The sequence below is a fragment of the Entelurus aequoreus genome, linkage group LG25 (assembly GCF_033978785.1).
Source record: "Entelurus aequoreus isolate RoL-2023_Sb linkage group LG25, RoL_Eaeq_v1.1, whole genome shotgun sequence".
In the NCBI taxonomy this organism is placed as follows: Eukaryota; Metazoa; Chordata; class Actinopteri; order Syngnathiformes; family Syngnathidae; genus Entelurus; species Entelurus aequoreus.
In genome coordinates, this window is record NC_084755.1 from 36,161,209 (window position 1) to 36,233,297 (window position 72,089).

The window sequence follows — 72,089 nt, forward strand, 5'->3', positions numbered from 1 at the left end:
AACATAAGTCGAACTGGAACCGCTAACAGCAGAAAGTAACCTGTTAAGAAGATAAGTTAGTATCTCTTGTATTTTGTTAGCACTAGGGCTGGGCAATATAGCAAAACAAATAATTACAGTTCATTTTTTCATCATTTTCAGTATATCATTTTACTACCTTTTTAAAATATTACGATTTTTTTTTTTTGTTAAAGGCGATTTCTACCGTGCAGGATTATAGAGAGTACCATTCCTTTCTTTCTTTCTTTCATGTTTATTTCGAATATGTAGACAAAACAAACAAATTTTGCAAAAAACAACAAAAAAGCCATTCAAGAATGAATAACAAAATCAATAATAATAATAATAATAATAGTAATAATAAAAAGCAAAAAGAAACAAGAAATGAAAATAAACATTAATGTAAACATATACAACAGTGTTTTTCAAACTTTTTTGAGCCAAGGCACATTTTTTTAATAAAGAAAATATGGAGGCACACCACCAGCAGAAAAGGTTCAAAAATGAAACGCCACCAGGTCGTCGTGCCTTATTTTGAGTCTGTTGTTGTTTTCCTGTGTGTAGTGCCTTAGTTCCTGTCTTGCGCTGTTATTTTGGTGACTTTTCCTGTTTTGTTGTTTGTTTTCCTGTCGCAGCTTCACGCCTTCCTTTGAGTGCTATTCCCTGACCTGCTTTGTGTTAGCAATCGAGACTATTTTAAGTTGTGGGTACGCTATGCTTCTTTGTGGGGACATTGTTGATTGTCATGTCATGTACGGATGTACTTTGTGGACGCCATCTCCGCTCCACACGCTGTAAGTCTTTGCTGTCGTCCAGCATTCTGTTTTTGTTTACCTTGTCGCAAGTTCAGTTTTGCTTTCGTTTTGCATAGCCATCCCTAAGCTTCAGTGCCTTTTCCTTTCCCTTTTGTTAATTTTTGGTTTAATCATTGCATACCATTTTACCTGCACGCCGCTGTGCTTTGCATATTGGGATCACGACAAACCATCCTCGACGCGTTCCGACTTCTATAAAGCAATGAACTACCTGCTGCCACCTACTGACGTGGAGTATTACATGGTTAACCTGCCGAGCTCTACACAGCACAGACACTCGTTAACGGCATATTATTTGCAGATTATAATGATTGATTTGCAAAAAAATATTTTTTGGGACCAATTAGGTGAAGTTGCAAAATTTCCCACGGCACACCAGACAATATCTCGCACAGTGGTTGAAAAACACTGCTCTACAACCTGTCGTCACGTCCACTTTTCTTCCATACAAACAGCGTGCCAGCCCAGTCACATAATATTTGCGGCTTCCACACACACACAAGTGAATGCGTTGCATACTTGGTCAACAGCCATACAGGTCACACTGAGGGTGTCCGTATAAACAACTTTAACGCTGTTACAAATATGCGCCACACTGTGAACCCACACCAAACAAGAATGACAAACACATTTCGGGAGAACATCCGCACCGTAACACAACATAAACACAACAGAACAAATACCCAGAACCCCTTGCAGCACTAACTCTTACGGGACGCTACAATATACACAAAATAGAGTGGCAGGAATGTTTAGGATAAACACACTTACTGTAATTACACACAAACAATGATCAAATGTTCTAATCATATTTATTACTACAAACATGTATTTTTAAATGCAAATAATTGTGCAGGAACATCCACTTTGTCTCTAGACTTTTACATTCAGAGACGTAGTGTCCTCTACAGTGGACATTTTTAATATCAGTTTTGAAAATACAGTTTCTCAGAAAAGTTAACTTACATTTACAAAAATGTAAAAACCTCACAAAGTCATATTTAGCTTCGCTGGCTTCATCTTTTCCAGGTGATGGTAGCTTATCAAGTAGTTCGGTGTGCAGCAGGAAAGTCACGTTTAGCTTCGCTGGCTTCATCTTTTCCAGGTGATGGTAGCTTATCAAGTAGTTCGGTGTGCAGCAGGTGCTTTCTCTCGAATGCATTGCGCTTTACTACTACCTCCGACACAGAGGTTATGTTTATGCCATGGATTGTTTGTCAGTTGGTTGGCAACATAACTTAAGTTATGTTAAAAAACAATTCGTCTGTCTACTACGAAGTGAAACACTCTTCACTTACAGCATTCTCTTTCGCTCCACGCCCTCACATTGCAGAACCGCACTGCTCAGAGGATTCTGGGAGATGTAGTTTATTTTCAGACCAGCAAAAAAAAACTAGACTTACCAAGTTTTTCTTCCATATCGTCACGGCTTTATTGAGAAGATTTTGAATCCGTAATACCACGGTCTCTACAATACCGTTACACCCCTAATCCCTAGTACCAACAAAGTCATTTCTAAGGTCAGCACTTTGAAGTGCAATGTTAATTAAGAGAAGAATATACAATACCGCGTGGCATCAGTTAGTTTGCGGTGGACCTCTTCGTAAGCATCAACGTTGAAGGTCCTCTGGACAAAGGTAAGGGCCATCTTCAGGGCTTCCACTCTGAGCTGTGGACAATGCTCGGCGATAAACTGGAGCCTCTCGATACGCATTAGCCCACTGTAACTGGTCGCGTATTGTTCCAGGTCCTAAAGAGAAAGCAACGATTCAAATGAGTGAATAAAATTAGCTATAGCCGTTATTTAAAACCCCAAATTTGCCTTATTTTGTAGGTCCTCTACCATCCCATTTTGCATTTCTCATGCGTTTAATGATAAATAACACGAAGAAGGAACATATTGGGAAACAAATGTCAAATCTTACATTCATCAATTGTGTAACAACTAAGGTGTGTCGAAAAATCTATTTTCGAATGAATCACGATTCTTATTTGTAACGATTCTTAATCGATAAACAAATATATATATATATATACACTACCGTTCAAAAGTTTGCGGTCACCCAAACAATTTTGTGGAATAGCCTTCATTTCTAAGAACAAGAATAGACTGTCGAGTTTCAGATGAAAGTTCTCTTTTTCTGGCCATTTTGAGCGTTTAATTGACCCCACAAATGTGATGCTCCAGAAACTCAATCTGCTCAAAGGAAGGTCAGTTTTGTAGCTTCTGTAACGAGCTAAACTGTTTTCGGATGTGTGAACATGATTGCACAAGGGTTTTCTAATCATCAATTAGCCTTCTGAGCCAATGAGCAAACACATTGTACCATTAGAACACTGGAGTGATAGTTGCTGGAAATGGGCCTCTATACACCTATGTAGATATTGCACCAAAAACCAGACATTTGCAGCTAGAATAGTCATTTACCACATTAGCAATGTATAGAGTGTATTTCTTTCAAGTTACTAGTTTAAAGTTATCTTCATTGAAAAGTACAGTGCTTTTCCTTCAAAAATAAGGACATTTCAATGTGACCCCAAACTTTTGAACGGTAGTGTATATATAGATATATATGTTTTTTTAAATCTGTTTTGTCCAGCCACTCAGGCAAATCGTATTGTTGATGTAGATGTCCATATCTGCGGTACAGATTTACCTTAGAAAAGAGAAAGGCGGCATACTTCTCTTGTTGCCTTACTTGTATTGGACTTCAATAAATGTTTGAGAAGCATTTGATAAAACAAAACCAGTTTTCTTTCAAGTAATATGGAAATGTATCACAGCTGTCTATTTTATGGAGGAATGTAGTTAATCATAGAACTGTTGCCCAATGTTATTAAAAAGTAATGATTCTGAATCGAATCGCTACCCTCAAGAATCGAATCCAATTGTGGGATGCCCAAAGATTGACAGCCCTAAAATGTGTTGTCTGTGTTTTATTGTCTTACTGAAGTAAAGACAATAAAGAACGTTGTTCATTCATGTTCTACAACATAACTTTGTTAAAACATTTGACTTGTGTGCCATGATGAAACTGTAACATTTTGTAACGGTCCATACCAGGGTTGGGTTCTCCACTATATAGTTGATGTCTGGCGCATTCTGCTGGTCCTCCTGGGGGTCGGCATCAATCTGCATGGGTTCCACAGCCCCCTGTAAAAAATGCAAAAGGCACACTTTAGAAATGATCAGTTTTACGTTTTTTTGCATAACTGACTCATTATCGGACTCATTATTGGCCGATAAATGCCTTAAAATGTAATATCGGAAATTATCTGTATCGGTTTCAAAATTATCGGTATCGGTTTCAAAAAGTAAAATGTATGACGCTTTAAAAGGCCGCTGTGTACACGGACGTAGGGAGAAGTACAGAGCGCCAATAAACCTTAAAGGCACTGCCTTTGCGTGCCGGCCCGGTCACATAATATCTACGGCTTTACACACTTACAAGTGAACTCAAGGCATACTTGGTCAACAGCCATATATGTCACACAGAGGGTGACCGTATAAACAACTTTAACACTGTTACAAATATGCGCCACACTGTGAACCCACACCAAACAAGAATGACAAACACATTTCGGGAGAACATCCGCACCGTAACACAACATAAACACAACAGAACAAATACCCAGAACCTCTTGCAGCACTAACTCTTCCGGGACGCTACAATATACACCCCCCGCACTTTATGACTTAAATAATAAATATGGCAGTGCCATGTTGGCACTTTTTTCCATAACTTGAGTTGAAGTTGTTCTCTTTTTTTGGAAAACCTTGTTACATTGTTTAATGCATCCAGCGGGGCATCACAACAAAATTAGGCATAATAATGTGTTAATTCCACAACTGTAGATATCGGTATCGGTTGATATCGGTATCGGTAATTAAGAGTTGGACAATATCGGAATATCGGATATCGACAAAAAAGCCATAATCGGACATCTCTAGTTCTCGTCTCTCATGAGGATTGTGAACTATAGTGAAGTGAAGTGAATTACATTTATATAGCGCTTTACTCAAGTGACTCAAAGCGCTTTACATTGTGAAACCCAATATTTAAGTTACATTTATATAGGGGTGTAACGGTACACAAAAATTTCGGTTTAGAGGTCACGGTTCGGTTCATTTTCAGTACAGTAAGAAAACAACAAAATATACATTTTTTGGTTATTTATTTACCAAATTTGCAAAATCTTCCACCAAAAATATTTTTCTTAGTGGAATATTTGATGTGAAGTAATGGGAACCTTGGATAGGTCAATAATTCATAATAACATTGATTTTGATTCAATATTATGTTTTGAGCAATGACAGTTTGAAAGAAAAAAAAAACAGCTTTGTTTTATTAGTCAACATTGCAACTTTTTCTAAATTACATTTAACCTTTATTATTTCACTTTTGTTATGTTTTCGTTTATTTTAATAGTATTTTTAGAATGTGCCGTGGGCCGCAAATGGCCTCCGGGGCACACTTTTGACACCCCTGCTATAGATAATAAAAAATAAAATGTGATAAATCTATGGATAAAAAGCAGAACCTGGCGACGAATGCGCGTTTATCATAACTCTCTCACTCTCTCTGTCTCTGCCCCTCCCTCACCAATGCTGCTGCGCGCACAATTTGTTTTGTTTTTAACCCCTTCTTAACCCTGAACGTACATTGAAAATACACGCAACTGTAACTCAAAATGCCGGACATTTGAGGCATTTAAGACACTCCGCTCGGACAGCCCCGCAAAAGGGGACATGTCCGGTGAAAAGAGGACGTATGGTCAGTCTATCGTAGCCCAGTCATGCCGTGTGTTGTGCCTCGGTGTGCATTGTTTACACAACGTGCGTTACGCTACTTAATATGTCCGTGTGGAAACTCGTTCGGTACACCTTCGAACTGAACCGGAACCCCCGTACCGAAACGGTTCAATACAAATCCACGTACCGTTACACCCCTACATTTACAGGCCTACTGAAATGAAATGTTTTTATTTAAACGGGGATAGCAGATCCATTCTATGTGTCTTACTTGATCATTTCGCGATATTGCCATATTTTTGCTGAAAGGATTTAGTAGAGAACATCGACGATAAAGTTCGCAAATTTTGGACGCTGATAAAAAAAGCCTTGCATGTACCGGAAGTAGCGTGATATCGCAGGTTGAAAGGCTCCTCACATTTCCCCATTGTTTACACCAGCAGCGAGAGCGATTTGGACCGAGAAAGCGACGATTACCCCATTAATTTGAGCGAGGATGAAAGATTTGTGGATGAGGGACGTGAGAGTAAAGGACTAGAGTGCAGTGCAGGACGTATCTTTTTTCGCTCTGACCGTGACTTAGGTAAAAGGGCCCATTGGATTCCACACTTTCTCCTTTTTCTATTGTGGATCACAGATTTCTATTTTACCACCTCAGATACTATATCCTCTTGAAAATGAGAGTCGAGAACGCAAAATGGACATTCACAGTGACTTTTATCTCCACGACAATACATTGGTGGAGCTAACGTGATAGCATCGCGCTTAAATGCAGATAGAAACAAAAGAAATAAGCCCCTGACTGGAAGGATAGACAGAAGATCAACAATACTACTATCAGGAGACACCGAACCAAACACTGGACCTGTAACTACACGGTTAATGCTGTGCCGCCTGTCGAAGTCTAGCAATGCTGTTGCTAACGACGCCATTGAAGCTAACTTAGCTACGGGACCTCGTCAGAGCTATGATAAAAACATTAGCGCTCCACCTACGCCAGCCCTCATCTGCTCATCAACACCCGTGCTCACCTGCGTTCCAGCGATCGACGGCGTGACGAAGGACTTCACCCGATCATCGATGCGGTCGGCGGCTAGCGTCGGGTAGCGCGTCTGCTATCCAAGTCAAAGTCCTCCTGGTTGTGTTGCTGCAGCCAGCCGCTAATACACCGATCCCACCTACAGCTTTCTTCTTTGCAGTCTCCATTGTTCATTAAACAAATTGCAAAAGATTCACCAACACAGATGTCCAGAATACTGTGGAATTTTGCGATGAAAACAGAGCTGTTTGTATTGGGATACAATGTGTCCGAATACTTCCGTTTCAACCATTGACGTCACGCGCATACGTCATCATACATAGACGTTTTCAACCGGAAGTTTCGCGGGAAATTTTAAATTGCACTTTATAAGTTAACCCGGCCGTATTGGCATGTGTTGCAATTTTAAGATTTCATCATTGATATATAAACTATCAGACTGCGTGGTCGGTAGTAGTGGCTTTCAGTAGGTCTTTAAAGGCCTACTGAAAGCCACTACTACCGGTTGAAAAACTCCTTTGGATATGATTTATGTGCATGACGTCACAAAAAATTCACGGAAGTGGTTGTACCCCATCGACCCGATACAAAAACCTCTTGTTTCTTCGACAAAATTCCACAGTATTCTGGACATCTGTGTTGGTGAATCTTTTGCAATTTGTTTAATGAACAATGGAGGCTGCAAAGAAAAACGTTGTAGGTGGGATCGATCGGTGTATTAGCGGCTAAGTACAATACTTAGAGCAACACAACAAGGACTACTTACTACGCCCAGCTGATGCTTGCCGCCAAACCCACGGATGAAGTCCTTCGTCGCGCCGTCGATCGCTGGAACGCAGATGAGCACGGCTGTTGATGGGAAGATGAGGGCTGGCTGGCGTAGGTGGAGCGCTAATGTTTTTATCATAGTTCTGTGAGGTCCGGTTGCTAAGTTGCTAAATTAGCCTTAGCGTCGTTAGCAACAGCATTGTTAAGCCTTACCAGGCTGAGAATTTTTAACCGTGTAGTTACATGTACATGGTTTAATAGTATTGTTGATCTTCTGTCTATCCTTCCAGTCAGGGGTTTATTTCTTTTGTTTCTATCTTCATTTGAGAACGATGCTATCACATTAGCTCAGTAGCTAAGTGTGTCACCGATGTATTGTCGTGGAGATAAAAGTCACTTTAAATGTCCATTTCGCGTGCTCGACTCTTATTTTCAAGAGGATATAGTATCCGAGGTGGTTTAAAATACAAATCCGTGATCCACAATAGAAAAAGGAGAGAGTGTGGAATCCAATGAGCCAGCTTGTACCTAAGTTACGGTCAGAGCGAAAAAAGATACGTCCATCACTGCCTCTCTAGTCATTCACTGTAACGTTCCTCATCTACGAATCTTTAATCCTCGCTCAAATTAATGGGGTAATCGTCGCTTTGTCGCTCCGAATCTCTCGCTCCATTGTAAACAACGGGGAATTGTGAGGAATACTAGCTCCTGTGACGTCACGCTACTTCCGGTACAGGCAAGGCTTTTTTATCAGCGAGCAAAAGTTGCGAACTTTATCGTCGATTTTCTCTACTAAATCCATTCAGCAAAAATATGGCAATATCGCGAAATGATCAAGTATGACACATAGAATGGATCTGCTATTCCCGTTTAAATAAAAAAAATCATTTCAGTAGGCCTTTAAACCAGTGTGGGTGGCACTGGGAGCAGGTGGGTAAAGTGTCTTGCCCAAGGACACAATGGCAGTGACTAGGATGGCGGAAGCGGGGATCGAATCTGCAACCCTGAAGTTGCTGGCACGGCCGCTCTACCAGCCGAGCTATACCGCCCCAGGTATAGGCAAAATTCCAAAATAGGTGCAGTTCCCCTTCAAGCAACCGGGCATCGGGTAGGCACGGTAACATTCCTCAAAATATGACATTTTAAGATTTCGGTAGGATAGTTTGTTATTTCCCATTTGGCAACGGCGACGGCATTCCACTGGGAGCAGTGGTTTGGCAATTGACGTCAACAGCAACAGGCAGGCAGGCTCTTGCAAGCTGACAGTCATGAAGTGTAAACAACAGGAAGTTGCCATTGCAAGCTGCAGTGTTTAGCTCCATGTCACACATGTAAACAAGTAGTTATTCAGACATTCTCTCAGCATGCAGGACGTCCACACAGCAGTGTAAGCTGCAACAAGTCACATATTCGCATTATCACGTCTTCTAATGTTACTTAAGCCTTCAAATGTTCCCATTTCCAGCGTCACGTTGTTAGCCAACTTAGGCCCTGGTTAAGGCAACCTTTTCCTCGGCGTTATCTCAAAGCATGCGAGTTTTAAAGGAAATGGTAAAACTGGTGTTTTCATAGCTTGTTATGTTGTATTTACACGGGAGTGTTAAAGCTGGTCCAGACATGAGCAGTCGATAGCTGCAACAACAATGATGGTACTCGTCGGTATGCTATATATTAAAGACCGCTGACACTTTTACGAAACATGTTTCGGAACCAAATACAAAGTTTTATTCGAGCTTTCGACGTGTGTGCGTTACAGTTACGATAAGACACTAAAAAGCGCAATTGTCCTATCATTAGCCTAGCTAGCCAGCTAGCATGCTAATGCGTCGAGGACAACCTCACCTTATCGTTGTAATCAAAGAAAACAGGGACAAACTTACCTGAAAGTTAAATACCTGCACAGGCAAAGGCATCTTAAGCTGTTTGCCTTTCACGTTGCTATTATAATTACAAGACGAATACACTCCGGAGGAGCAATCCAGCAGTGCGTGGTATGTACGTCTGGTAGAAGGATCCGCACTACGGGTCGCGATAAGGCTAAAACTGCCGTATCAAAAATTATATTTTTTTTTTAATAAAAGGACGCAATTTCAGGAGATAACCGAAGCAAATAAAATATCTGCTGAATCAAGATGCGTGTTATATTCAAACATCTTTATACTGAATATGTACATTTTATTGATGATGAATATTCTAACACATAATAATAATAGATTTTATTTGTAAAAAAAAAAACACACTTTATATTGAGTAAACAATTTCAAACTGCTACAGTGTATTAAAAAAATAAAATAAATAAAAAGATAATAAAGAAATAAATAAAAATAAAAACTAGAACAGCCAAATAGCTATAACTAGTATGCATATATCTAAAAAAAAAAAAAAAAAAAAAGGCTTTTTTAAAAAGAAGGGCTTTTAAGCCTTTTTTAAAAGCATCCACAGTCTGTGGTGCCCTCAGGTGGTCAGGGAGAGCGTCCCACAGACTGGGAGCGGCGGAGCAGAAAGCCCGGTCTCCCATTGTTCGTGGCTTTGTCCTCGGAGGTTGGAGGAGGTTAGCCTGTCCGGAGCGGAGGTGTCGTGTGGAGGATTTTATTAAGGGACAAGCAGTAGAAAATGGATGGGTGGATATTGAGGGGGGTATTCATAAATGAAAGTTTTCCATGCACAATTCCTTGACAATTTAACAGTTTAAAAAGTAGAAATAGGGAAAATAAGGACAAGGTAGATGACGTATCCAATTATTCCTAAAAATAAAGAACTACAAAAAATATATATATTAATGGAATATACCTAACTAGCGATTTTTTTGGAACAAAAATTAAACATCATGGTTGACAACTGTTATATATCTGTGATGCTATAGAACTGGGGCCCCCAAACTACGGATCCGGTCCACCAGCGTCCAAAATCCGGCCCACAGGAAGTCCCAAGTTTAAAAAAAATATAATAATATTTTTTTTTTTTCAATTTTTTTTTTTGTGTGAATGTTAGTGTGAATGTTGTCTGTCTATCTGTGTTGGCCCTGCGATGAGGTGGCGACTTGTCCAGGGTGTACACCGCCTTCCGCCCGAATGCAGCTGAGATAGGCTCCAGCACCCCCTGTGACCCCAAAAGGGACAAGCAGTAGAAAATGGATGGATGGATGGAATTTTATTTTTATTGACATCCAGCATCAGACATTCCTATCCATTACATCATATTCACATGCATCATTTATCTGTTGTCTGCCCTAAATGTCAAAATATATTTTTTGGTTTATATCCCAACCATACCACCCCCCCCCCCTATCCCCCCAAAAAAGAAAGAAACAGCAGAAAAACAAAATAGTATTTGCAAATACATCAATTAAATAAAGAGAAAATAAATAATATGAAAAAAGAAATAATAATACATTATTAATAATAATAATCAGAAATAAAATAAAATAATATAAACATATAAATATATACACATATAGGGAGTATTTTTATTTTTAAGCAGTATAATCACTAATTCGAGAAATTAAAGTCAGGCTTATGGGGCGTGACATAATTGACCCAGTTTTCCCAGTATGAAGTAAATCATCGCTGTTAATTGGTTCCGGACATGACCGCAATAAATTAATTTCTGTGAAGTAGGAATAATTTATTTTAATAGCTCGAGCATTAAAACAAATGTTTACTACCCTCTCAATTTTTTAAGATATAACGAGAGCCCTCTAGACATTAAAAAAAACACCCTTTAGTCACCTTCACACTCTTTTAATTCAATATATGCAATATGCAATATGCAATAAAGATAATTAATTCATTCATTCATGTAGTAATGCTGCTTGAGGCTGATTCAATCAGTGGCAACGATACTGAACAGCATGATACTGTCTCATTTAATGGCCAACACTACTATAGTATCGTGGTTTTTACTTTATTTGGCCATTTTTATGCTTGAAAATGCTTAACTGAGGGCAAGAATGTTGCAGAATATGCTTTACGACCTGCTCAGTGGCCTAGTGGCTAGAGCAGGGGTCACCAACGCTGGTGCCCGCGGGCACCAGGTAGCCCGTAAGGACCAGATGAGTAGCCCGCTGGCCTGTTCTAAAAATAGCTCAAATAGCAGCACTTACCAGTGAGCTGCCTCTATTTTTTAAATTTTATTTATTTACTAGCAAGCTGGTCTCGATTTGCTCGACATTTTTTATTCTAAGAGAGACAAAACTCAAATAGAATTTGAAAATCCAAGAAAATATTTTAAAGACTTGGTCTTCACTTGTTTAAATAAATTCATACATTTTTTTACTTTGCTTCTTATAACTTTCAGAAAGACAATTTTAGAGAAAAAATACAACCTTAAAAATGATTTTAGGATTTTTAAACACATATACCTTTTTACCTTTTAAATTCCTTCCTCTTCTTTCCTGACAATTCAAATCAATGTTCAAGTAAATTTATTTTTTTTATTATAAAGAATAATAAATACATTTTGATTTAATTCTTCATTTTAGCTTCTGTTTTTTCGATGAAGAATATTTGTGAAATATTTCTTCAAACTTATTATGATTAAAATTCAAAAAAATTATTCTGGCAAATCTAGAAAATCTGTAGAATCAAATGTGAATCTTATTTCAAAGTCTTTTGAATTTCTTTGAAAATTTTTGTTCTGGAAAATCTAGAAGAAATAATGATTTGTCTTTGTTAGAAATATAGCTTGGTCCAATTTGTTATATATTCTAACAAAGTGTAGATTGGATTTTAACATGTCATCAAAATTCTAAAATTAATCTTAATCAGGAAAAATTACTAATGATGTTCCATAAAAATTGTTTTAATTTTTTCAAAAAGATTCGAATTAGCTAGTTTTTCTCTCCTTTTTTTTTCGGTTGAATTTTGAATTTTAAAGAGTCGAAATTGAAGATAAACTATGTTTCAAATTTAATTGTCATTTTTTTTTCGTGTTTTCTCCTCTTCTAAACCGTTCAATTAAGTGTAAATATCATTAATTATTAATAATAACATAGAGTTAAAGGTAAATTGAGCAAATTGGCTATTTCTGGCAATTTATTTAAGTGTGTATCAAACTGGTAGCCCTTCGCATTAATCAGTACCCAAGAAGTAGCTCTTGCTTTCAAAAAGGTTGGTGACTCCTGGGCTAGAGTGTCTGCCCTGAGACTGGAAGGTCGTGGGTTCAAACCCCGGCCGAGTCATACCAAAGACTATAAAAATGGGACCCATTACCTCCCTGCTTGGCACTCAGCATCACGGGTTGGAATTGGGGGTTAAATCACCAAAATGATTCCCGAGCGCGGCCAGCGCTGCTGCTCACTGCTCCCCTCACCTCCCAGGGGGGTGAACATGGGGATGGGTCAAATGCAGAGAGTAATTTCACCACACCTAGTGTGTGTGTGTGTGTGTGTGACTGTCGTTGGGACTTCAACTTTAACTTAAAAAAAAAATCTGTGATGTGGTGAAAACCCTCTATTTGAAGCGTTGAATTAAAACATTTAAACATTCATCCAACTGCCCGTCGACGTTGCTGTTTGCCGTCAACCAACGTGAAGAAAGGGCACGTCCAAAGGGAGACAGGCTTCAGCTTGAGCGGCCCTTGAAGGGGAACTGCACTTTTTTGGGGGGGGATTGTACCTATCGTTCACAACTATTATGAAAGACATGACAAAGGAAGGATTAAAAACAAAAATGCTTTCTTAATATTAAATAGTAAATAAAAGTCTGCTTACAGCGGAGCCAATGGCACGTCCTCTATTCCTCCCATAAAATCCAATAAAAAAAACATGCAAAAAGCGCCAACAATACTCCATACACTGCAAAAACTGAAATCTAAGTAAGATGAAATATCTCAAATAAGGGTGATATTTGCTTATTTTCTGTCTGATAAGATAATTCTTCTCACTAAGCAGTGTTTTACTTGTTTTAAGTGTTTTGGTCCTAAATGATCTCAGTAAGATATTACAGCTTGTTGCTGAGATTTGATGACCTATATTGAGTAAAACATGCTTGAAACTAGAATATCAACTGTTGCAAAGCTGTGTCATCAACACTCACAAGTGTAAAACTACTTTTTCAAAGTAATCATTTCTTACTTCAAGCATGGAATAAAAAATCCTGACTTTGACACAATTGTGTCTCATAATTAAACGGACAGTTAATATTTAAACATTTAACGTGTGACATTTCAAACAATTTTAAACAGAAATAGCTCATGCACATTCAGATAAATTAGTCAAAATTACAATTAAAAAAAATTGGCCAGGGGCTGGGCTGTAAATATATATACACTACCGTTCAAAAGTTTGGGGTCACCCAAACAATTTTGTGGAATAGCCTTCATTTCTAAGAACAAGAATAGACTGTCGAGTTTCAGATGAAAGTTCTCTTTTTCTGGCCATTTTGAGCGGTTAATTGACCCCACAAATGTGATGCTCCAGAAACTCAATCTGCTCAAAGGAAGGTCAGTTTTGTAGCTTCTGTAACGAGCTAAACTGTTTTCAGATGTGTGAACATGATTGCACAAGGGTTTTCTAATCATCAATTAGCCTTCTGAGCCAATGAGCAAACACATTGTACCATTAGAACACTGGAGTGATAGTTGCTGGAAATGGGCCTCTATACACCTATGTAGATATTGCACCAAAAACCAGACATTTGCAGCTAGAATAGTCATTTACCACATTAGCAATGTATAGAGTGTATTTCTTTAAAGTTAAAACTAGTTTAAAGTTATCTTCATTGAAAAGTACAGTGCTTTTCCTTCCAAAATAAGGACATTTCAATGTGACCCCAAACTTTTGAACGGTAGTGTATTTATTTTTTATATATATATATATATATATATATATATATATATATATATATATATATATATATATATATATATATATATATATATATATATATATATATGTATATTCCTTGCTCACTAATTGACTGAAAGAGCACGCACTCGGCGCGATGATGTCATGTTATTGATGGGAAAATGCATTTTTAGACAATATGATTTGCCTGAGCGTTGCCTTTTCGCCTTTCCATTAAGAAAAATAAAGTAGTTTTTAGTGTAAGTTTGCTGGTTTCAAGAAATGTAATGCCGAGCGCATATCATTATGTCAAGATAATGGCACTAGCGTTTACTTAATTTAAGAATATTTTTCAACATATCGAGCAAAAAGGTCTCATATTTGTTTTTTCTACCAAAAAAAGTGCACTTGTTATTAGTGAGAATATACTTATTTTAAGGTATTTTTGGCTTCATTGATGTTAGCTAATTTTACTTGTTTTGGAAAGTCTTGACAAGCCAAATTTTCTTGTTCTATTGGCAGATAATTTTGCTTAGTTCAAGTAAAATACCCCTCATTTTTGTATTTTTTTCCCTTGTTTTTTGAACACTGACTTTTTGCAGTGTACACACTTAATGACTTGAATATCAACCAAGTATTAGTGATATTGGTATTATAAGCGCTAACATGTTCTCCCACATCCCAAATATTAGGCTAGTTAATTACCCACTACAACTGTGTGTGCAGTCAAATTCTGAAATGGACAACAGAAAATGTCCTTGGAAAGCAGCGTGCCAATTACTGACTTAAATCTCTCTGCAAGATCCTCTGGATGCCGACTACGCACTTTACTGTCAATCCCTACGAGTCACAATACCTGATCCCCGGCATTACAGCTATTATTAGCAAATAAGATGTAAAAAAAAAAAATCACTTACTCTCTTTATTTAACATTAGAATAGATATCACTTATAATATATTATAATATCGTGTATCGTAATATAATATATAGGGGCTGTCAAATATAACGAAAGAAAGTTTGATCATATTACGCCTATACTGGCTCACCTGCACTGGCTTCCTGTGCACTTAAGATGCGACTTTAAGGTTTTATTACTTACGTATAAAATACTACACGGTCTAGCTCCATCCTATCTTGCCGATTGTATTGTACCATATGTCCCGGCAAGAAATCTGCGTTCAAAGAACTCCGGCTTATTAGTGATTCCCAGAGCCCCAAAAAAGTCTGCGGCCTATAGAGCGTTTTCTATTGGGGCTCCAGTACTCTGGAATGCCCTCCCGGTAACAGTTAGAGATTTAAGTTACATCTTAAAACTCATTTGTATACTCTAGCCTTTATACAGACCCCCTTTTTAGACCACAAGGGAGAGGGGGGCAGAGGAGAAAAGAAAAGAAACGGCAGATCAACTGGTCTAAAAAGGGGGTCTATTTAAAGGCTAGAGTATACAAATGAGTTTTAAGATGGGACTTAAATGCTTCTGCTGTTCTCCCAAAATGTGTTTGTCATTCTTGTTTGGTGTGGGTTCACAGTGTGGCGCATATTTGTAACAGTGTTAAAGTTGTTTATACGGCCGCCCTCAGTGTGAACTGTATGGCTGTTGACCAAGTATGCCTTGCATTCACTTATGTGTGTGTGTGTTAAAGCCGCGTTTATTATATGACTGGGCCGGCACGCTGTTTGTATGGAGCAGGGGTGTCCAAAGTGCGGCCCGGGGGCCATTTGCGGCCCGCAGGTAATTTTTTAACGGCCCTATGACACATTCTAAAAATACGATAAAAAAACAAAACAAAACATAAAAAGTGGTATAAAAGAGCAAACGTAACAAGAAAATGTTGCAATGTTGACTCTAATAACACAAAGCTGCCATGCAGGCTGTTTCTTTCTTTTAAAAAAAAATAATGAATCAAAATCAATGTCATTATGAATTATTGACCTATTCAAGGCTCCAATTACATCACATTAAATATTCCACTTTGAGATATTTCTGGGGAAAATGTTGCATATTTTGTGTTTGCCATATAAAAAACTAAGCTTCTTTTTTTTTATTTTTTTAAAGAAGGGCCCAAAACGAACAAACAAAAAACATAAACAACAATAAAACTTTTAATTGACGGATAGATCTGAAGTTGATCTCGAGATCATTGTGTTGAAAATAAAAAAAAATTAGGATTTATTTTTTAACACTTTAATGAGTAGGACCCTTTTGGATCACCAATCATTTTAGTGGGAATTTTGTTTTTAAGTGTCATTGCTCAAAAAAGAATAATTAATTAAAATCAATGTTGTTATGAGTTATTGACCTTTTTAAGGCTCCAATTATTATATAATGTCAAATATTCCACTTAAAATTTTTATTGGGTGAAAATATTGCATATTTTGTGTTTCTTCCATAAAAAACAGGATTTCTTTGGACAAAAAGAGCACACAACTTAAATCTTTAACAACGTTATATTGACAGATAGACCTAATGTTGATCTAGAGATTTAAACCTTGAATAATAATAATAATAATAATAATAATAATAATACTAAATAGCAGCAATTTTTTTATATTTTTTTTGACCAAAACCCTTTGCCTGAGTGGAGACCTAAATGTATATTTTTTATACATATATTGTATTGGTTTTTGAAATAAAAAATATCAAAATGGCCCCCGCTTGCTTTGATTTTTCAGTGTGCGGCCCTTAGTGGAAAAAGTTTGGACACCCCTGGTATGGAGGAAAAGCGGACGTGATGACAGGGTGTAGAGGACGCTAAGGACAGCGTCTTTAAAGGCCTACTGAAATGACATTTTCTTATTTAAACGGGGATAGCAGATCCATTCTATGTGTCATACTTGATCATTTTGCGATATTGCCATATTTTTGCTGAAAGGATTTAGTAGAGAACATCGACGATAAAGTTCGCAACTTTTGGTCGCTGATAAAAAAAGCCTTGCCTGTACCGGAAGTAGCGTGACGTTGTCAGTTGTTCACTCCCTCACATTTCCCCATTGTTTACACCAGCAGCGAGAGCGATTCGGACAGAGAAAGCGACGATTACCCCATTAATTTGAGCCAGGATGAAAGATTCGTGGATGAGGTACGTGAGAGTGAAGGACTAGAGTGCAGTGCAGGACGTATTTTTTTTCGCTCTGACCGTAACTTAGGTACAAGGGCTCATTGGATTCCACACTTTCTCCTTTTTCTATTGTGGATCACGGATTTGTATTTTAAACCACCTCGGATACTATATCCTCTTGAAAATGAGAGTCGAGAACGCGAAATGGACATTCACAGTGACTTTTGGCTCCACGACAATACATCGGCGAAGCACTTTAGCTACGGAGCTAACGTGATAGCATCGTGCTTAAATGCAGATAGAAACAAAAGAAATAAGCCCCTGACTGGAAGGATAGACAGAAGATCAACAATACTACTATCAGGAGACACCGAACCAAACACTGGACCTGTAACTACACCGCCTGTCGAAGCCTAGCAATGCTGTTGCTAACAACGCCATTGAAGCTAACTTAGCTACGGGACCTCGTCAGAGCTATGATAAAAACACTAGCGCTCTACCTACACCAGCCCTCATCTGCTCATCAACACCCGTGCTCACCTGCGTTCCAGCGATCGAGGGCGCGACGAAGGACTTCACCCGATCATCGATGCGGTCGGCGGCTAGCGTCGGATAGCGCATCTGCTATCCAAGTCAAAGTCCTCCTGGTTGTGTTGCTGCAGCCAGCTGCTAATACACCGATCCCACCTACAACTTTCTTCTTTGCAGTCTCCATTGTTCATTAAACAAATTGCAAAAGATTCACCATCACAGATGTCCAGAATACTGTGGAATTTTGAGATGAAATCAGAGCTTTTTGTATTGGGATACAATGTGTCCGAATACTTCCGTTTCAACCATTGACGTCACGCGCATACGTCATCATACATAGACGTTTTCAACCGGAAGTTTAGCGGGAAATTTAAAATGTCACTTTATAAGTTAACCCGGCCGTATTGGCATGTGTTGCAATGTTAAGATTTCATCATTGATATATAAACTATCAGACTGCGTGGTCGCTAGTAGTGGCTTTCAGTAGGCCTTTAAGGCTATATCCACACAGATGTTGTCCAAAAAAATTACTTAAAAAAACAACAAAAAAAACCTGAAAAATATCTCAATTAAAAAAACAAAAAAACAAATACAATCACCGGCTGTCATGCGAACTGTGGCCAATCAGAAGCTGCCTTCATTGTGGCATTATATGTACAAACCCCAAAACCAGTTAGTCTATGAAATCCGCTACACCTCCCTGATACCGAAGTACATGTCGAACTACTTCCGTAACGTAAATGACCGCCATAACCACAACACCAGGGGGAGCTCCACTAACCACGTTAAACCCAGATTCCGATCTAACAAAGGTCTTAACTCATTCTCTTTCTATGCCACATCAATATGGAATGCACTCCCAACAGGTGTAAAAGAAAGGGCATCTCTATCCTCCTTCAAAACCGCACTAAAAGAACACCTCCAGACAACTTCAACCCTTGACTAACACCCTCCCCCCTCCACATCCCACCTCCCCGGATTGTAAATAATCAAATCTTTATACTTGTTCTTATGCTATCTGAGCTCACTATGTTCTCTGCTCTCTGTACATATCCTACCAAGTCAGACCTACACTGTTTCATTGTCCATTTCTCTGATGATGCAATTGTTGATGACTGAGGTGCTGATATCAACCAAACCTAAGCCACAACCCCCTCCACATCCCACCCCCCGGATTGTAAATAATGTAAATAATTCAATGTATATACTCTGATGATTAACTTGTGTGATGACTGTATTATGATGATAGTATATATTTGTACCATGAACTGATTTAGGTGGATCCCAACTTAAAGGCCTACTGAAAGCCACTACTACCGACCACGCAGTCTGATAGTTTATATATCAATGATGAAATCTTAACATTGCAACACATGCCAATACGGCCAGGTTAACTTATAAAGTGCCATTTTAAATTTCCTGCCACACTTCCGCTTGAAAACGTTTTATTATGCTGACGTATGCGTGTGACGTCACGAGGACAAGGGAAGTATTCGGAGCCCGAAAAATCCTATACACAAAGCTCTGTTTTCATTTCATAATTCCACAGTATTCTGGACATCTGTGTTGGTGAATCTTTTGCAATTTGTTTAATGAACAATGGAGGCTGCAAAGAAGAACGTTGTAGGTGGGATCGGTGTATTAGCGGCTGGCTGTAGCAACATAACAAGGAGGACTTTGTTGGATAGCAGACACTAGCGCCGGCGACCTCACCTTGACTTCCTACGTCTCCGGGCCGCCGACCGCATCGTCGATCGCTGGAACGCAGGTGAGCACGGGTGTTGATGAGCAGAGGAGGGCTGGCTTGTGTAGGTGGAGCGCTAATGTTTTTAGCATAGCTCTGACGAGCTCCCGTTGCTAAGTTAGCGTCGTTAGCAACAGCATTGCTAGGCTTCGACAGGCGTCGAATACACATTAACCGTGTATTTACATGTCCAGTGTTTGGTTCGTTGTCTCCTGATAGTAGTATTGTTGATCTTCTGTCTATCCTTCCAGTCAGGTATTTATTTATTTAGTGTCTATCTGCATTTGAGACAGATGCTATCACGCTAGCTCATGCTAAAGAGCTTCGTCGATGTATTGTCGTGGAGATAAAAGTCACTGAATGTCCATTTTGCCTTCTCGACTCTCATTTTCAAGAGGATATAGTATCCGAGGTGGTTTAAAATACAAATCCGTGATCCACAATAGAAAAAGGAGAGAGTGTGGAATCCAATGACCCAGCTTGTACCTAAGTTACGGTCAGAGCGAAAAAAGATATCTCTTGAACTGCATTCTAGTCCGTCACTCTAACGTTCCTCATCCACGAATCTTTCATCCTCGCTCAAATTAATGGGGTAATCGTCGCTTTCTCGCTCCAAATATCTCTCGCTCCATTGTAAACAACGGGGAATTGTGAGCAGCACTACCGCTTGTGACGTCACGCTACTTCCGGTAGGGGCACGGCTTTTTTTTTTTATCAGCGAGCAAAAGTTGCGAACTTTATCGTCGATGTTCTCTACTAAATCCTTTCAGCAAAAATATGGCAATATCGCGAAATTATCAAGTATGACACATAGAATGGATCTGCTATTCCCGTTTAAATAAAAAAAAAATCATTTCAGTAGGCCTTTAAACAAGTTGAAAAACTTATTGGGGTGTTACCATTTAGTGGTCAATTGTACGGAATATGTACTGTACTGTGCAATCTACTAATAAAAGTTTCAATTAATCAATTAATCGGCAAGTCCTGCAAATTGTAAATAAAAACAGAACACAATGACTTCAAACCCCCCACCTGGTTGTAAACATTTAAAATGTTCTTAATAGGCTTTTACTTTCTTCCACTTTTGCAATTTCTTTCTTGTTTGATTTTATTTTGAAAAATTTGCCAAGGGGCCAATGAAAATGACAAATGGTCCGCGGGTCTCACTTTGCACACCACCCCCTGCATCAGGAGCGCGCGTGTCCGTGATGAATCACTCCGAGCTGCATCTCGCCAAGAGTGTATATACCCACACTCCCGCCGCGGTCTCCGTGGAAACACTCTCAGTCTCTCCCTCCTGCCGTCAGTCAGTGCTACGTATATTTGACCATGGAACTCAAATAAAACCCCCGGCGGCCTCGCAGCTTCATGGGCAAAGAGGACGAGGGGGTGTCGAGCGCCGGAAGTCCGAACTCGAAGACGCCGAACGGAACGTCCGTGGAGCCGGAATGTCGGGAAAGACACGCGGAGCTGTTCGACCAACTGGACTTGAATAAAGACGGCAAGGTGGACATCGGAGAACTGCGAGTTGGACTGGCGGCTCGCGGTTTGCGGCGGGGAGAAGCTGAAGAGGTGAGACAGCTGCGGCTGACATTCATTATGTCATTATAACACCTGCGCGCGCATCTCTGACACACGCACACTTAATATGGGAATATATATATATATATATATATATATATATATATATATATATATATATATATATATATATATATATATATATATATATATATATATATATAAGCCGCGTTTATTATATGACTGGGCCGGCAGAATGGAGCAGGGGTGTCCAAAGTGCGGCCCGGGGGCCATTTGCGGCCCGCAGGTAATTTTTTAACGGCCCTATGACACATTCTAAAAATACGATAAAAAACTAAACAAAACATAAAAAGTGGTATAAAAGAGCAAACGTAACAAGAAAATGTTGCAATGTTGACTCTAATAACACAAAGCTGCCATGCAGGCTGTTTCTTTCTTTAAAAAATAATAATGAATCAAAATCAATGTCATTATGAATTATTGACCTATTCAAGGCTCCAATTATGTCACATTAAATTTTCCACTTTGAGATATTTTTGGGGAAAATGTTGCATATTTTGGCAAGGCATCCTTGGTCAACAGCCATACAGGTCACACTGAGGGTGGCCGTATAAACAACTTTAACACTGTTACAAATATGCGCCACACTGTGAACCCACACCAAACAAGAATGACAAACACATTTTGGGAGAACAGCAGAAGCATTTAAGTCCCATCTTAAAACTCATTTGTATACTCTAGCCTTTATATAGACCCTCTTTTTAGACCACAAGGGAGAGGGGGGCAGAGGAGAAAAGAAAAGAAACGGCAGATCAACTGGTCTAAAAAGGGGGTCTATTTAAAGGCTAGAGTATACAAATGAGTTTTAAGATGGGACTTAAATGCTTCTGCTGTTCTCCCAAAATGTGTTTGTCATTCTTGTTTGGTGTGGGTTCACAGTGTGGCGCATATTTGTAACAGTGTTAAAGTTGTTTATACGGCTACCCTCAGTGTGACCTGTATGGCTGTTGACCAAGGATGCCTTGCATTCACTTATGTGTGTGTGTGTTAAAGCCGCGTTTATTATATGACTGGGCCGGCACGTATGGAGCAGGGGTGTCCAAAGTGCGGCCCGGGGGCCATTTGCGGCCCGCAGGTAATTTTTTTAACGGCCCTATGACACATTCTAAAAATACGATAAAAAACTAAACAAAACATAAAAAGTGGTATAAAAGAGCAAACGTAACAAGAAAATGTTGCAATGTTGACTCTAATAACACAAAGCTGCCATGCAGGCTGTTTCTTTCTTTAAAAAATAATAATGAATCAAAATCAATGTCATTATGAATTATTGACCTATTCAAGGCTCCAATTACATCACATTAAATATTCCACTTTGAGATATTTTTGGGGAAAATGTTGCATATTTTGTGTTTGCCATATAAAAAACTAGGCTTTTTTTTCTAGTTTTTTAAAGAAGGGCCTAAAACGAACAAACAAAAAACATAAACAACAATAAAACTTTTAATTGACAGATAGATCTGAAGTTGATCTCGAAATCATTGTGTTGAAAATTAAAAAAAATTAGGATTGATTTTTTTAACACTTTAATGAGTAGGACCCTTTTGGATCACCAATCATTTTAGTGGGAATTGTGTTTTTAAGTGTCATTGCTCAAAAAAGAATAATTAATTAAAATCAATGTTGTTATGAGTTATTGACCTTTTTTAGGCTCCAATTATTATATAATCTGAAATATTCCACTTAAAATTTTTATTGGGTGAAAATATTGCATATTTTGTGTTTTTTCCATAAAAAACAGGATTTCTTTGGACAAAAAGAGCACACAACTTAAATCTTTAACAATGTTATATTGACAGATAGACCTAATGTTGATCGAGAGATTTAAACCTTGAATAATAATAATAATAATAATACTAAATAGCAGCAATTTTTTAATATTTTTATGACCAAAACCCTTTGCCTGAGTGGAGACCTAAATGTATATTTTTTATACATATATTGTATTGGTTTTTGAAATAAAAAATATCAAAATGGCCCCCGCTTGCTTTGATTTTTTAGTGTGCGGCCCTCAGTGGAAAAAGTTTGGACACCCCTGATATGGAGGAAAAGCGGACGTGATGACAGGGTGTAGAGGACGCTAAAGACAGTGTCTTTAAAGGCCTACTGAAATGAAATGTTCTTATTTAAACGGGGATAGCAGATCCATTCTATGTGTCATACTTGATCATTTTGCGATATTGCCATATTTTTGCCATATATAATATTTTTGCCATATATATATATATATATATATATATATATATATATATATATATATATATATATATATATATATATACCCATCCATCCATTTCTTCCGCTTATCCGAGGTTGGGTCGCGGGGGCAGCAGCCTAAGCAGAGAAGCCCAGACTTCCCTCTCCCCAGCCACTTCGTGAAGGAAGGCAAAAAAGCTGCACCAAGCCTCCATGAAATGATTTCGAATGTTATGCAGATCCCAAATACACCAAAACGAGTACCAATAGGTAAGGAAAGTTGGTTTTGCTTAAAGGCCTACTGAAATGAAATGTTTTTATTCAAACGGGGATAGCAGATCTATTCTATGTGTCATACTTGATCATTTCGCGATATTGCCATATTTTTGCTGAAAGGATTTAGTATAAAACGACGACGATAAAGATCGCAACTTTCGGTATCTGATAAAAAAAAAAGGCTCGCCCCTACCGGAAGTAGCGTGACGTAGTCAGTTGAACATATACGCAAAGTTCCCTATTGTTTACAATGATGGCCGCCAGAAGTGAGAGCGATTCGGACCGAGAAAGCGACGATTTCCCCATTAATTTGAGCGAGGATGAAAGATTTGTGGATGAGGAAAATGCAAGTGAAGGACTAGTGGGGAGTGGAAGCGATTCAGATAGGGAAGATGCTGTGAGGGGCGGGTGGGACCTGATATTCAGCTGGGAATGACTACAACAGTAAATAAACACAAGACATATATATACTCTATTAGCCACAACACAACCAGGCTTATATTTAATATGACACAAATTAATCCCGCATAAAAACACCTAGGTGTTTGTTATGCTAGCTCCTAGCTCCTAGCTACTAGCTCGAGCTTGTTATAGCTCGAGCGGGTTATATGGACGGGATCCCGTATATATAACCCGCCAATACAATTCAAACACCTGCACAACACACACACTCACTCAGCCCAAAGGACCGTTCACCTAAGCCAAGGTTCATAAAGCTTATATATTTAACCAAAGTTACGTACGTGACACGCACGTACAGGCAAGCGATCAAATGTTTGGAAGCGCGCGGGTGGGACCTGATATTCAGCTGGGAATGACTACAACAGTAAATAAACACAAGACATATATATATACTCTATTAGCCACAACACAACCAGGCTTATATTTAATATGCTACAAATTAATCCCGCATAACAAACACCTAGGTGTTTGTTATGCTAGCTCCTAGCTCCTAGCTACTAGCTCGAGCTAGTTATAGCAAGCGATCAAATGTTTGGAAGCGCAGCTACGTACTCACGGTATCGCGTCTGTGTATCCAAATCAAAGTCCTCCTGGTAAGAGTCTCTGTTGTCCGAGTTCTTCGATCTTGACTGCATCTTTCGGGAATGTAAACAAACACCGGCTGTGTTGTGTTGCTGACTTCCCTCGCAAAATATCCGCTTCGCACCGACAACTTTCTTCTTTGCTTGCTCAGCTTCTTTCTCCATAATGCAATGAACAAATTGCAACAGATTCACCAACACAGATGTCCAGAATACTGTGGAATAATGAGATGAAAACAGAGCTATTTCGTATTGGCTTCAATGGGGAAGCCATACCTCTGTTAAACTGGCTACGTCACGCGCATACGTCATCATACCGAGACGTTTTCAAGCGGAAGTGTGGCGGGAAATTTAAAATTGCACTTTATAAGTTAACCCGGCCGTATTGGCATGTGTTGCAATGTTAAGATTTCATCATTGATATATAAAATATCAGACTGCGTGGTCGGTAGTAGTGGCTTTCAGTAGGCCTTTAATAGGGCCCCTTTGAAATGACTAAAATACTGTAACTATTAAATGGTAGTATGAATGTGTCCGTTACTACATGACACACATACATATTTACAGCATGTATATACAACTTTGGTGGAGATTTTTTAGAGCGCTTTATAGGCGGAATAGATAAAATTCCCATTACCTGTGTTGCTAGCTGCCTCATACTAACATTTTTTTCTGATTTAGAATGCGCTGTAAAGGGAAATATGCGTCTTGTCTCACATAGGGATTGTGAATGATAAGCAAAACCCCCCCTGGAAAGTGCAGTTTCTCGTTTAGTTTTATACAAAAGTGACAGACCAACTAAAAAAAAAAAAACGGAATGGAATTTTACAGGTTTTTACTAAACGAGACACCCAGAATGTACAAGAAAAAGAAAGGACTTTGAACTTACAATTTCAATCAATCAATCAATCAATGTTTATTTATATAGCCCTAAATCACAAGTGTCTCAAAGGGCTGCACAAGCCACAACGACATCCTCGGTACAGAGCCCACATAAGGGCAAGGAAAAACTCACCCCAGTGGGACGTCGATGTGAATGACTATGAGAAACCTTGGAGAGGACCCCCCACCCCCCCCCCCCCCCCCGCACCTCACCCCCCTCTAGGGGAGACCGAAAGCAATGGATGTCTATTAATTGTTGAACTACTAAGCAGTGTTCCATCCATCCATCCATCCATCCATTTTCTTCCGCTTATCCGAGGTCTGGTCGCGGGGGCAGCAGCCTAAGCAGAGAAGCCCAGTCTTCCCTCCCCCCAGCCACTTCGTCCAGCTCCTCCCGGGGGATCCCGAGGCGTTCCCAGGCCACCCGGGAGACATAGTCTTCCCAACGTGTGCTGGGTCTTCCCCGTGGCCTCCTGCCGGTCGGACGTGCCCCAAACACCTCCCTAGGGAGGGGTTCGGGTGGCATCCTGAGCAAATGCCCGAACCACCTCATCTAGCTCCTCTCCATGTGGAGGAGCAGCGGCTTAACTCTGAGCTCCTCCCGGATGGCAGAGCTTCTCACCAGGGAGAAACCCGCCACCCGGCGGAGGAAACTCATTTTGGCCGCTTGTACCCGTGATCTTGTCCTTTCGGTCATAACCCAAAGCTCGTGACCATAGGTGAGGATGGGAACGTAGATCGAGCGGTAAATTGAGAGCTTTGCCTTCCGGCTCAGCTCCTTCTTCAACACAACGGATCGATACAGCGTACCGCACCGATCCGCCTGTCGGCTTTATTATAAGAAAATGGAAGAGTTTGGGAACAACAGCAACTCAGCCACCAAGTGGTAGGCCACGTGAACTGACAGAGGGGTCATAGTGCAAAGAGGTCGCCGACTTTCTGCACAGTCAGTTCCTACAAAGCTCCAAACTTCATGTGACCTTCCAATTAGCCCACGTACAATACGCAGAGAGCTTCATGGAATGGGTTTCCATGGCCGAGCAGCTGCATCTAAGCCATACATCACCAAGTCCAATGCAAAGCGTGGGATGCAGTGGTGTAAAGCACATCGCCACTGGACTCGAGAGCAGTGGAGACGCGTTCTGATGGACGAGTCTGGGTTTGGAGGTTGCCAGGAGAATGGTACATTTTGGACTGAATTGTGCCGAGTGTGAAATTTGGTGGAGGAGGAATTATGGTGTGGGGTTGTTTTTCAGGCTTTGGGCTTGGCCCCTTAGGTCCAGTGAAAGGAACATTGAAAGCTCCAGGATACCAAAACATTTTGGACAATTCCATGCTCCCAACCTTGTGGGAACAGTTTGGAGCGGAGCGGGCCCCTTCCTCTTCCAAGATGACTGTGCACCAGTGCACAAAGCAAGGTGCATAAAGACATGGATGACAGAGTCTGGTGTGGATGAACTTGACTGGCCTGCACAGAGTCCTGACCTGAACCCGATAGAACACCTTTGCAATGAATTAGAACGGAGACTGAGAGCCAGGCCTTCTCCACCAACATCAGTGTGTGACCTCACCAATGCGCTTTTGGAAGAATGGTGGAAAATTCCTATAAACACACTCCGCAACCTTGTGGACAGCCTTCCCAGAAGAGCTGAAGCTGTAATGGCTGCAAAATGTGGACCGACATCATATTGAACCCTGTGGGTTAGGAATGGGATGGCACTTCAAGTTCATGTGTGAGTTGAGGCAGGTGGCCAAATACTTAAATTTTGTCCTAATATTAGCCTAAAAATGTATCTTATATTTATTATTTATCATCTCACTGCATAAAAAAATCCAAAGTTAACTTTTATAAGAAAAGATATTAGCATGATAGAAAAGTATTTTCTTTTGTTCTTTTTTTGGTTCTTATAAAGAGATGTAGTTTTTGGCCCGGTGTCCCACTCGCACCACTTTTCCACTCGTCTCTCTTGCATGTTTGAACACCACACCCTGCATACACCTACACTTCCCATATGCATGGAAATTAATCTTTGTCATCTTTCCTTCTTAAGGTTTGACTTTCTATATCCACAGATAGTTCTCGAGAGCGACGTCAACCATGACGGTTTGTTGGACTTCCAAGAGTTCTCCCATTACCTGCAGGCTCATGAGAAGAGGCTGTTGCTCATGTTCCACACATTGGATCGGAACAATGATGGTGGGAAGCTATTTGCAGAGATACTCTCCTGCTTATATAAACCCCTCGCACACATTCGAAGTTCCCTCTTTCTTGTTTCAGGTCAAATCGATGTGGGGGAGATCCAGCATTCACTGCATACGCTTGGGGTGGATGTCACCAAGGAACAGGCTGCCAGAATACTGCAGAGGTACAACCATAAGCTCGGACATAAAAATGGAAGTGGAAAAGGAAATGATAAAGTTCTTTTTTTCCAATAAGTACCCCCTTTACATTTCAGTAAACATTCTATAACAGTTCGGTATATCTTAGGGCTGACCTGGGCATAATACGTAATAGTTAAAGGCCTACTGAAAGCCACTACTACCGACCACGCAGTCTGATAGTTTATATATTAATGATGAAATCTTAACATTGCAACACATGCCAATACGGCCGGGTTAACTTATAAAGTGCAATTTGAAATTTCCCGGGAAACTTTCGCTTGAAAACGTCGCGGTATGATGACGTATGCGTGTGACGTCACGAGGTCAAGGGAAGTGTTGGGACCCAATTCAAATACCTCTGTTTTCTTCGACAAAATTCCACAGTATTCTGGACATCTGTGTTGGTGAATCTTTTGCAATTTGTTTAATGGACAATGGAGACTGCAAATAAGAAATTTGTAGGTGAGATCGGTGTATTAGCGGCTGGCTGTAGCAACACCAACACCAGGAGGTTGTGTTGTGTTTTGAGCAGGATAGCAGACGCACTACGGTGAGTACAGCTTTGGCTTCCAAACATTTGATCGCTTGCCCGTACGTGCGTGTCGATATGTGCATGTCACGTACGTAACTTTGGGGAAATATTTGTTTCTTGCCGACTCTGATGGCGTCCGGGGTGTCGTCAAAAGCGTACAACGCCCGCCGCCGCATCTAAGTTAGCTTCTATTTTTTTAGCTTCGCCAAGCTGAAAATTATTAACCGTGTATTTACATGTTCATGGTTTAATAGTATTGTTGATCTTCTGTTTATCCTTCCAGTCAGGGTTTTTTAAAATGTTGTTTCTATCTGCATTTGAGCCTGCTATCACATTAGCTATGTAGCTAAGTTAGCTTCTATTTTTTTAGCTTCACAAAGCTGAAAATTATTAACCGTGTATTTACATGTTCAGTCACTGTGAATGTCCATTTCGTGTGCTCGACTCTCATTTTCAAGAGGATATAGTATCTGAGGTGGTTTAAAATACAAATCCGTGATCCACAATAGAAAAAGGAGAGAGTGTGGAATCCAATGAGCTAGCTTGTATCTAAGTTACGGTCAGAGCGAAAAAAAAGATACACCCCGCACTACACTGTAGTCCTTCACTCTAAAGTTCTTCATCCACAAATCTTTCATCTTCGCTCAAATTAATGGGGTAATCGTCGCTTTCTCGGTCTGAATGTCTCTCGCTCCATTGTAAACAAAGCGGAATTGTGAGGAATCCTTTGTCTTGTGACGTCACGCTACTTCCGGTAGGGGCAAGGGTTGTTTTTATCAGATACCAAAAGTTGCGATCTTTATCGTCGTTGTTCTATACTAAATCCTTTCAGCAAAAATATGGCAATATCGCGGAATGATCAAGTATGACACATAGAATGGATCTGCTATTCCCGTTTAAATAAAAAAAATTCATTTCAGTAGGCCTTTAAGCTTTTTAATCCAATTATTTTTAAAAACCTTCGACACTGTAGCCGGCAATAGGGTGTGCAATGCAGCATTTCACAATAAAGTAAGTCTTAAACTCTAGAAATTATTCCAGTGGTTGTATTATGCGCTTTTGAGTGCTACAGTATACAGGTTATTATGGCATTCATAGGGACTATGTCACAGCAGCTCCAGGCAGATGTGGCACGAAGCAGAGTGGGCAGGCTTTGTTTACTAAGCAGCGAGTGCATGACGCCAGTGTCAGGGAGAGACACGGAAGCAGATTTCTACAACAAAGTTCTGCAGAAAAGTGATATCACACACACGCACATATATATGTATGTATATCTATATATATGTATGTATATGTTTATACATATGTCTATGTGTGTGTATATATGTATATATTAGGGATGTAATGGTACAGAAAAATTTCGGTTCGGTACGTACCTCTGTTTAGAGGTCACGGTTCGGTTCATTTTCGGTACAGTAAGAAAACAACAAAATATAAATTTTTTGGTTATTTATTTACCAAATTTGTAAACAATGGCATATACACACGGGGTCCATTGCCAGGGTTAATGTGGTCAACATATATAAAATAAAAACTAAATAAGATAAGGCTCAGAATGGTTTCTTAACAAAACCTTTCTACATATAAAGTGCTTTTTTTGATTGATTGATTGAGACTTTTATTAGTAGATTGCAGGCTGTACTTCCTGAGGAGGCTGCGCTCCTTCAACATCTGTAAAAAAACTCTTGTGGATGTACTACCAGTCTGTGGTTGCCAGTGTTCTGTACTACATGGCAGTGTGCTGGGGGGACAGTACATCAAAGAAGGACAGCTCCAGACTGGAGAAACTGATCAGGCGGGCCGGTTCTACGATGGGAATAAAACTGGACTCACTGGTGACGGTGGCAGAGAAGAGGACTGTGGAAAATCTAGTGAGCATCCTGGATGATGCCAGTCACCCTCTGCATACCGTTATCAGTAGTCAGAGGAGCCTGTTCAGTGCTAGACTGCTTCATCCCAAGTGCAGGACTAATAAACTAAAAAACTCCTTTGTCCCACACGCCATTAGACTGTACAACTCCTCTCTGGGGGAGGGGGGTACAAGGATGACAGGGGATGCAAAACAATAACAGTGCAATACTTTTTCATAACATGGTCACTACTGCCTAGTTTCTCTTGTTATATTCTTATTTTACTGTTATATTTGTATTCTCATTGTTGCTTTTAATTTTTATTCTATTGTAATATTTTTCTATTTTGTTTCCATTTACTTTTTAAATTCGATCTCAATTTTGTACACTGCTACTGGAATTTTTATTTTCCTGAAGGAATCAATAAAGTACTATATCTATCTATCTATCTATCTATCTATCTATCTATCTATCTATCTATCTATCTATCTATCTATCTATCTATCTATCTATCTATCTATCTATCTGTCTATCTATTGCACAGTACAGTACATATTCCGTACAATTGACCACTCAATGGTAACACCCCAATAAGTTTTTCAACTTGTTTAAGTCGGGGTCCACGTTAATCAACATTAAACTGCCTCAAGTTGTTGCTCAGATTAAATAAAATGACAAAACTTTTCTTCTACATAAACAGTTTCAAGTCAACTCAGCCTCAGATTAACTTTTCCTTTCCCCCCCAGCCTGGCTAACTTGGCAGTAAGAGGTTATATGGGCTTATTGTTCTTCCACCATAGAAGTGGGTCAAAATCTAGTTTCTAATGCAATATGGTCTTAAATCTCCTGCTATAAAAACATTTGTTATTGCTTCAGCCCTGCCTGACTCGCAGAGGAGAGGCTGCTTGAATGCGGTGGTGACGCTTCAAATGGGTTAGCATGTTTGACGTGTTGTCAGAAGCAGCTGCTAAACAATGTCGGCAAACCTCCGTCCTTCATTGTTGTATCGCGCAGCCAAAGTGTTCCCAAACAGGAGATCTTAAGAGGCAGGAGAGTCGGTCGTTCTGTTCTTCAGCTGAAGCTCCAAGTTTCCAGCGATGGTCTCAACCCGCCTCGTTACAGTGCGTCGGGAGAGTGACACGTTCTCAAATGCGCCCCTCTTCTACGGGCATATCAGCGCAACAGAGTCCAATAAGCACTCCTTAATAAACTCTCCGTCAGAAAACGCCTTACTTTTTCTGGCGATTTTGTGAGAAATGACGAAACTTGTCCTGATGGCTGCATCTCTGGGGGTGTGAAATTTGGCAAAAAGTCCTTGTTGGGTTTGCCGTTTTACCATCAACTCATCAGCCTCCCTTGCGCGCTCTTCATCAGACAGATTCCGGTATTTTTCCTCGTGCTTCGTCGTGTAGTGGCGATTCAAATTATATTCTGTAAACACAGCAACCTGTGTACCACAAATTAAGCACACGGCTTTACCTTTAATTTCTGTTAAGAAATACTTGGCAGTCCATGTCTTGTTGAAAACACGGCATTCGTCATCAACTTTTCTCTTTTTAGCGTCTCTGGGATAACCGGGCGTCACTTGTCGCTGTGCACCTTCACTCACAGGTTACACACGGACATACGTCCATAAATAACACTTTTCAAAATAAAAGCAGCACAGTTGTATTGCACGCACGACATAGATGTTTTTTTAAATGTATTTTGTCATTTGTGATTGCCGCTGTTCACATTCACTCACAATCACACACGAGCATACGTCCACACGGAAGTAATACAAATAACGCTTTTCAAAACAAAAGCAGCACCGTTGTATTGCACACTCGACATAGATACTTTTTAAAATTTATTTTGTAATTTATGATTGGCCTCACGCGGGCCGGACAGGGACGCACAAAGGCGGGCCGCCGAATGCCCAGGTCTGCCTTAAGGAGAACCAAATTCGGTATTCTCCTCACATAATATTTTTTTATTCCTGAAATCTTCAGGCAGGTTTTGCATCCTTTGACAAATCTTATTGGATCATTCCTTTAAAGGAGAACTGCACTTTTTTGGAATGTTGTCAGTCATTCACGATCATAATGTGAGACATGAATACACTGTCTTTCTCTTTTCTGTGCATTCTGACAGAGCCAACCCCAAAATAATGTGATATAACCACTATTGACTACTTAATCAGAAACACCAATGTAAATGCAGATTTTGAAGTACCTGCAAATGTTCAAAGTAATAGAGAGTAAACATGTACTGTACACAGAAGCTTGTATTCAAGTATTTTTAATTTAGATCAGGGGTCACCAACCTTTTTGAAACCAAGAGCTACTTCTTGGGTACTGATTAATGCGAAGGGCTACCAGTTTGATACACACTTAAATAAATTGCCAGAAATAGCCAATTTGCTCAATTTACCTTTAACTCTATGTTATTATTAATAATTAAAGATATTTACACTTAATTGAACGGTTTAAAAGAGGAGAAAACACGAAAAAAATGACAATTAAATTTTGAAACATAGTTTATCTTCAATTTCGACTCTTTAAAATTCAAAATTCAACCGAAAAAAAGAAGACAAAAACTAGCTGGATCGAATCTTTTTGAAAAAATTTAAAAAATAATTTATGGAACATCATTAGTAATTTTTCCTGATTAAGATTAATTTTAGAATTTTGATGAAATGTTTTAAATAGGTTAAAATCCAATCTGCACTTTGTTAGAATATATAACAAATTGGACCAAGCTATATTTCTAACAAAGACAAATCATTAATTCTTTTATATTTTCCAGAACAAAAATTTTAACAGAAATTCAAAAGACTTTGAAATAAGATTTAAATTTGATTCTACAGATTTTCTAGATTGAATTTTAATCATAATAAGTTTGAAGAAATATTTCACAAATATTCTTCGTCGAAAAAACAGAAGCTAAAATGAAGAATTAAATTAAAATGTATTTATTATTCTTTACAATAAAAACATTTTTTTTACTTGAACATTGATTTATATTGTCAGGAAAGAAGAGGAAGGAATTTAAAAGGTAAAATGGTATATGTGTTTAAAAATCCTAAAATCATTTTTAAGGCTGTATTTTTTCTCTAAAATTGTCTTTCTGAAAGTTATAAGAAGCAAAGTAAAATAATTAATGAATTTATTTAAACAAGTGAAGACCAAGACTTTAAAATATTTTCTTGGATTTTCAAATTCTATTTGAGTTTTGTCTCTTTTAGAATTAAAAATGTCGAGCAAAGCGAGACCAGCTTGCTAGTAAATAAATAAAATTTAAAAAATAGAGGCAGCTCACTGGTAAGTGCTGCTATTTGAGCTATTTTTAGAACAGGCCAGCGGGCTACTCATCTGGTCCTTACGGGCTACCTGGTGCCCGCGGGCACGGCGTTGGTGACCCCTGGTTTAGATAGTATTAGCTAATTAAAACATACTGTATTTCCATTAGTCAGCACCTCACAATTTTTGATTTAGGCAACTTTTTAAAGCTTCTATTGACCAAACGACCATAGCTTTCTTTTTTACATTTCTCAGTATGGACAAAGATGGCACCATGACCATTGATTGGAAAGAATGGCGAGATCACTTCTTGTTCAATCCTTTCCACGACATGGAGGAAATTGTCCACTACTGGAAACACTCCCATGTAAGTCATGAAATTCCTGTAATTGTGTTGATAATGATAAGAACAGTGTCTTACTTGCTGGTATCTTCTCAACATTTTGTAGAATGTACCCCTAAGAAAAGTCTGGATGAAACAGCTTTAAAACTACAACAGCATCCTATTATAAATCTATTGGGAATAGCATCGTATCATCCTTCAGATGCTTGGTACTGTACAATATGTTGTTTGGGGATGTGAGGCTTGCATGCACTTTCTTAGGTAACATTGATCTTCTACTTGAATAGTACACACAGTTGTTTTGGGAGGTTTGAGATGTATTTCTAAGATCAAAGCTGCATGGGGGAAGCATTGCATGCATGTATGATGTGTTTGTAAATATACTGGCTAATTTGATTCAACAAAATTCAAGTACACTGCAAAAAGTCAGTGCTCAAAAACAAGAACAAAATATATAAAAATTAGGGGTATTTTATTTGAACTAAGCAAAATTATCTGCCAATACCGACTTTTCAAAACAAGTAAAATTAGCTAACCTCAATGAACCCAAAAATACCTTAAAATAAGTATATTCTCACTTATAACAAGTGCACTTTTCTTGGTAGAAAAAAAAGAGACCTTTTTGCTCAATATGTTGAAAAATATTCTTAAAATAAGTAAATGCTAGTGCCATTATCTTGACATAATGATATGTGCTCTGCATTACATTTCTTGAAACCAGCAAACTTATACTAAAAACTAATTTATTGTTCTTAATGGAAATTGAACAAGGCAACCGCTTGTTACTCTCGGGGTCTCCTAGCCGCTCAGGCAAATCATATAGTCTAAAAATGCATTTTTCCATCGATAACATGACATCATCGCGCCAAGTGCGTGCTCTTTCGGTCAATTAGTGTGCATATATACAGCCCGGCCCCCGGCCAAAATTTTTTTAATTGTAATTTTGAGGAATTTATCTGAATGTGCATGAACTATTTCTGTTCAAAATTGTTAGAAATGTCAAATGTTAAATGTTTAAATATTAACTGTCAGTTTGCTGTACTGTGCCAACTGTACTACTATATGAGTACGTGTTTTCTATTGTTTCATTGAAAATAAAACAGCAAAGTCCATTTGGCTGTCATCTGTTTTAATTATGAGACACAATTGTGTCAAAGTCATGATTTTTTTTTTTCATGCTTGAAGTAAGAAATGATTACTTTAAAAAAGTAGTTTTCTACTTGTGAGTGTTGATGACACAGCTTTGCAACACTTGATATTCTAGTTTCAAGCATGTTTTACTCAATATAGGTCATCAAATCTCAGCAACAAGCTGTAATATCTTACTGACATCATTTAGGACCAAAACACTTAAAACAAGTAAAACACTCTAACATAAAATCTGCTTAATGAGAAGAATGATCTTATCAGACAGAAAAAAAGCAAATATCACCCTTATTTGAGATATTTCATCTTACTTAGATTTTAGTGTATTGTCACACTTTGTCTTCGACTTTTGACAGTGGCTTTTTTAAAAAGCTGTAAACCTCAACAGATTCCCACTTCTCAAACACCAAAGTGTTGTCAGTCACCGCCTCCTCAGTTGCAGTTTTGGAGTAGGGGAGGTATCATAAAACATGATCTCTCAAACTGGGGTCTGGGGACTCTCAGGGATTGGCAAGCCAGAGGTGTGGACTCAAGTCGCAATTTTGATGACTTTGGGCTGGACTTCCATCAAAGACTTGCAACTCGACTCGTATTTGACATCACTTGACTCGGACTTTAGCATTACAACTTTGTAAAACTTGAGAGATTAGGCAAGTGTTCAGCAAATGTGTGCATTCAGCTGTATTATACACCATGACTTAACAGTATCAATGATTTGGAAGGAGTCGAATATCCCAAGTTGGTGACATGAGTTTTTACCCGACTTGTCTCGTAGTTACTCAAGACTTTACTGGACCTATATTGTCTTTAGACTTGACTTGACTTGGATTTGGGATTAAAGACTTGAGTCTTACTTGAGAATCGTGATAAAATTGACTTACTCCAACCTCTATGGCAGGGGTCACCAACCTTTTTGAAACCAAGAGCTACTTCTTGGGTACTGATTAATGCGAAGGGCTACCAGTTTGATACACACTTAAATAAATTGCCAGAAATAGCCAATTTGCTCAATTTACCTTTAACTCTATGTTATTATAAATAATTAATGATATTTACTCTTAATTGAACGGTTTAAAAGAGGAGAAAACACGAAAAAAAGACAATTAAATTTTGAAACATAGTTTATCTTCAATTTCGACTCTTTAAAATTCAAAATTCAACCGAAAAAAAGAAAAGAAAAACTAGCTAATTCGAATCTTTTTGAAAAAAATTAAAAAAGAATTTATGTAACATCATTAGTAATTTTTCCTGATTAAGATTAATTTTAGAATTTTTATGACATGTTCTAAATATGTTAAAATCCAATCTGTACTTTGCTAGAATATATAACAAATTGGACGAAGCTATATTTCTAACAATGACAAATCGTTGTTTCTTCTAGATTTTCCAGAACAAAAATTTTAAAAGAAATTCAAAAGATTTTGAAATAAGATTTAAATTTGATTCTACAGATTTTCTAGATTTGCCAGAATAATTTTTTTGCATTTTAATCATGATAAGTTTGAAGAAATATTTCACAAATATTCTTCGTCGAAAAAACAGAAGCTAAAATGAAGAATTAAATTAAAATTTATTTATTTTTCTTTACAATTAAAAATGTTTTTTACTTGAACATTGATTTAAATTGTCAGGAAATAAGAGGAAGGAATTTAAAAGGTATAAAGGTATTTGTGTTTAAAAATCCTAAAATCATTTTTAAGGTTGTATTTTTTCTCTAAAATTGTCTTTCTGAAAGTTATAAGAAGCAAAGTAAAAAAAATAATGAATTTATTTAAACAAGTGAAGACCAAGTCTTTAAAATATTTTCTTGGATTTTCAAATTCTATTTGAGTTTTGTCTCTCTTAGAATTAAAAATGTCGAGCACAGCGAGACCAGCTTGCTAGTAAATAAATAACATTTAAAAAATAGAGGCAGCTCACTGGTAAGTGCTGCTATTTGAGCTATTTTTAGAACAGGCCAGCGGGCTACTCATCTGGTCCTTACGGGCTACCTGGTGCCCGCGGGCACCGCGTTGGTGACCCCTGCTCTATGGCAAGCCATAGGCTATGTTATGGCATACATTTGGAATGTTTATGATTAAATAGATATACATATACATATATATGTATATATACACATGTATGTATGTATGTATATATATATATATATATATATATATATATATATATATATATATATATATATATATATATATATATATATATATATATATATATATATATACATATACATATAGTTGTGCTCATAAGTTTACATAAGAATGTGATTGATAACACAAAAGCATTTCTTCCACTCATGGTTAATGGTTGGGTGAAGCTATTTATTGGCAAACAACAGTGTTTACTCTTTTTAAATCTAATTGACAAAAGAATGAGACCCTGATCAAAAGTTTACATACCCCAGTGACTTTGACCTGATAACATGCACAAAAGCTGACACACACAGGTTTGAATGGGTAATCGTGATGCCTATCCTCACCTTTGACCTGTTTGTTTGTAATTACTGTGTGTGTGTGTTAAAGGTCAGTGAGTTTCTGGGCTTCTCACAGACCATTGCATCTTACATCCAGTGCTGCACAGACGTTTCTGAATTCTGAGTCATGGAGAAAGCAAAAAAGTTGTCAAAGGATGTGCGAGAAAAGGTAATTGAACTGCATAAAACAGGAAAGGGGTATAAAAAATGTATCCAAGGAATTGAGAATGCCAATCAACAGTGTTCAAACGCTGATTAAAAGTGGAAAATACGGGATTCTGTTGAAACCAAACCACAATCAGGTCGACCAGAAAATATTTCAGCAAAAACTGCCAGGAAAATTGTTCGAGATGCAAAGAAACATCCTCAACTACTTTCAGCTGAAATACAGGACTCTCTAAAAAAATGTGGTGTGGGTGTTTCAAAATGCACAATAAAGAGGCACTTGAAAAGAAATGGGCTGCATGGTCGTGTTGCCGGAAGAAATCTATTTCTTCGCAAATTTCACAAAGTATCTCGCTTACTTAGACTTACTTACTTAGACTTAGTTCCTCCCATTCCTGTTGGAACATTGGGCGACGAGTCCCCTCCATTTGTTCCGGTCACTGGCGACCCTTCTTGCTCCATGCCAGCTGACTCCCATCTCTCTCAGGTCGTCCTTGGCTGTTTGTCTCCACGTCTTCTTTGGCCGTCCTCTCTTCCTCTTTCCCCCTTCTGGCACCCAGTCCATTGCCACACTCGCCGGTCTCTCTCTTGGCAGTCGGAGTACGTGTCCAGCCATTCTCCTTCTCATGTCAGAGACTATGTCAGACAATGGTGCTACCCCTGCCCTTCTCATCACCTCTTCATTGGTGATGTGGTCTCTCCATGAGATCCTCAAGATGTATCTGAGGCACCGTCGGTGGAAGAAATCCAGCTTGTTGGTAATGCTTGATGTCTTCATCCACGTCTCAACAGGCATAGGTCACTGTAGGGATGACCACTGACATATAGAGGCACAGCTTTGTGGACGTACTGATAGATTTTGATGACCAGATGTTCCGGAGGCGTTGGAAGACTCCTGCAGCTTTTCCGATTCTGGTCTGTACATCCTTTTCTGCGTCTCCAGTGTTTGAGATGTTGCTTCCAAGATACGTGAAGTTCTCAACGTACTCTATGCGTTGTTCGCCTACGGTGAGCAGTGGAATGTTTTGGTCTTGTGCGACGGTCATGGCCTTGGTCTTCTCTTGGCTTATACGTAGGCCGACTTTTTCCCCTTGCTCATGCAGATTGTTGGTCTCGCTTACATTACGCAAAAAAGCACAGAGATGAAACCAAAATTGAACTTTTGGCCACAACCATGAACTACATTTGGAGAGGAGTCAACAAGGCCTATGATGAAAGGAACACCATTCCTACTGTGAAACACGGAGGTGGATCACTGATGTTTTGGGGATCTGTGAGCTATAGAGGTCAAAATTGATAGCAAGATGAAAGCAGCATGTTATCAGAAAATACTGGAGGAAAATATACACTCATCAGACCGGAAGCTGCGCATGGGACGTTTTTGGACATTCCAACATGACAAGGATCCAAAACAAGGCGAAGTCGACTTGTCATTGGCTATAGCAGAACAAAGTGATGGTTCTGGAGTGGCCATCTCAATCTCCTGGCCTCAATATCATTGAGCCATTCTGGGGAGATCTCAAATGTACAGTTCATGCAAGACAGTCCAAGAACTTACAGGAACTAAAGGCTTTTTGCCAAGAAGAATGAGAAAGAACCACAACTACCACAAAAGACTTAAAGCTGTCATTTATGTCAAAGGGGCAATATTAAGACAGTATTAAGAACTGGGGCATGTAACATTTTGATCAGGATAATTTGGGTACTTTCTTTTGTCATTTAGATTTAAAAAGAGTACACACTGTTGTTTGCCAATAAATAGCTTCACACAACCATTAAGTGGAAAAAGGGCTTTTGTGTTATCATTCATATTCTCTGAAGAATGACCAAGAAATCATATGTTCTCCCATAAATCAGCCCATGCAATTGTGTTTATGTTCTGTATCCAAGATTTATTGTCAAATGCATTATTCTCTATTGCTGTTGGAAGATGTTTGACATTGGGGAACATTTGACGGTGCCAGATGAGTTCTCGGAAAAGGAACGACGGTCTGGTCTGGTATGGAGGCAGTTGGTTGCTGGAGCAGTGGCTGGTGCGGTGTCCCGGACAGGAACTGCTCCTTTAGATCGCCTAAAAGTCTTCCTGCAGGTAAGTCATTTCCATTTCACTTGAAATTATATATTTTTTTAAGCCTTGAAAATATACACACCTCCATTTTCATATGCATTCGTTTTTTCGTATACCATCACATATTGTTTTGATTTTCATATGATACGGTCTTTGTTGGACCTATTGGAACAAAGTACTAATGCAAACCAAGGTATTATTCTAATAAAATGTCTAAAATAGCCACAAGTAATGTTTATGTTACCAGGATACATTGGTTTTATATGTATTTGTCTACCATCTTGATTGTGTGTAAGTCAATTGTATTTATACAATTTACTAAATTTTACCTTTACCTCCTGTGTTTGATTATTATTTAATCGTTACCCAGTTTATTACCTTCATAAGTTATGAATTAAAGGTGTTAGTGATGAGTTTTGTTCACAAGTGGAAATGGAGCATTTTCCAGAGGGTCAGTGCAGTGTTAATGAGGGAGTCTGTGCTCAAATTTAGCACCGTGTATCGTCAGACAGTTGACCTGGTTTGTGTTTTTGTGCCAAGGTACATGGTTCTGCGTCTGGAGGGGCAAATTTGTGGTCTGGACTGAGAGGGATGATCCGAGAAGGTGGTGTCTTCTCACTCTGGAGGGGAAATGGCATCAATGTTCTCAAGATTGCTCCAGAATCTGCGATTAAATTTATGGCCTATGAACAGGTCAGTGTCAGGTCAGAGGCGTCTCAATTAAAATAAATGTAGTAAATTCATTAAGAAATCAAAAAAAGAAAATTTTGTCCCTTGGGGCAACACCCTTAAACAAGGAAAATGCTAATTTACTGATCAATGTCTCGTTATCAACGCCACAAGCAAGCTTAAAGGGGAACTGCACTTTCTTGGGGAAATGTTCTCTATCATTTACAATCCTCTTGTAAGACAAGCACACATACTGTATGTTTTCCAACTCTTAAATAAACACAAGCAAATGTCTGCTTACAATGGAGCCCAAACACCTCCATTAAGGTTTTATGTATCTGTAAACGCTGTAAGTACCGTATTTTTCGGACTATAAGTCGCAGTTTTTTTCGGGGGTGCGACTTATAGGAGCGACTTATGTGTGAAATTATTAACACATTAGCGTAAAATATCAAATAATATTATTTATCTCATTCACGTAAGAGACTAGACGTATAAGATTTTAAATTGCCTTTCAAATGTCTTTTCTTGGTGTGGGTTTTATCAAATAAATTTCTCCCAAAAATGCGACTTATATATGTTTTTTTCCTTCTTTATTATGCATTTTTGGCCGGTGCGACTTATACTCCGGAGCGACTTATACTCCGGAAAATACGGTATATAATGTAGTAACAGGCACATTTCTAATGACATGTAATATTTACTTATTTTGCTCGTTGCGGCGCATTAATTTCACAAACGCATCAGAACTAGAGATGTCCGATAAATGCTTTAAAATGTAATATCGGAAATTATCGGTATCAGTTTCAAAATTATCTGTATCGGTTTCAAAAAGTAATATTTACGACTTTGTAAAACCTTAAAGGCCCTTTGCGTGCCGGCCCAGTCACATAATATCTACGGCTTTTAACACACACAAGGGAATGCAAGGCATACTTGGTCAACAGCCATACAGGTCACACTGAGGGTAGCCGTATAAACAACTTTAACACTGTTACAAATATGCGCCACACTGAACCCACACCAAACAAGAATGACAAACACATTTCGGGAGAACATCCGCACCGTAACACAACATAAACACAACACAACAAATACCCAGAACCCCTTGCAGCACTAACTCTTCCGGGACGCTACAATATATCCAACCCCCCACCTTAACCCCGCCCACCTCAACCTCCTCATGCTCTCTCAGGGAGAGCATGTCCCAAATTCCAAGCTGCTGTTTTGAGGCATGTTAAAAAAAATAATGCACTTTGTGACTTCAATAATAAATATGGCAGTGCCATGTTGGCCATTTTTTTCCATAACTTGAGTTGATTTATTTTGGAAAACCTTGTTACATTGTTTAATGCATCCAGCGGGGCATCACAACAAAATTAGGCATAATAATGTGTTAATTCCACGACTGTATATATCGGTATCGGTTGATATCAGAATCGGTAATTAAGAGTTGGACAATATCGGAATATCGGATGTCGGCAAAAAAGTCATTATCGGACATCTCTAATCAGATTGTTTGCTTTTTCCTTCAACAACATCACTAAATATTACTCGCTGCAGACTTCATGAGAGCCAACAAACATAATAAAACATCACTTACTGTACAATGTTTGCTTTCACTGGGATGCTGACTGTTTGGATGTTCATATATTCCCGTTTAGATGAAGAATGAGTCACAATCCTCGTGAAGAAAAAATGGGGGTGGAACGAAGCGTCCTTTTGTTTCGTTCCCGCCATCTCCAGGTCTAAATTGGCTGTCAAAGTTGACCGACTTCTCAGATTATGTCTTCATCCATCCAGGTGAAAGGCAGCATTTATGATCTACAATAAACTTTCACATGCTCCGAGGCGAGGAAGCAGCTCACCAGCCGATGATGTGCACAAGCTAGTTAGCTCTCTGTGATCAAAATAGTTTGTCTGTGTTAGCACTTATAATAACAGCATCACTAATACTTGGTTAATATTCAGGTCACGAAATGTCACTGGAGTATTGTTGGCGGTTTTTGGATGGTTATTAAGAGGACTTCATGGGCAGAATAGAGGACCACCTATTGACTCCATTGTAAGCGGACTTTTATTTATGTTTGTGTATGAGTTGGAATGCATTAAAAAAAAAAAGTGTTCTTATTTTTTCATAAAGATTGTGACTTATAGGCAACATTTCCCCCAAAAATGTGCAGTTCTCACTTAACAACATATAGAAGAATTATTAATAGCTTAATTATTACCAATAACAAAAAAGAAGAGGGAAATTTGGAAGCTTCTCTCCAGGTAAAAAAAAAAAGTTTGATCTATATACACCAGTTTACAAGCTACAGATGTTTTCCTTACTTAGGCTGACCATATTGTGAAATCCCAAAAAGAGGACACATATATGCGTGCCAAGGCCAGGACTAGGTGAACATTTGCCAATGATACTCCAACTTGCTTTATAAATAATATATTTATTTAAATAAAGCATTTTTTCTCCTCTGTTGACAGCAGTGTTGGTGCTAGGAATTTTCAAAATGGCCATCAAGTCATAAAAATGGGGTCCCACAGTACATTTTTGGGGTCCCACTTTTTTGTAAGCGTTTTGAAAACAAATGACAAACGTATGCATTATCCTGTTATATCTCACATTCTATATTGTGTTTTGGAAAAAGGTTGTCATAAACGTTACTTAATTCATTAAACAAAATAATTAAAAAAGAAAACAAATGTGTATACATATGTAAATGTATTCAGTTTTAAACATTCATTCACTTTCTTCTTTCCTTCATGGATCTAAACTTTACCGCTGCTGGTAGTTTTTTCTATGTTTTTATTGAATAAGTCGTAGGTGTATTTATTTCAGTATAAAAGTGTAAAAAGTGTTTTGCTTGGGTCATGAAATGATGATAATGGTGAGCCAGGGCATACATACATTTTATATTTAACACTTAAATCTCTGGAGTCTACATCAACTTCACATCTATCCCTCATTTCTAAATGTTTTAGTTTTTTTAATGTTTTTTTTGTTTGTTTGTTTGTTTTCCGCCCTTTTTTGTCAAACAAAACTATGTTTTTGATGGCAAACACACAAAATATGCAAAATCTTCCACCGAAAATATTTTTCAAAGTGGAATAGTTGATGTGAAGTAATGGGAACCTCGGATAGGTCAATAATTCATAATAACATTGATTTTGATTCAATATTATGTTTTGAGCAATGACAGTTTGAAAGAAAAAAACCCAGCTTTGTTTTATTAGTCAACATTGCAACTTTTTCTAAATGACATTTCACCTTTAAGCTTTTTTATTTCATTTTTGTTATGTTTTTGTTTATTTGAATAGTATTTTTAGAATGTGCCGTGGACCTTTAAAACATTAGCTGTGGGCCGCAAATGGCCTCCGGGGCACACTTTTGACACCCCTGCTATAGATAATAAAAAATTAAATGTGATAAATCTATGGATAAAAAACAGAGCCCGGCGACGCATGCGCGTTTATCATAACTCTCTCGCTCTCTCTGTCTCTGCCCCTCCCTCACCAATGCTGCTGCGTGCGCACACCTTCACAATTTGTTTTGTTTTTAACCCCTTCTTAACCCTGGACGTACATTGAAAATACACGCAACCCTAACTCAAAATGCCGGACATTTGAGGCATTTAAGAAACTCCGCCCGGACAGCTCCGCAAAAGAGAGGACTACCTTACTTCCACAATTTTCTAAAGTCATTCCAAAAAACGTTTGACAGATTGTACAAATTTGTAAATAAAAGTGAAATGCTTACGGAGAGAGCCAATACGGATACAGAGCTAACATCTCAATATCAACGGTACTAACGTAAAAAAACGGAGGAAGCTACTAATGCAATAATTGTCCAACTGTACTGTGTTACTCTTCCTCATTCCCTTTTCCCGTCCTTAGATCAAGTGGCTTATCCGAGGCAGTAAAGAGGGCGGCGGTTTAAGAGTACAAGAAAGGTTCATTGCTGGCTCTTTGGCGGGAGCTACTGCCCAGACCATCATCTACCCCATGGAGGTCAGCACTTTACACTTTTCATGAACTTTTTAATACAGTATTGTGAAAACTGAAGACTTGGTAAAATGCCACAGTGTGTGAAATGAGGAGGGATGAACACGCTCACTGTAATTGAACACCAAATGTTCTTATCATCCTTATTACTCCAAACAGGTAATAATGGCACAGAAACCAGTAACACACAATATATATATACTGTATATTTTTTTAATGCTGTACATTATTATTACATTACTTTTTTTCTTTTTTTTTTTACATAAATAAATACAATCATGTGTGCTTACGGACTGTATCCCTCCAGACTGTATTGATCTATATTGATATATAATGTATATATTGTGTTTTTTATGTTGATTTCATAAAAAAAAAAAAAAACATTTTTTTTTTTTTTTTAGTTTCTTGTGCGGCCCGGTACCAATCGGTCCGCGGACCGGTACCGGGCCACGGCCCGGTGGTTGGGGACCACTGGACTACATGACATGTGATGTGTTGTCTAGATGCTCATAAATCTTAAACATAGATATGTTAATTTTTTTCTAAATACCTGTCGTTTAGTTCTCGTGTTAACATCCAACGATGCCGATAAACAGCATGCCACATTCATACATGAATAGCAGAAAACACCGCGGTGTGGTGTGTTCAAGATGACGGATTGCTAAGAGTTAACTGTAAATTTGCCCGCGACCAGCGGAACACATTACTCTCATTACCCCAAATCCCCGACCTAAATACATGTCAAGTAGAATATTAAAAATATGCAAGAGGACCAGCATTTGCTTTGTGCAATGGATCTGTAATTGTTACGACTCGTTTACTGCAAAACCAACCATTCCTGATGTGAAAAAGCCCAAAAATACAAATCCCGTTTCCATATGAGTTGGGAAATTGTGTTAGATGTAAATATAAACGGAATACAATGATTTGCAAATCCTTTTCAACCCATATTCAGTTGAATATGCTACAAAGACAACATATTTGATGTTCAAACTCATAAACTTTATTTTTTTTGCAAATAATAATTAACTTAGAATTTCATGGCTGCAACACGTGCCAAAGTAGTCGGGAAAGGGCATGTTCACCACTGTGTTACATGGCCTTTGCTTTTAACAACACTCAGTAAACATTTGGGAACTGAGGAGACACATTTTTGAAGCTTCTCAGGTGGAATTCTTTCCCATTCTTGCTTGATGTACAGCTTAAGTTGTTCAACAGTCCGGGGGTCTCCCTTGTGCTATTTTAGGCTTCATAATGCGCCACACATTTTCAATGGGAGACAGGTCTGGACTACAGGCAGGCCAGTCTAGTACCCGCACTCTTTTACTATGAAGCCACGTTGATGTAACACGTGGCTTGGCATTGTCTTGCTGAAATAAGCAGGGGCGTCCATGGTAACGTTGCTTGGATGGCAACATATGTTGCTCCAAAACCTGTATGTACCCTTCAGCATTAATGATGCCTTCACAGATGTGTAAGTTACCCATGTCTTGGGCACTAATACACCCCCATACCATCACACATGCTGGCTTTTACACTTTGCGCCTATAACAATCCGGATGGTTCTTTTCCTCTTTGGCCCGGAGGACACGACGTCCACAGTTTCCAAAAACAATTTGAAATGTGGACTCGTCAGACCACAGAACACTTTTCCACTTTGTATCAGTCCATCTTAGATGAGCTCAGGCCCAGCGAAGCCAACAGCGTTTCTGGGTGTTGTTGATAAACTGTTTCGCCTTGCATAGGAGAGTTTTAACTTGCACTTACAGATGTAGCGACCAACTGTAGTTACTGACAGTGGGTTTCTGAAGTGTTCCTGAGCCCATGTGGTGATATCCTTTACACACTGATGTCGCTTGTTGATGCAGTACAGCCTGAGGGATGGAAGGTCACGGGCTAAGCTGCTTACTTGCAGTGATTTCTCCAGATTCTCTAAACCCTTTGATGATATTACGGAGCGTAGATGGTGAAATCCCTAAATTCCTTACAATAGCTGGTTGAGAAAGGTTTTTCTTAAACTGTTCAACAATTTGCTCACGCATTTGTTGACAAAGTGGTGACCCTCGCCCCATCTTTGTTTGTGAATGACTGAGCATTTCATGGAATCTACTTTTATACCCAATCATGGCACCCACCTGTTCCCAATTTGCCTGTTCACCTGTTTGATGAGCATTCCTCAACTTTATCAGTATTTATTGCCACCTTTCCCAACTTCTTTGTCACATGTTGCTGGCATCAAATTCTAAAGTTAATGATTATTTGCAAAAAAAAAAAAGTTTATCAGTTTGAACATCAAATATGTTGTCTTTGTAGCATATTCAACTGAATATGGGTTGAAAATTATTTGCAAATCATTGTATTCCATTTATATTTACATCTAACACAATTCCCCAACTCATATGGAAACGGGGTTTGTATGAACAACTTTCTGGTATTTCCTCTTTCATCATGAGTATTTTCTTTATCTGTTCATGTCTTCTGTCTCACGTGGTTTGGTAGGTGCTTAAGACTCGCCTCACATTGAGGACCACGGGGCAATATTCAGGTGTGGCTGACTGTGCCAGACGCATCCTGAAAAAAGAGGGAATCCGGGCTTTCTATAAGGGCTACCTGCCAAATACACTTGGTATTATCCCCTACGCTGGCATCGACCTGGCTGTGTACGAGGTGTGTATACGTATATATCATTAAATCAACACTATGGGTCTCACTAATGTCAATACCACTTAGTTAAAGGGGAACTGCACTTATTTTTAAAAATTTGCCTAACGTACACAATCTTTATGAAAGACAAGAAAACAATAGTTTTTTGGTTTTTTTTTGCATTTTAATTAATCAACTAGTTCTAGGTGACTAGCAATGCAGCTAATGGGAGCAATCATTTCTGCCAATTTAGTGTTACCAATCAATCTATCCCCAGGTGCATGTCTTTGGAGGTCCACCCATCTTTTTTCTGGTTCAAACTGTTTTTCACTTGCTTTCAGACCCTAAAGAATGCCTGGCTTCAGAGGTACTGTGTGGACTCTGCCGATCCAGGTGTTTTGGTCTTACTGGGCTGTGGTACCGTTTCCAGCACCTGTGGCCAGCTGGCTTCGTATCCCCTCGCTCTAATTCGGACACGCATGCAGGCACAAGGTGAGACATGCTGTACATTCCGATTACCGTAAATTCTGGACTATAAGACGCTACTTTGTCCTACACTTTGAACCCTGAGGCGTATAAAACGGTGCGGCTAATTATTTTAGCCATAGTGTTTTGAATTCAACAAATAGTTTTAAACAGAAACTAAGAAAGTGTAATATTTTTTGTGCTCATTGTTATTATTTGGACGAATTTGCTCACTGCAAGTGCTGTGGGGTGAATGTCTACAGCGTGCTTTTAACCGGAAGTACAAGTGCCGTTCCGTCCTTCTAGTCGTCCATAGCATTTCAACTCGTATGGATTCTTCCTTCGTCACTGCAAGCAAGTAAGTTTTACAATATAACTAAAACTATTCATACTTACTGGTGGTGAGTTGGGTCAGATGGCGGGGGAAACCTCTGGACAGACCTGGCAAACCCAAGCGTGTAGTGCTGGTGAACTGGGAACGTTTGGAGGAGTCCTCTGTCCGGAAGGACTTCAACTCCCACCTCCGGTGGGACTTCTCTGCCATCCCTGTGGAGGTTGGGGACATTGAACAGGAATGGGCAATGTTCAAAGCCTCTATTCCTAAAGCTGCAGCTGCGAGCTGTGGCCAGAAGGTCTTAGGTGCCTCAAGGGGCGGTAAGCCTCGAACACCCTGGTGGACAGCGGTGGTCAGGGAAGCCGTCCGACTAAAGAAGTAGTCCCAGTATCCCAGGGGACTCCGAAGGCAGTTGCAAGGTACCGGCCGGGGCTGTGGACGAGGCTAGGCAGAGGGTGTGGGAGAAGTTCGGGGAATCCATGGAGAACGACTATTGGGCGGCACCAAAGCTGTTCTGGAAGACCATACGGCACCTCAGGAGGGGGAAGCAGGGAACCATCCAAGCTGTGTACAGCGAGGATGGGACTCTGCTGACTTCAAGTGAGGAAGTCGTAGGGCGTTGGAAAGAGCACTTTGAGGATCCCAACTACATCAGACACACCCTCCCTGACAGGAGCAGAGCCTGAGGATGATGGGGGATCGACGTCGATCTCTCTAAGTGAAGTCACTGAGGTAGTTAGACAACTCCACAGTGGCAAAGCTCCGGGGGTTGACGAGATCCGTCCAGAAATGCTGAAGGCTCTGGGTGTTGAGGGGCTGTCTTGGTTGATACGCCTTTTCAACATTGCGTGGAAGTCTGGGACAGTGCCGAGGGAGTCGCAGACTGGGGTGGTGGTTCCCCTTTTCAAATAGAGGGTGTGTGCTAATTATAGGGGTATCACACTACTCAGCCTCCCTGGGAAAGTTTACGCCAAGGTACTGAAAAGGAGGGTCCGGCCGATAGTCGAACCTCAGATTCAAGAGGAGCAATGTGGATTCCGTCCTGGTCGTGGAATAACTGACCAGCTCTTTACTCTTGCGGGAATCCTGGAGAAGGCCTGGGAGTATGCCTATCCAGTCTACATGTGCTTTGTGGATTTGGAGAAGGTGTATGACCTGGTCCCCCGGGAGATGTTGTGGGAGGTGCTGAGGGAGTATGTTTTACAGGTTTACAAGTACCTGTGTTGTTATTATTAACTTACACTGGCATTCTGTTTGTATTGTTCCCCGTTTCCTAAACTCACCAAGACGTCACCGTGGACTTATTAAATCTGTTTAGCTGATTGGAGAACTAGCTTCCGCAGCTAGTGGGTCCATGGCGATGACTTCTGTTTTGTTTGATCAACCGTTTTACTGCCGTGTTACAGACACCATTTGGAAATAATGAAGGTATGTAAATAAACATTTACAAAATCTTTGTATGTACGAAACTCATTTCACGACATATTTATTGGCGGCTAATATATGTCTTATTTAGCAGTGCGCTCTAGAGTCCGGAAAATACGGTAGTCAAATGTGAAACCTGTGTGGCTTCTTACCATCTATCCTATTTTTAGCCTGCACTGAGGGTGGCCCAAAGATGACCATGGTGGGCCAGTTCAAATATATCATATCCCATGAAGGTGTATCTGGTCTGTATCGCGGCATTACACCCAACTTTCTCAAAGTCATTCCTGCTGTCAGCATCTCCTATGTGGTTTACGAGCACATGAAGAAAGTCCTTGGCGTGGGTTGCTAAACTAAAACAAGGAACAAGAAAGCCCAGACTACAAGGACAAAGAAAGCACAGACTTATACACCTTGTGGGACAAAAGAGTCGAGAACCAAAGAAGGTGACCCGCCCTACAGAAACTGATGGTAAGAATGTTAGTGGAGCATGTTTTCCCTGTTTGGATATACCAGTGGCATGTCACTTAGTTGGGGGTTTATTTGTACATATATTTGTAATTTAGTATTTTTTTTATTTTAAATTGCTACATAATAAAAATGAGCATGTTAACTAAGCAGTATACAAAAGGAATGTTGGATTCCTTAGTTCTGCATTGTGAATTTGAGTGACTCAAAGGGGCTGTTTGCAACATGCTTGTCATGATCTGTGGTCTGGATCAGGTTTTTTTTGTTATTTTTGGACATCTGGGATCTGTCCTTAAGGGGGGTTCTGTCATGATGTGTGGTCTGGATCATGTTTTTTGTTATTTTCTGTTTAAGACTCCATAGTTCCTGTTTGCGCTTCCTTGTTTGTTTTAGTTTCCATGACGACTGATTAGGTTCCCCTGCCTCATTTGACTCACGCACCTGCTCTAATCAGAGACTACTATTTAAGCCTGACGTTGCCAGTTAGTCGGCCTGGCGACATTGATGTTCATTTCATGCTCTGTACATGTTCTTTTCATGCCATAGTTCATGCTGCTCTTTTCATGCCACAGTAAGTGTTGTTTGTTTTATGTTCATAGTTTATGTTAAAGTGTTAGTTTTGTCCCTTGCGCCAAGTTTGTGCCTTCGCCTAGTGAGCGCTTTTTGTTTGTACCCCTTTTGAGTCAAGACCTGAACAGTTTTTTTCCCCTCGGCCATCAGGCAAATGAACAATAACTCCTAACAGTAGCTCCTTGAATTCCTTGAATTCCTTCTAAGTCTATCTGATAGCTCAGTTACAGCTCTTTTTATTACCAAATATGTGTTATATGTGTTTTATGTTGCACGATTGCACCAAGAAAAATTCCTAGTTTGTGAACCCGTTCTCAAACAATGGCAATAAAACTATTCTGATTCTGATTCTGATTCTAAATCATGTTTTTACCTGCAAGCCTTGTCCGGTCTAGTCCGATTGCATCCCGGGAAAACAATCCTCGCAGTAAACTGCGTAAAACTCCATCTGTCAAGACGTGGAGTTTTACGTAAACTATGAACATAAAACAAACACACTTACTGTGGCATGAAAAAAGCAGCATGAACTATGGCATGAAAAGAACATGTACAGAGCATGAAATGAACATCAATGTCGCCAGGCCGACTAACTGGCAACGTCAGGCTTAAATAGTAGTCTCTGATTAGAGCAGGTGCGTGAGTCAAATGAGGCAGGTGAACCTAATCAGTCGTCATGGAAACTAAAACAAACAAGGAAGCGCAAACAGGAACTATGGAGTCTTAAACAGAAAATAACAAAAAACCTGACCACAGATCATGACAATGCTCACAGTTCCATTTTTCAAACGAAAAATATAACTAGAACACCACCGGCAGGTTTATGTTACCATTATTGGTTTAACAAAACATAGCCTATATATTTTTCACAATGACTAATTATATTGAATTAAAAAAACAACACATCGGCCCAAGGAATTAGTTCAGCGTTCAGGCTGTGACTTGTCACACATCCAAAAGCAGTCCAAGAGAAGCAACAAACAATTTGGAGTCATGTGGTTGTTGTGATTGAATATACAAACATCCATCCATTTTCTACCGCTTGTCCCTTATGAGGTCGCAGGGGGGTGCTGGAGCCTATCCCAGCTGCACATGGGCGGAAGGCGGGGACAATGATAGCTACAATCACAATTATTAGCTCACAGCACACACAGCTAATGCATCTGCAAATGTTACTTATGTTGCTGAGCTTGAAATGCAGAAATGATTGTATGAGATAAAGCAACAGTGATTGAATTTTTGCATCCAAACTGATATTGTGTACATAATATCAAGGTGCGCTCTAAAAATAATAACCGAATGTGTCCTTTTTCAGCTTTTTCACACAAAATATGACGCTCTTTTTAACTTTTATTGCCAATCTTGTGCTAACAACAAGTTCAATTCCGACAGGCGGGCGAGATATGTTTAAAATACATTGAAAAGTTATCGCCTTCCAAAGTAAAGGTTGCAAACAGCCCCTTTAACACTTAAACGGTAATGATGCAAAGGGTATTTTTATATTATGAAATGTCGATTTTTTGCTTTGACTTTATGTTGACAGCTGCTATAACTTATTTACTATCATGAAACTAGAAACCGCTCTTTGTGCATGATGAAATGTTTACTTGTCATATATGTACTTTATTTTCTTACAAAGAAATTACCGTATTTTTCGGAGTATAAGTCGCTCCGGAGTATAAGTCGCACCGGCCGAAAATGCATAATAGACGGTGAGCTGACATGAGAAAAAGTGCCTAGAAAATGAATTTCGCTCCCACGTCTAAGCACAACTTGTTCAATGCATTTTTGCATAGATAATACCCTTCTGGACTTTGGGTTAAAAGTTCAGAACATGATACCTAGCCAAATTTTGTCACAAGCCAGAAATGTATATAGAGGTAAATCACAAAAAACGAAAATCTTGTGCTGCAGTTTTGGCTTGTAAAATATGTCTTATTCATTTTGGCAACACAAAATCTTTCTCAAATATCATAAATACATATACCTAACATCTGAAACAAATATTGGTGCCTTAGTATACTCATATGTGAATTTAGATCATGAAATGTAGCAAATTTCTTAAAAAACGATTCAACTGAAGTGATTTGCCCCAGCACAATGAAGCACACACTTATTAAATTTAGCTAAAAGCTTATGTATCATACATTAAAAAAATGTCACAACCTTCTATGTAATCAAAGGTACAAAAGAAGTAACACACCGTGGCCAAAAGTGGCTTAAAATCTAGCAAAATATTACCATGCACCCCAAAACTGGAATAAGGCAAAAATGGACAAGATTAAAATAGATGCAGTAAAGGCCCAAATTGGTATAAAATATGATAAATATTTATTAAAGTAGCAAATTGTTTCACAGCATGTGTCATTTATACCCCCCCCCCCCACACACACACACACACAAACACACACAAAAGACCAAAACAAATTTGAAAAAAAAGGTAATACAGACATTATTTAAGCTTTACCGTTAAAATGGCAGTGTGGCATCTCGATAATCAAACATCTTGATAAAGAAACAAAAGTGGCAAATTTTACATGGTGACATGGTGCGTAATTACTCATCAATATCACTTTCATCTGTGTCATCATCCCATGCACCTCTTTCTTCTGTTTCCTTTGAAACATTTCCACAGTTCTGGCAGTGACATAAATCAGTACAAGACATTTTTGCAGACATACATGAACATCTTTCTGTTTCACATTTGCTTGTCTTGCAACCACAGTGGACTACCTGCAGCACACTATCTGGGGCAGGATTTCTAGTCATCCATCTTACTGTTAACTCCCCATCCTCAATGTACCATCCATTGCCAATGGGTGAAGGGGCACACATCATACCAGTCAGGGAATGTCGCATTACTGCTGCTTGGTAGTTTGCCCTTTTGCAGTGTTGGTGGAGGGCATCACTTGTTGGGGGAATGGACAGTTCTGGCAAAGCTGACGATGCCATACAGAATGCTTTGTATCTTGCATCGTTCACGTCTTTGGCAGATGCCTGTCCATACAGGTGGCACACATATTTGCTCAGTGTTTTGAACGTAGACTGGTCAAGGTTAAAACTGCTGCCCAGATTTGAGAACGCAGTCAGGTATTCGTCTTTCTGACAAGCAAGAGAAAATGTCTTCCTTTTGCCCTTGCCATGAAAGGCACTGGTCGAGTCACAACCTGTGAAGGTATGGATGCCAATGAGTGCAGAACAAACACTGTTGCCAAGAGCTGCTGCCACCTTAGCCACGTCTATGATCCTCGTTCTGTTGCCTACTCCCGTGAAAAAATACAAGCTACACTGTAAAGCTCTTTGAAGACTTACAGCAATCACTGCCACATCAGTGTCAGGGCTTTTGATGACAACAGTTTGATGTTCTTGTGCAGCATGCTGTGCATGTAAAAACACCCTAGTGTCACATTCCTCATGGTCACATGTCAGTTCGTGAACAGCACTGACAGTTTGTGAACCCTCTTTCACAGTAACACAGTGACACAGTTCTCCATGTGCTATGTACAAGCTGAAGTCCCTGCCCAAAATGGTGAGATCAGCATCTCGCCATGCAACAAAGAGGAATTCTGCCAGTGCTGCTTTGTTGGTCCCATTAGATAGAAACTTTTTCCACTGTGTGGGTGCCTTCTGATCCCGTCCATAGATCTGCACCTGTTGTGTACCACCCTCAGCTCTCCGTGACCGCTCTAGGTTTTTAATACTGATTTCTGGATACTGGTCAATGACAAAGTCTATCCTTGTACACTTGTGCTGCAGAGCTATCTTGACCACGTACTGGAGTAAGTTGTCAGCCAACTCTCCAAAGGTAGCTGGTTTGGAATGCATGGCTTGAATGACTGCCATGCCATCGAAGAGAATAGCTCCATCTGACGGAACTTGCTGAACTAAGCAGTCTTTGTCTTTGTTCTCCAATATATTCATCAAGGCAGATTTGTCTGTTTTAGCAAGTGACCCATCAGTACTGGCTAAGGGATATGAAACCGTTCCCAAGGAGTAGGACAGAATTTGCCTCAGGTCTACCTTTCTACTTTGACCAATAATGAGTAGCCTGGAGAAAAGTTTCTTGTCTGCACGCAGAATGACATCTTTGGCTGCTGCAGATTTTGTCTTTGTTTTTGCCTGGTCACTAAAGGTCTTCAGTTTTTGAGCCTTGATGGGGGCAAAAATGTCGACTGATTTTGTTAACAGTCTTTGGTCAATAAAGACTTTGACAGCTTCTTCCCCCCTTTCTGGTGCTGCAAGCAAATCCTTCTTGACCCCTTCAGATGCTACTGTCCCTGAGCTAAGACAAACAATGCCATCTTGGTGTAAGTCAAATGGGTTCAGCATGGAATCAATGGTGGAACTTATTCTGGTCACAGCTTCTTCATCGGCATGAATCCGTGAGCGGTCTAGATCTTTTCGCCTTCGTGTTTCTGGGGATTTTCCAGACATTGACTCACATTGTCTAGCTATGGCAGCTCGTTCATGTTGTGACAATATCCAGCGAGACACTGCAGCCCTATTTAGAGTTATTCCTGTCCAGCCACCCTTTGTCTTTGAATCTCTGTTGCATGTTTGCTCAATAGCCTGGTCACAAGCAATGGAGGCAAATCCATGGGCACTTTGACGTTGAACAGTCCACTGACCTTTCACACTGAGGTCTTTGTGACAAGAAGGGTGTGTTATAGGCAAGTTGACCATTTCCATCCAGTATGTAGGCAAATACCTAGCATAGTTTACACGATCATAAGCAAAAAACCATGCCATCATCAAGCGCACTGTTGACAGGTGAAGCTGCCAGTCTGATTCTCGTGTAGCTCTCACAAACAGAAGGAGTATTTGCACCATGTCAATGTAAGAACTCCAGAAAGCAAACGTTGGGTTTTCGGCAGTTCTCTTTTCCACAAAGAGAGCATACTTTGAACACATTTGGTCAAATTTCTGGTTTGCACACAAAACATCCACTGTTCTGTCTGGGAATGTGTCTTTGATTTCACTGATGACAGCCATGCACTCATCTCTCCCCGCTGGTGTCAAAGAGTCTAAGAATGTGCTGAATCTGGCACGTTGCAGGCTCTCATACATAAGTTTCTGTGCCCTCATGCTGCGGTTGTAATGATGACCACTGATCACACCATTGATGGAACCTGGGGCAACAACTTCAGACTCAATGAGTATGTCTTGCAGTCCTGCATCACCAAACCTTTTTCCTATAATCCCTAGGAAAGACATGCAAGTATGAAACTCACCAAGTCTAATCACAAGGCGTTTTGTCAATTCCTGGTCCTTCCAGCGGATTTGCTGAGCTTTGGCATATATAGCCTGGTCAAAAACTACCACTACATGGTCCAGTGCTAGCTGATCAGCAATTTCAACACTTCGCTTCAAAATCGTGTTAACTGTTGACATCTCCGTCGGTGAAGCCTCAATGACTGGAAGATAATACAGTGCTGACTTTGGCAGAGTGGCCCCACTTTGGAGCAGTGTATGGAAACCTGTCCAGCTTGGCACTGTGCATGCTTCAGCATCTGTGTACTTTACTGAAACATATGCCAGTTCAGTTTTGGCAGCAGATACAGTGTTCAACCTGTATGTTTCTGCATCCAATGGAACACTTCCATGGTGACTCAAGTTCTGTGGCCCGTGTCTTTTAGACTGTTGGTAGTGTTCTACGGGGTAGCTAGGAGGTGGTTTGAATGATTTAACTGCCTTCTGTAGTGGCTGTCTCTCTGTTCTCGACACAGTTTCAGTGACAGAACTTTGGAGCATAATGCCATTTGTGTGGTGAGTAGTTCCATGACCTGACAGTGTCTCCTCCCCAAAATCAATGTTGTCCCACACCAGTATTGTGGGTGCCTTCTGTGCGAATCCCTTGGGTATTTTGTTTCTACCCTCTAAAAGTTGTAGCTGAGCAAGGCTAGTGTCAAGACTGACAACTGTGTCCCGTGAAGCACAATGTCCTAACCTATTCAGCAGTGACAGAACATTTGATGAACCTGTTAAATGGCGAACAGTTAGACCAAGACACAATGACTTGGGTGTCTGCTTTCGACCTTTAGATGCCAGATACACAATGTCTTGACAAAGAGAGATAACCTTTAGATTCACATCATCAGGAACATCAACATAACAGGCTAGTGTTGGCTCTTCTGTTGCACCTATAATCCAGGCAATGAAGTTGTACAGTTCAACAGGCACAACAGATTTAGCTTCAGATACATTTAAATCCTCTGCTGTGGGAGGCCACGGGCATTTCATACCGGGAGAGTCACTTAGAAGGCGCTTCAATATCAGCCCTGCACTGTAAAGTGTCCTTGTGTTCTCCGTGGTATTCTGACCAGCTGTTGTACTAGCCGTGTGTTCACTGTCACTTTCAGCTTGGCTTTCAGCTTGGCTCACCTCAGTTGACTCGGTAGTTGATGGTGATGTGCCTGATGGCAGAGGTACCCTGTCTGCTAACGATAATGTCTCAACAAAAACCATTTCAGAGACGTTGCGCTGGGGAGGGCAGTGGAAAACCAGCTGGGGGAAATCACGGACCAACCTTCTTTTCAGTTTATCCCTCCTGAAACATAAAGTTAAAGGGAAATATGAGCACATTACACACAGACACACAGACACAGACACACACACACACACACACACACACACACACACACACACACACACACACACACACACACACACACACACACACACACACACACACACACACACATCAATGATAATCAAATTACTTTAAACATACTCTCATAGCCTTTATGGGGAGAGACTAAATCTATAAATAATAAACTTTTCAGTATGAATATTTTATTATTTTTGTTTCAGTTACCTGTAGCCTGAAGCATCAAGATCTTCGTGCTTCTTAACGGTGTCCACGAACAACTTCCTTAGCTTGTCCATTCTCAGCACCTCTTTGTCAATTATAATCCTTTGACGGATCACTTGGTCACAGAAGAGGTTGTAGCTGTCAGCAAAGGGTTGTCTGAAAACACACACACACACACACACTTAACATGTGCAAAGAGTCATGCTTTCAAAGCTGTATCTTAAGCAAAACTAAATATAAGCTGCATGTTGTTGAAATTTTTTTTACTTTTTAAATGTGAGCAAAATGACAGTACAGTGTAATTACTCACATTTCTTCATCTCTGGTTGCAGTGTGCGTTGCTGTAGACAGTGACAAGAACCTGGTGTACTGTCTGTAACAGGTCCTATGGTACCGGACCTCTATAGCAACACAGTCTTTGTCGTTGATGTGCAGAAGAATGGCAGCATCTTTCTTAATCTCAGCTGCCTTCAGCAACTGGCCTTTAAAAGAAAAATAATTAGAATAAGCTTTATTGGCAAAATCAGAGATTTATAAGTAAAAAAGTGTGTGTGTGTGTGTGTGTGTGTGTCTTGAGTGGGGGGTTGGAGAGGTATTTATGACCCTGTGATTTACGACTCTGTGATGTGAGCTGCTGAACTCCCAGCTAAACATTCCAAGATTCAAGATATCTATTGTCATATGCACAGATAAACAGACAGTCACACTGCACAATGAAAAGCTTATTTTGCTGGTCCCCCTTGCAAATTCACAAAATATAAATATAAATATAAACTTAAGCTAAATAAAGAATCACAGAATATAAAAATTAAACAAGAATAAACTTAAACTATATTGCACACTTACAATAAACTTACTAAAAATGTAAATGCTAAGGATGTTTAATACTAATAAATATAATAAAATAAAATAAGAAACAAAAATAAAGAAATAAGATAAAGTAAATTAAAGTGTGGATCTTACAACAGATCTATAGTGGGCATGAGTAGACAGAAGCAGTATTGCACATTCAGTTCACAGTGAAGATGATAATGGATGATATGACAATGATGATGTATAAAGTGCACTATGCATTCTTCAATTATTGTAGCAGCAGTGGAGGTGACATGAAGTCACAGCAGGGATGTGGGTAGTGGTCACAGTTCAGTCAGTTCAGGGATGAGGGGTGAGGTGTGAAGGTGTGCGGGGGGAGGGGTGGGGGTTGTGATGTGTAAATCAGTCCAGGGGTGTGTGTGTGTGTGTGGGGGGGGGGGGGGGGGGGGGGAGAGAGAGATTGGGGCTGTGGTGTGAAGGTATATGGGGGGATGGGTGGGGCTTCCTTTTCTAGGCCAGTGGTTCTCAAACTTTTAAATTCCAAGGTCTCCCCTTAACTCTGACAGTGTATAAATGGTCCATTTGGTTATTACAAAGTAACAACACATTCTTTCAATCCTACGCTATGTACTGTAACATTATTACTATAGATTCACACACGTGTGTGTGTGTGTGTGTGTGTGTGTGTGTGTGTGTGTGTGTGTGTGTGTGTGTGTGTGTGTGTGTGTGTGTGTGTGTGTGTGTGTGTGTGTGTGTGTCACATACCTGCCGACACGGTTTCTGCTTGTGTGAGTTGATCCCTCTGGCGTTTTCCTCCCACACGAGTGTACTTTTCCACTTTTTGACAAATTATACAGATGGCTGGCAGGACGGGGCCGGCAGAAGCAACGGGCAAACCTGAACGAGATCGAAGTTTCTTTCGGGGAGTTTCAGACGTGCCTGCTGACTGACCTGCGGCTGCAGATGGTTCTCCCACCGCCCGTGCGGTCCTTTTCTCGGCATAAAACAATGCAGATTTATCTGTAAAACGTCGGTAGCATGTTGCGTGAAACCCAGCGTCGTCAGGAATAGCGTCAAAATCTACATCCGAGCAATGTTTATAGATTTCTGCCAGATGCTTGTTCTGGTCTTGCAGACAAAGCCACTGTTTTAAATAGTTTCTGTATGTGTCCCACCGTGTCCGAGTGAAGTGCTGGACGTCCTCATTGTTCACAGATGAAAGATGCATATAGCATCTTTTATTTTCCTCTTTACGCACTTTTTTTCTAACTTTTGAGGTCTTTCGTTCCTCTTCACTCTCGGATGTTGTCGTCGCCATAGCAGGTATGTTGTTAGAATAAAGCTGCTACCTGATTGGTCCATGTGACCAAAACCGCGCCACTCCCCACTAGATATCACTGCGCCTCACTGAAAAATAGTACCGGCTTTCAACACCGATTACACAAAATGGGCTAGGTGTCAATTTCCGAACTTTTGGTATCTTACTTACTACCAGTAAATCTATTTTATGAAGTAAAAATGATGTTGTGCCGTTGGTGTGGGAGCGAAACTGAACGATATGAGCCTTGACCACAGGCACTATAATAAAGAAGGAAAAAAACATATATAAGTCGCACTGGAGTATAAGTCGCATTTTTGGGGAAATGTATTTGATAAAAGCCAACACCAAGAATAAACATTTGAAAGGCAATTTAAAATAAATAAAGAATATTGAACAACAGGCTGAATAAGTGTACGTTATATGAGGCATAAATAACCAACTGAGAACGTGCCTGGTATGTTAACGTAACATATTATGGTAAGAGTCATTCAAATAACTATAACATATAGAACATGCTATACGTTTACCAAACAATCTGTCACTCCTAATCGCTAAATCCCATGAAATCTTATACGTCTAGTCTCTTACGTGAATGAGATAAATAATATTATTTGATATTTTACGCTAATGTGTTAATAATTTCACACATAAGTCGCTCCTGAGTATAAGTCGCACCCCCCGGCCAAACTATGAAAAAAAACTGCGACTTATAGTCCGAAAAATACGGTATGAAGTTTGATCTTTTGTATTGAAGCTTGAGCCAAAAATGTGATGTGTATATATATATATATATATATATATATTAGGGCTGTATCAGGTTGTCAAAGGTAGGCGATTAATGACCGTTCATGATCGCATTAATCATGTATGAACACAGATTAATCATTTTATTTTGAAAATACTGAAAGGCGTCGCAGGTTACTCTGTGTGGTGATCAGGTCATTGCATACGTTGCTTCAAAATACGCACTGACGGGACTTTAGATAAAACTGTTAAGTTTTGAGCAAATAAATGATGCGCATTCAAGGTTTTTATTTATTTATTTTAGTTTATGAAATTTGTGTGTGTGGGTATTTAAATGTTTTAAAGTTAATTGAAATTATGCACATAAGTAATTAATTTAATGTGATTAATCACGATTCATCTAAATTCAAAAGTGTGATTAATCTGGTATTGAAAATTAATCATTTACCAGCATATATATATATATATATATATATATATATATATATATATACACAGTAAAATCATATATATATATACTCAATGTGGGATGAGTTTTTAACAGCAGCTGCACTTTACTTGCATCTGACGAAGTCAACATCGTTAAATAGCTAATATTGTGCCCCTCTCACATATAGATTGTGAACAAAGGGTGTTACATACAACAGTACAGTGAAACTAAAAAAGCATGCCTGAGTCAAAATGAAATGGTTGTCGTCAATATTGTGGCCAAAGGTCGTGCCCCTACTCACCTATAACACCAAGCAAAGATATCCATGCATATATTGACCTACATTGTTGTTAATAAACACAATCTATTACCTATTTATTCATCTGTCAAAAGTGCATCCCTGGAGCTATTTGCCACCCGCACCCCGAGTTATTTTGGCCCCCGGCATATTGACGGAAAAAACAACAGTTAAAAAGTTTTTAAAAAGCAAAAAATTGGAATGTAATTAGAAAAAGCTGACATTTTCAATCCAATAGTAGTAATGTAATAACACAAAGCTGACAGAAAGTTTTACAACATCTCAAAATGGCCCTGCATACTTTGACTTATCAGTATGTGGCCAGAGGTGGAAAAGGTTTGGACACCCCTAAAATAGTAGAAGCTCTTGAAATTATATATATATATATATATATATATATATATATATATATATATATATATATATATATATATATATATATATATATATATATATATATATATATATATATATATATATATATATATATCAATATCAACAATGTTCAGTTAGTTAGTTAATTAAAAATAAAAATCATACTATTAACTTATTAATTTTTTTTTTTTTTAAATGACAACAACATCCATCCATCCATTGTCCCTTTTTGGGGTCTCGGGGGGTGCTGGAGCCTATAACACGGGAGGAGCTGGATGAAGTGGCTGAGGAGAGGGAAGTCTGGGCTTCCCTGCTTAGGCTGCTGCCCCCGCGACCCGACCTCTGATAAGCGGAAGAAAATGGATGGATGATGGATAGAATATAAAACATGTTTTCAGTTATTTCACCTTTTTTTGTTAAGTACATAACTCCACATGTGTTCATTCATAGTTGTGATGCCTTCAGTGACAATCTACAATGTAAATAGTCATGAAAATAAAGAAAACATTGCATTGAATGAGAAGGTGCATCCAAACTTTTGGCCTGTACTGCACATATATTTGTATTTTATTTTTTATTTCACAAACAGACAACAGTAATGCACATTATCTGCAACAAGATATGCTTCCATAAAACCATGCAAGTAAATGACCACAGCAAAAATAAAGTGGATGTATGTAAAAAATAAGTTGAAACTATTGATCATACGATCCCTAAATATAAACTGTTAAATTATTAAAGTTTATCAGGCTTCATTCCGAACAATTTCAGTGTATGAACCCGGACGGTCCTCAGCATATCTGGGGATAGAAAATATATATATTCCATGAACTGCTGGTGTTTTGCGTCGTGCATGAATAAATGTGCATGGACACACACACACACTCCCCAACTGTACAACATGAAGGAGAATGGGCCTCTTTCTGCACTGCTAAAATGTAAGTATGCATGTTTGTAACGCAGTCTTTTTCAACCTTTTTTGAGCCAAGGCACGTTTTCTGCTTTGAAAAAATCCGCAGGCACACCACCAGCAGAAATCACTAAAAAACGAAACTCAGTTGACGGTAAAAAGTCGTTTTTGCAATTGTTGGATATGACTTTAAAGCATAACCAAGCATGCATCACTATAGCTCTTGTCTCAAAGTAGGTGTACTGTCACCACCTGTCACATCACACCCTGACTTATTTTGACTTTTTTGCTGTTTTCCTGTGTGTAGCGTTTTAGTTCTTGTCTTGTGCTCCTATTTTGGTGGCTTTTTCTCTTTTTTTTGGTATTTTCCTGCAGCAGTTTCATGTCTTCCTTTGAGCGATATTTCCCACATCTACTTTGTTTTAGCAATCAAGAATATTTCAGTTGTTTGTATCCTTCTTTGTGGGGACATTGTTGATTGTCATGTCATGTTCGGACGTACATTGTGGACGCCGTCTTTACTCCGCAGTAAGTCTTTGCTGTCGTCCAGCATTCTGTTTTTGTTTACTCTGTAGCCAGTTCCGTTTTAGTTTCGTTCTACATAGCCTTACCTAATCTTCAATGCCTTTTCTTAGGAGCACTCACCTTTTGTTTATTTTTGGTTTAAGCATTAGACACCTTTTTACCTGTACCCTGCCTCCCGCTGTTTCCGACATCTACAAGGCAATTAGCTACCGGCTGCCACCTACTGATATGGAAGAGTATTACACGGTTACTCTGCCGAGCTCTAGACAGCACCGACACTCAACAACAACACATCATTTGCAGACTATAATTACTGGTTTGCAAAAAATATTTTTAACCTAAATAGGTGAAATTAGATCATCTCACACCAGACTGTCATCTTTTTGGGGGTTCTCATTTATTAATTTTAGCATCCTGTTGGTTGCTAGAAGCGACATTTAAATGTCATTGACAATTGGCGGCTGATGCGTGACTTTGGCAATGATCAATAAAATGAATGAACTCATCTGTGTCATTCTTTACAACATGAAGAGGAGAACACATTTGTATCGATACTGTATTGGAAGCTACGATAGAGTCTCTTGCCACTGTTGCTATCCATGCCAACCACCGCCGTACAAGGTGTGTTAAAACAGCTAAAAATAATGCCTGGTGGATACACAGCTGTGGTAAGCTCCGGTCAGTTACAAAAGGTAAATATCTGACCATGGTCCGATAATCTCAAATACATAGTACTCATATTATCCCCCTGTGGCTGCATAGTACTCGTACTAGTCTCTACCCGAGAGATATTCAACTTATGGGGGCACATTTCCAGAAAGCTGAGGGCCGGACTTCTTTTACTTTCTTGTAAATTCCGTAGAACCAGCGTCGTCTACAGTGAACATTTTTGTCATTTTATTTTGTCAGTATTACAGAAGCACGCTGCTGTTTATAAGGACCTTCTGCAAAAAAGGTAGTCTGAGACTTACCTGACGTTGAAGTGCATCCGGCAGTGGAGGCTCCTCTATGGGGTCTTGGGGCACTAGGAGGTTTAACCCCTTTACTACTGTTACCCCAGGTGGCCCTTGGCAAAGGCCTAGTACCTGACTGCCCCCTAGCCAGGGATACGGTGAAGACCTCAACGGCGGAGCAGGCGGAAGACGGTAGATTTAAGAACTACCCCAACGGCTGCGATGGCGGAAGAAGGCTGCAGCAGAAAAGGGTCCCCAGTCGTCTTGGACTCCATGCCACTGGACCCTGACCCTGATTCTGTCAAGGATCGTGTGGTGACTGTCTGTGGACCAGTCTCCCCACATAAAACCAAGTCACGCACAGGCATACTTGCCAACCTTGAGACCTCCGAATTCGGGAGATTGGGAGGGGGGTTGCTGAGGTGGTCGGGGGGCAGGGTTAAGGGGGGAGGAGTATATTTATAGCTAGAATTCACTGAAATTCAAGTATTTCTTATATATATACACTACCGTTCAAAAGTTTGGGGTCACATTGAAATGTCCTTATTTTCAATGAAGATAACTTTAAACTAGTCTTAACTTTAAAGAAATACACCCTATACATTGCTAATGTGGTAAATGACTATTCTAGCTGCAAATGTCTGCTTTTTGCTGCAATATCTACATAGGTGTATAGAGGCCCATTTCCAGAAACTATCACTCCAGTTATGCCGTTAGGGGTGCATGTCTGATACAAGGGCTGTTTAACACCTTTCTTACGTCACGACTCTGGAGACCGATGAGCGTTGTCAGCAGGTTTAATGACATTCAAAAGGGTGAAACTAAAAAGACATACAATACAGTCAATATATACATATGTTATGCAAATGTATTCATATATATGCTGTAATGCTACCTTACAAGACATGAGAAGGTAAACAAAGTGAAATTGTACTACGACGCCATCTTAGATGACATCGCAAATTATTGCTAATGAGTATGGCAAAGATCATACATCAAAAATCATAAATTTAGCTCGAAATATTTTAGACAAAAACCAAGTTTCAAAGTTCAACTTATGATACATACCGGCGATGCAACCTTAAACAAAGGATATATGCAGTTTTTCTTTGAAAATAACCACCATAAAGTACGTGCTGGAACCGGAGATTTCTCTGCTTGGCTTATGTAACTTCCGGTCAATAAAGTTTGATTCAAAATACACACTTCTCAAAGATGTATTAACTGCCATGACCACATGATGGCGACAAATACACATGTAATAATGTTAATTACATAACAAGCTTATTTAAGCACAACACATTTCAACAACAAGAGTTTACAACTTTTAGTTGTAACAGAACACCAGTGTTCTAATGGTACAATGTGTTTGCTCATTGGCTCAGAAGCCTAATTGATGATTAGAAAACCTTTGTGCAATCATGTTCACACATCTGAAAACAGTTTAGCTCGTTACAGAAGCTACAAAACTGACCTTCCTTTGAGCAGATTGAGTTTCTGGAGCATCACATTTGTGGGGTCAATTAAACGCTCAAAATGGCCAGAAAAAGAGAACTTTCATCTGAAACTCGACAGTCTATTCTTGTTCTTAGAAATGAAGGCTCAAACACAAAATTGTTTGGGTGACCCCGAACTTTTGAACGGTAGTGTATATATATATATATATACATATATATATATAAAATAAATACTTGACTTTCAGTGAATTCTAGCTATATATATATATTTTATTTTATATATATATATTTATATATATATATATATATATATATATATATATATATATATATATATATATATATATATATATAAAAATATATATATATAAAATAAAATATATATATATATATATTTTATTTTATATATATATATTTATATATATATATATATATATATATATATATATATATATATATATATATATATATATATATATATATATATAAAATATATATATATAAAATAAAATATATATATATATATTAAAAATAAAATAAATACTTGAATTTCAGTGTTCATTCATTTACACATATACACACATAACACTCCTCTACTCATTGTTGTATTTGAAAGTGCAATGCTTTGCAGCCAGTAGCACAGCCTTTGAAGGACCATAGGTATGGGCAGCATCTGTGAAATTTAATTTGCAGGAAAGGAGTGAATTTAGGGTTGAATTGTCCATCCTCGTTCTATTCTCTGTCACTTGTCTCCGCCATGACTGCCTCTTCTTCGTTCTTCTGCTTCGTCTCCTTCTTGCTGTGTGTGCAGTTGTGCACTCTCCAAAAGCCGTAGACGTTATGACGTGACTGGGCCGGCACGCTGTTTATATGGAGGAAAAGCGGACGTGACGACCTGGAGGGAGCGTGCCTTAAGTCTGGCTGGAAATCGGGAGAATGGTTGTCCCGGGAGATTTTCGGGAGAGGCACTGAAATTCGGGAGTCTCCCGGAAAATTCGGGAGGGTTGGCAAGTATGCGCACAGGCGTCCTCCATGGAGGGATACACCCCTACCAGGAGGATCGTCATACTCGTTTGAGTGACCGCCGATGACGGTTACGCTTATCATTACACCATGTGCCAAATAAAAATTGCTTCGAGGTCGGTAAGCACAACCAGAATCATGCCGTACATGAGTTATAAGGTGCACTGTCGATTTTTTCGAGAAAATGAAAGGATTTTAGGTGCGCCTTATAGTCCGAAAAAGACGGTAATTGTGTATATACCAATCAATTTTGGCGTGGCTGGGCCACTCTTTGTCCAAATATGCAAATCATATGTAAAATAGCCACGTTAGCCAGATTTCCCACTGGCAAAAACACAAGGATAATGAGCAGAAGAATTTCACCGACAATCACATTTCCCTCTTCTTATATACCAGACCTAGGCATTCTGCGGCCCGCGGGCCACATCCGGCCCTTTGTGCGTCCCTGTCCGGCCCGCGTGAGGCCAATTATAAATTACAAAATAAATGTAAAAAAGTATCTATGTCGAGTGTGCAATACAACGGTGCTGCTTTTGTTTTGAAAATCGTTATTTGTATTACTTCCGTGTGGACGTATGCGTGTGCGTGATTGTGAGTGAATGTGAACAGCTGCAATCACAAATGACAAAATAAAGTTGAAAAAACATCTATGTCGAGTGTGCAATACAACTGTGCTGCTTTTATTTTGAAACGTGTTATTTATGGGCGTATGTCCGTGTGTAACCTGCGAGTGAAGGTGCACATGCAGCGACAAGAGATGCACGGTTTACACCCGAGACGCTAAAAAGAGAAAAGTTGATGACGGATGGCGTGTTTTCAACAAGACATGGACTGCCAAGCAACGCTCCCTCTAAGGTGCGTGCCTGCGCAATTGCGCACTGCTCAAGCGTCCTCTGCGCGCAGCAAATATATGCCGCGCACCAAATCAAATCCCATCTGAATTCTAAACAAAATAAACATATTTATTCTGTGTAATATTGCAATGCAACTCTGAGTGACAGTGACAACAAGCGGCCCTAACGGTGTTCGTCAACACCGTTCAATTATTGTAACGTCTATCGAGATGCTTCAAGGACAGGAATTATATTGATCACTTTATTGAGCAAAACTGTTTATATTCGGACATAACCACACCAAAAAACATGAGTAAAACACTTCTATCTCGAAAAACTAGTCATTTTCTGCCGTACAAACCAGCCCAAAACCAATTTGTCATCTGTCACCAACACGCATACCGATAAACCACTGGTGCGTTTATGGCCACACAAAAAGTCGGACAACTCAAACACCACACAAAGTTACACTATGACTCCTCAGTCATACGTGTGCTTATTTTACTGTCATTTATTATTAATGTCAATTTATTTATATTCGTCATGGAATTCTGTTACACACACTATGTTGAAGTATTACTATTATTATTAACTATTATTATTATTATTATTATTTATCTTACGGTATACATCAAAAATAATATTGAGCAAAATTTAATTGAAATATTGTCGATGTGGCCCTCCAGCAGTGCTCGGGTTGCTCATGCGGCCCCCGGTAAAAATTAATTGCCCACCCCTGTTATATACAGTTTGCCCGTCTACATGTTGTGTGCATTGATTTTGCAAAAACAATAACAATCACTTGTTTACCTCTTTGGATTTGTACTGCGCAGTAGTCTGACACAGCAAATATGTGCCATTGAGTCCTTCGGTTGAACAGGATCAACAAGACCATCAGGTCTAGCCTTACTCATGGGGTGGAGTATTTTCATCTCACTGCTGTCTTCTGATTAATGTGGAATAAAGACGAGGAACACTTTATTTCGTTTTTAAAAAACTCCGCTCCGCCACACCGTGTCACCACGTCCGCTCTTTGCGCCTTCAAAATAAGAGCTCAAGGCATATACCGTATAACAGCTTATAAAACACCACAAAGAGGCAGCAAGTCCATAAAAATGGGTTACATACATACATACATGCAGCAAGAAGCCAGGTTATTGTTGGCATCTTGTGACGTCACCAGTCCACCTGACTGGCCTCTCTCTCTCTCTCTCTCTCTCTCTCTGGGGCGTGACGTCAGCATTGCCAGCGTGGAACGCACGCACGTCGAGCCGCCATACCAGGAAGTAAAGCGCACGTAAGTCTCCCGCAGAACAAAGCAGGAAACACTTGACTTTCGAGTCCAACATTTCGGCCTCCTTTCAACCGAACTCCATGACGGTACTCGCCGGCATTTCTTCGCCTTAGGCCGCTTCGTGGGACGCTGCAATTGGAGTCTGAAGGGTAAGAGGAAGGCTTAAAGATCCGTGCTCGCTAGCTAGCCGCTGTCAGACTTGCTAACATGCTACGGCGCTGACAGACTGAAACGTTTATTTACACCTTCTTTTTTCTTTTTTTTTTTTAAATCTTGCTCAGCCGTCGTTATTCACACCGTGCAGACAAGAGCAATGGCAGCTGCGGACATTGCGAGTCTGTGGGTGAGGGACAATATCAGCTGTGCACCTGTCAAAAACTCCCGTCTAAATAGAATTTGCCTGCACTGTGCTTGCCTTTTTCCACTTCAAAGTACACTGCATCTTCCTTTAACTTTAATGTAATAACTGTCTGTAATCCCATAATAATAGATATTGCAATAATGCTCCTTAAAGTAAACAGTGAAAGTCACACCCATGTTTTAACAGCGGTATTGCATTCCACCCTTCAAGTCCGGTTGTCCTCACCAGTCTCGTAAAGTCTTCTTAATAAAAATGTGCCCACTATTTCATGCAAGAAAAGCACTCAGAGCGCAGACTTCCGCCATGCTAGGGCTTGCGATATGGCCTTTTTTTAATATCTCGATATTTTTAGGCCATGTCACGATACACGATATATATCTAGGGATGATGTTTGATAAGAAATGATCCAGTTCGAGCCTATTATCGAATCCTCTTATGGAACCGATTCCTTATCGATTCTCTTATCGAGTCCAGATAGGTTGTTGTATATGGAAAAAAACACACAACATTTGGATTAGCAAAAGCTCACTTTTATTATATAAGAAAAAAATAAAATCTAATAAATAAATAAATATTGACTGTTACCCCCCTAAAAAAATGAAATAAAATAAATAAATATTGACTGTTGTTGCCCAAAGTATATTAAGTGGGATTTTTCAGAAAAACAAATATGTACAGTAACACAAAAACAACCTGTCTCTGTGATCACTATAGGTGTATAAATAATAATACAGTGTTAAATAAAATTAGTCCCTTGGGCACAAAACTGAAAATAAAACAGCTCTCCAAAAAGTGCACTTCTGCTGCTATTTGACATAACTGTTTGTTATGATGCTTTGACATTTTTGCACTTTATTTCTTTATTGAAAGACAATTCTATGAAGAGAAAAGTTGTTTGCAAATGTGGTTACAATGCTAAAAAATGAAAAGTTAAAGCTAAAAAAACAAATACACTTTATTGAGTTAACATTATTTCTTTATAGGGGGAAAGATGTGATGTTATGAGCTAGGGCAGGGGTCACCAACCTTTTTGAAACCAAGAGCTACTTCTTGGGTACTGATTAATGCGAAGGGCTACCAGTTTGATACACACTTAAATACATTGCCAGAAATAGCCAATTTGCTCAATTTACCTTTAACTCTATGATATTATTAATAATTAATGATATTTACACTTAATTAATCGGTTTAAAAGAGGAGAAAACACGAAAAAAATGACAATTAGTTTTGAAACATAGTTTATCTTCAATTTTGACTCTTTAAAATTCAAAATTCAACTGAAAAAAAGAAGACAAAAACTAGCTAATTCGAATCTTTTTTGAAAAAATTTAAAAAAGAATTTATGGAACATCATTAGTAATTTTTCCTTATTAAGATTCATTTTAGAATTTTGATGACATGTTTTAAAAAGGTTAAAATCCAATCTGCACTTTGTTAGAATATATAACAAATTGGACCAAGCTATATTTCTAACAAAGACAAATCATTATTTCTTCTAGATTTTCCAGAACAAAATTTTTTAAAGAAATTCAAAACACTTTGAAACAAGATTTAAATTTGATTTTACGGATTTTCTAGATTTGCCAGAATAATTGTTTTGAATTTTAATCATAATAAGTTTGAAGAAATATTTCACAAATATTCTTCGTCGAAAAAACAGAAGCTAAAATGAAGAATTAAATTAACATTTATTTATTAATCTTTACGATAAAAACAATAAATTTACTTGAACATTGATTTAAATTGTCAGGAAAAAAGAGGAAGGAATTTAAAAGGTAAAAAGGTATATGTGTTTAAAAATCCTAAAATCATTTTTAAGGTTGTATTTTTTCTCTAAAATTGTCTTTCTGAAAGTTATAAGAAGCAAAGTAAAACTTTAATGAATTTATTCAAACAAGTGAAGACCAAGTCTTTAAAATATTTTCTTGGATTTTCAAATTCTATTTGAGTTTTGTCTCTCTTAGAATTAAAAATGTCAGGCAAAGCGAGACCAGCTTGCTAGTAAATAAATAAAATGTAAAAAATAGAGGCAGCTCACTGGTAAGTGCTGCTATTTTTAGAACAGGCCAGCGGGCTACTCATCTGGTCCTTACGGGCTACCTGGTGCCCGCGGGCACCGCGTTGGTGACCCCTGAGCTAGGGAATATAACAACTACACTACCCAGCATGCAACGGGAGTGACGAGCATGCGCGGCAGCCCCGAAAAGTGTTGTTGCATGTCTTCACCCGGCAGCTAAGAATGAGGTTATGAGCACGCTGTGAAAGTAAACGTCAAGAACTCAGCCAACACGCCTCGTCTGCATTATTTATAATTAGACAGACAACACATATACAGTGTGATTTTGTTTTGTTTACAAGGAAAGAAAAACAAAAGTTAAAAAAGGGAGATATGTTGTATATATATGTATGTGCTGCGGTTGCTTTAAGAACGTTGCGACAGCTGCCGTAAAGGAGGTGCGTTGCTAGCCTGGTTGCTATGTTTCCGGTTGGTCGTAAAAGTGTTGGTCATGTGTTTTACCCTGCTAAAATCTCTCAGTAAAGTTATTCATTGGATTATAGCTTTTGTTTTGAACTTTATTACACCTCGGAGCGCTTTTTCCGGTCCATTGTTTTTCCTGCTTTCGCTATCTGCGCCTAATGACTGAGCTACGTGACGTCATTTCTTGTGATGTCCCACGGGGCATTTCTGGTCGGGACGGGATTCGTTCCCAGGGATTCGAATAAAGAACCAACTCTTTTTCTTTACTATAGTGGTCTCGATAACGGGTACCGGTTCTCAAAAAGGGATTCGAGTCCGAGGACTCGGTTCTTTTCTTATCGAACAACCAGGAAAACCGGTTTCGAGTATCATCCCTAGCTATTAGTGCACTTTTGTGCATGATGTCACTAAGATGACAAATCAAAACAACACTAAATTAAAGTGCACTTTTTGTACAGAACGCCACTACAATAGTTAAAAACAAATAAAGTGCACTTTTGTGCATGATGTCACACAAGATATTTCATTTAGTGTCAAATAAAAATGAGCTGCATAATAGGAAATCAAATAGTGTATGTCCTTCACTATGTGGTAGGTTCCTGCGAATGTTATCTCCTTCTGTTGTTGACTAGTTTTTTCATACGGTGTTGATGTGGAAATGGTTGCCTCAGCATTTTGTTGGTGTGGCACCGAACGGAGATGTTGACATGCGGAGTTTCAAGCACTCTTCATTCTCTAGCGGGTGACTTTTCAAATGATGCTACATATTAGCAGTAATGCTACTTTTTGCAGCAACGCTTTTGCCCCACACAAATTACGGTTGTCTGTTCGACATCTTCCCGCTTGAAGCCAAACCACCGCCAGACGATGGACCCCCTGCTGTTTTTCTTGGGAATTAATTCTTCCTTCATTTGTTACCAGATTCGCACCTTCTTTCTCTCGTATTACCACTCGCACCACAGCTAACGTTACCCATGCCGCTACCTCTCTGCTCCGCGAGGGCGTATACGTATGTGACGTGTGTAAGAAGGCGCGCTTGTTTTACGTCTCTGTGAGAAGGAGAGACTGGAAAGAGTGAGAAGAACCTGTAGTGTAATGCCCGCAGCTAAAAGCAACTGCGTGAGAACGTATACTCGAATATCACAATATAGTCATT

General features: G+C 39.2%; 3 protein-coding genes across 4 annotated transcripts in view; 1 reads left to right on the forward strand and 2 right to left on the reverse strand.

Moving 5' to 3' along the window:
• gps1 (G protein pathway suppressor 1) overlaps positions 1-9,412 on the reverse strand; it is a 35,590-nt gene extending 26,178 nt beyond the window's left edge. The window contains exons 1-3 of the mRNA XM_062037013.1: positions 9,256-9,412; positions 3,877-3,969; positions 2,384-2,565 (exon numbers count right to left, since the gene is read on the reverse strand). Of these exons, the coding sequence (XP_061892997.1) occupies positions 2,384-2,565; positions 3,877-3,969; positions 9,256-9,288 (308 nt within the window). The 5' untranslated portion in view covers positions 9,289-9,412. The remainder of the gene's footprint in view (positions 1-2,383; positions 2,566-3,876; positions 3,970-9,255) is intronic.
• An 11,295-nt stretch (positions 9,413-20,707) lies between these two features.
• Positions 20,708-50,788, forward strand: slc25a23b (solute carrier family 25 member 23b). The gene is made up of 10 exons (XM_062036728.1): positions 20,708-21,066; positions 27,567-27,690; positions 27,772-27,859; positions 33,794-33,905; positions 39,596-39,754; positions 40,274-40,426; positions 44,297-44,410; positions 46,904-47,071; positions 47,389-47,539; positions 49,442-50,788. Exons 1-10 carry the CDS (start codon positions 20,863-20,865, stop codon positions 49,621-49,623), a joined length of 1,455 nt encoding a protein of 484 aa, XP_061892712.1. The 5' UTR covers positions 20,708-20,862; the 3' UTR covers positions 49,624-50,788.
• Positions 50,789-52,726: 1,938 nt separating this feature from the next.
• Positions 52,727-59,395, reverse strand: LOC133642188 (uncharacterized). Of its 2 annotated transcripts, XM_062036260.1 has the most exons (5): positions 58,882-59,395; positions 58,696-58,827; positions 57,428-57,599; positions 57,121-57,273; positions 52,727-56,853 (listed from the first exon to the last, which is right to left on the reverse strand). In XM_062036260.1, exons 1-5 carry the CDS (start codon positions 59,246-59,248, stop codon positions 52,863-52,865), a joined length of 4,815 nt encoding a protein of 1,604 aa, XP_061892244.1. In that variant the 5' UTR covers positions 59,249-59,395; the 3' UTR covers positions 52,727-52,862. The 2 variants fall into 2 exon arrangements, with proteins under 2 accessions (XP_061892244.1, XP_061892243.1); XM_062036259.1 differs by having other exon boundaries at positions 58,696-59,395.
• Positions 59,396-72,089: the final 12,694 nt, after the last annotated feature.

Coding starts and splice junctions, on each gene's coding strand:
- LOC133642188 (XM_062036259.1), bottom strand. CDS start 59,248: ATGGCGACGACAACATCCGAGAGTGAAGAGGAACGAAAGACCTCAAAA. Junction 57,600..58,695: donor AGCAGAAACCGTGTCGGCAG/GTATGTGACACA, acceptor TTTCTTTTAAAG/GCCAGTTGCTGAAGGCAGCT. Junction 56,854..57,120: donor CTTGATGCTTCAGGCTACAG/GTAACTGAAACA, acceptor TTTATGTTTCAG/GAGGGATAAACTGAAAAGAA.
- slc25a23b (XM_062036728.1), top strand. CDS start 20,863: ATGGGCAAAGAGGACGAGGGGGTGTCGAGCGCCGGAAGTCCGAACTCG. Junction 47,072..47,388: donor TCGACCTGGCTGTGTACGAG/GTGTGTATACGT, acceptor ACTTGCTTTCAG/ACCCTAAAGAATGCCTGGCT. Junction 47,540..49,441: donor GACACGCATGCAGGCACAAG/GTGAGACATGCT, acceptor TCCTATTTTTAG/CCTGCACTGAGGGTGGCCCA.